Here is a 72,089-nt window from a genome sequence, read left to right on the forward strand (position 1 = left end):
AAATGGTTCAAACAGCAGTCTGCCACACTGGGAGTCAAAATCAAAAGAAACCAAAGGCCCATGATACACAGGCTATGCTTTAGGCATTGGCAGTGGGCAGCATTGCCTTCAGCAGAGATCTGAGTTGGCTAACTTCATCTATTGCTTTATGTTTTATGTAATTAGCGGTTTTCCTCTGTGGATTCTCTACTCTTTGTTCTCTTTTTCACTCATTCTGATGGGGAGAAAGTTTTCTCATAACTCAGTGGGGCAGAAAGTGGATAATTGTTGGCAAATTTGTCCATCTATACTACAAAAGAACATGGTAAAAAGAGGTCTTTGAGGAAAAAATGTGACAATTTTTGGTGAATTACCTATCTGCACTGCCTAAAATTGCTGCCTGTGTATCATGAGCTTAACAGCCTTTGCTCCCAAACCACCACTGTGTCTGCTGACATTTCTTGATTTTATAGTTTCCTTGGTGACGGAAGATGGAAGCTGCAGGAGAACACAACATTGTCACAGCCAGTCAAAATTGGGGGCTCAACCCATGTGCAATGAGCCTCCTCTCTGACTCAGGCGTGCACTTGCACTGTGCAATTATCATATCGCAATCTGTGACCATATTATCTCCTCCTGCATTTTCCCCCTAAGGTGACAGCTGATTCAGTGTTTATTATGGGTTGTAAACATGTCTTCTTTACCCAATCAGAGTCAAAGGTATTCATGACTGGTTACTGACAAAGTCCAGTCACCGAGCTGCAGATCTGCCAAGGGGCTTGACAACATGAGTCCAGGAAGTCTGATATGAGCAGAGGGAAGGAAAACTAAAAGCAGACACATTCTAGTCCCACTATAGCTTGACAGTTTGACTATAAGCCATTCACGTTATTCAGAGATAAAATATAATAGAAGTCTGTTAAAATCTAATCTCCTTTACTTTTTCAGCTATATCTGTACAGTACATTAAAATATATGATTTGCATCTGAGAGTCAGTTTAATTTAGTATACTGTGGTTTGTTGTCCTGTTTGTGTTGCAGCAATGCTCCATAGACATTCACAAAGACGCTCTTCAAAGAGACTCCTCTCCAACAGAAGCCCAGCTGCAGGGCTTACTGGATGGTTGACTGGTTTTTACATTGGAGAATATTTTCATTCATATATATATACAATGTGGTTTCCATATTGTAACTCTCAATAGTGGTCCGAGTCACTTTCCAAGAGCATTATCCATGTATATACTAGTCACAGCACAAAATAGTTTTCCATTGCATGTAGTATTCCATAGTTTTCTGTGCTGCTGTTTGCCTTAGCAGTATATGTGGTCAGCGATTATATTCATGGTAACCAGCAATAGTAGTGAAATTCTTGTACCGTATGTATCATACAGTAGCATTATCGCCACATCCAAATGTTAAGCTCCTTTGAAAGCAGTTCCTGTGATGTGTATATGTATCTCCACCAGTCACAATCCCCGTCCAAAACATGTTCAGGTGAGCAGTTCAGCTCCTCTTTGCCTTGTAAAAAAAGACTTGCTTTCAAGGCTCGTTTCAAATTGTCAAGTTGTTGGTGTTGGTGCCAAGGAAGTGTAGATGAGTTGTGATCATCACTGATCTAGGGTCAGGTTTTAAGTTATTGCCTCCAGCTCCTCTTGGAGATCCATATGGTGATTCTTGCCCTGAAACCCTGGCCCCTAAGAGCAGACTAACACTCAGGAAAAGAGATAAATCATTGTGCCTTTGGTCACTGAAGCACACTACACTACAGCATGCACAGAGACTCACGCACATTGTCTATTCTACATTTTATTGAAGAATTACAACGTTTTGTTTCTGAGACCTTCGTCCTTTTGTTTGGTTTGTTTTTTTGGCCTGATGAAAGTCTCAGAACCGAAACACTGTAATTCATCAATAAAATATTTCAAATTACAAGTATAGACAGTGTGCAGGAGTGTCTTTGCATGTCCTGTAGGCTTCCAAGTCCTCTCCTACGCACCTGCCTTCTGATATAGTTGTGCGAAGAACCTTTCCTGACAACTTCAGTGGCAAGAAGTGCCAATACTGTACCTCTTTTCATGCACATGGAGTTCTTCCACCCTTACCTTTCACTCTTCCCTCCCTGTTCTCCTCTTCTTCCTCACACCTCCCACCACTTCACTTTGACGAGACAATCTCCTCACTTTCACTTTCCCTCTCCTTGCCCCCTCTTCCTCTGCACTCTCCCACCTTCCCCTCTCCCCTCTTTCACTTCTCAACCCCCAACCTCCTTCTCTACTCAATCACCTCATTCTCACTCCCTCCTTTCCCTCCTCTTCAATTCTCTCCCAACTTCTCCCCCCCCATCTTCCCACCCCACCCCCCCTCCCTTCACTAGACGATCCCCTCGCTGCGCTTGCTCCTCCACACCACCAGCGCGGTCATGAGGAGGGTGACCAGGATGGGGACCACGATGAAGGGCCCCAGGATGCGGTTGGGGGGGTCCCTGAGGAGTCGGCCGGACAGGGAGCAGTCCTGGAAGTAGTACTTGTGGACTTGGATGAAGAACTCGTCCACCAGCCGGTTGGGCCAGAAGCAGTCCATCTTCAGCGCGACCAGGTAGGTGCAGTTGGTCAGCTCGCCATAGGGTCTACATGTGGGAGACACAGAGAAAAAGTAGGAAGATTTATTCAATGAAGAAAAGAGTAAATTATAGTTTTTGACCTCACGATGTGTAATCGACTCGCAAATTTGTGTTTGATATCGATGATAATCTTCATATCCAAAGACACAAATACAATAATCTTCATCCAAAAACATAAAAGACAACGTTCACTTATTGCTGTTGTCACGTAAAAACCTTGCAACTCCAATTTTGATGATTTTCATGTTTTCACTTCAATTGAGGGATTACATGGTCTTATAGAACCCCTTTCAAACCCCACTGGATAAACCTAAAAATGCATAATGGTTAAGCAAAAACCAAGGCTACTTGTCTTAGCAAATGAAAAGTCAACATTCTGGAGATGCAAGGTTTTCACCACAATATGTCTATTCATTCAATTTGCATGTTCTGTAATGGAAACGAGACAGTATCTAGTCTCTCAGGAGGTGAGTGGGTGGATGTGGCGCGATACAGCACCTCAGCAGTGAGTGCATTTGTTTTGCCAACAGCAGCCAGGTAGATAGATAGGGCTTGTAAAAAATTACACTTCTGGCTAATGAGGTGTAATCAATCATCTCCCTTCACTCCTGTCAATCCCCCATCCATCTAGAAGTGTGTGTTTGTATGTATGTGTGTGTGTGTGTGTGTGTGTGTGTGTGTGTGTGTGTGTGTGTGTGTGTGTGTGTGTGAGAGAGAGAGAGAGAGAGAGAAAGAGAGAAAGAGATGGTTGTATGTGAAACAGTGGTTGAGCATCACTTTTGAGCTTTTGTGTTAGTGTGCTTGCCGGTGTGTTGTTTGTATGTTGATCATTGTGTGTGTGTGTGTGTGTGTGTGTGTGTTGTTCTTCCATTGTGAATAGAGCAATATGATTTCCATAGAGTTCACAGGGCCATAAATGGGGGTAATGACCCATTGTAATGACAGAGCCCAGAGGCAACTGTGACTGCACAAATGAGAAAGTTAGACTCCAGTACATACAGAACACACACACACACACACACACACACACACACTTGCACAGTGACAGGTGACTGATTGAAGGCCCCTAATGGAATGGCATTGTTGCTCTCTCACTCTTCCCTTGTGCATTCTGCTATTAATATCCCAACATAATCTCCGGTGAGGGACGCCTGGCAAAGCCCCGCTGGCCGCTGTCTGATCCACACAGCTCCGGTTTATTAAGTTTGCTTAATGTTTAAATTGCTTTTGATGATGCACCTCTCCACAAGGTCTGTCTTTGTGGAAGTTTTGTAGAAGTAAACAACTCAGGGCCGTCTGGCATGGGACCAGCGCTGTAGAACATAGCGGTTGCTCCGGGTGACAAGTTCAATTCGATTGGGTTCGTTCTTCCCTTCTTTGCTGTTTCCTTGAAGTTTGAAAAAAAAAAAACAGTCCTGAAAAAAAGGAATTCTGGTCCCAGTGCCAGTCTAATGAGCGCTGAATTTTTTGGGGATGTGTATGAGTTGCAGACTTCACAGAAGTCACAGCACAGTGCAGGGCAGGGCGGGGGTGTTGTACATAAAGAGATGTTGTTAGTTATCAGTTCACCTCATGTGGCTGTTCAAATTAAAGCTGAAGTGTGCAGCTCAGCCTTACAAGACAGAAACACATTGGCCCTCATTCATCAAGCATCATATGATCAAATCGGAGCTTAAAGTGGACGTACGCTCATTTCACCGCAAAAGGCGATATTCATCAATCCCATCTTTGATCAATCTCACGTCTGTTCGGAAAATGTGTACGCTTATTTCATATTTGAGTTGTGCATGGGAAACTATTGGAACTACTGGCATTTTTTGGTGTTAAGTTTAATATCAGACAGTTTCTTCCTCAATTGAGAATTAGTATGGCGTGGTTAGGATAGGAAAAGGGCTTCTTTGTAGAATTATGCATTTTGAATTTTAGATACAAACCTCCTGGAGGGTCCTTTTCTCAGTCGAAACACTGCTGACAGATAACGCTGTTGCTTGCCAAATTTTGTTTACATGACAGCCTTTAATCTCACTTTTAAGACTGCCAAATGAAACTCTTGGCGGCAACCTCTGCAACGGAAACATCAGCTTCTGCTTTGGTAAATTTCTGCTTCTTGGATCTTTCTTCCATGTTCCAGTCTGTAGCGCGCATGTACAGTATGCAAATTTCGCTGTGCCAAACCTTCTTTTTACAGGCCAAGTGTCGCTAAATGTGCACAATTTTGGGTGTCATATGTAAATGATTAATTGATTCCACACAGTTCTCATTCCTCAGATGCCTCTGATTTATCAATCTATAATGTCATTTCCACTCATTTTGGTGGTGTGAGAAAGTTTCATGAATCGGACGTGGCTGGAAGTGTCTTAGGGTCATTTCCATGGGAGATTCTGCGCTCTTTTCCCCAATAACTTGCTATATAATGGTTGAGAGTTAGATAGATAGATACACAGGCAAGGTTGTGATTAGAAGGTTGACAGACTGATCAAGGAAAACCTGGGCAGTGGAAGTGCTCCCAGGAGTGAGTGAGTGACTTCTGACATGATGGACCACAGCTACATAAAAAGTCTGTAAAACCTACAACCTATTTTCTTTGTACATTTTATTATTCATTTAATTTTTTGTGAATTCATTTTTCATTTAAAGGTAGTAATGTGTCGCAGATTTTCCCCAACCATTGAATAGATAGGGCGGGTCAACCTGCCTTAAAGAGCTGCTCACTCTAAAATAATTTAATTAGTCTTGGTTTCAATGGAGAAATTTAATGTCACATGGTCAAACTGCAATTTCAGAGCCTTTTCCACCCTGACAAGAGTAAAAGTATGGGGGAAATGGTGAATACTTGATAATTTCTGGGATGAAAATTGTCAAATTGAAATATATTGAATATCAGCACAAAATATCGGCTGTTAGCAATTTCAATCTAAAAATATTGATACCGGCCTTCAAACACCCATAGCTGTCAAACCCTACTCATTATGCTGACAGAAAGCCATAGAGGGGTTATGTAAGTTCATAACCATTTTGCACAATTAATGTAATTTGTATCAATATAAATTATATATACAGTGTCAGCTCACAAAGATACACACATTCATGTATGTATGCAAGTATAGTTATATGAAATTAGTATTAAAGAGAAGGAGAGAGAGTGTCTAAAGTTACATCAGGTAGTGGTAGCAAAATATGATCCACCTACTCTAACTCTCTTTTACTATGTCTCTTCTCTCTCTCCCTCCATTTCATTCCTTTTTATCTTTCTCTTTCCTTGTGCCTGTTTCTCTCTCTCACTCTGACATCCATCCACATTTCAGAGCCATGGCCAGTGGCTCTTACTACAGATAGCCTGGTTTATTTATTTACTAAAGTAGAGTGTGTGGTCAGGTCTTCTTTCATGTGTGCAGTGATTAGGGCTCTACTGAGTGCTGCAGGAGCACATGAGGACTAAAAGACACAGTGAGTGCTGTAAGTACCGGGATAGTGAGCTAATAGTCTTTCTTACAAGCAAGTATTCTGCATTTTGGCAAGATAGAAAGAAATCAGACTTTAATCTGTACTGGAGATACCTTTCAATGTGAGATGAAAATGTTATCCAGCTAAATCACATCTAAACACAATCTGGATACAAGACACATGTTAATGCCACATGTTAATGAAAGGGGGCAAAAGACCAATTTTACCTCACTGACCCAATACCAGTTTACAGATACAAGTTTAGACTTCTTAAACTCTCCTCTTATAATCTACTGCTACCAGCTAGCTGGATACAATCAAACTGACAGCAGATTTAAGACCTGGAGGATTTCTTCTGCAGTTTTTAAGCCATACGAATGAATGAGCGCTCTTTTGACATTTGCTTCAAGCTCCTTTGAGCCAGACACCAGGGCCTTGGTGACCGCAGAGGGTCTCCTTCCCCTTTTTCACAATCTCTCTCTCTTTTTCTGTTTACTTACTACTATGAACACCACAGCAATAAGGTACAATGCTTTCAAGTGCTTCTATCTATCGATCGATCTACTGAGAGTTAGAGAGAGACATCATACAGACAGGAAGAAAGGTAAAGAGAGAGAGAGGGGAACCAATTTCTGGTCTATTCAATTTTGCAAAGTAGAATTCATGGTTACAATTAGCAAAATAACACATATAACCAAGGACAGAGGGAGCTGAATTAGGAGAGCACACATCGTTTTAAGTAGTTTGTTCTGTTGACTGAGGAGCACAATGTGAATAAATAAAACCTAGAGAATGAATAAATAAAGCTTCACACAGGGCAAACCTGCTCCAGTGACCTGAGAAATGAGTTTGGACTCACTGGACTGTTATTTCCCTGTTACTCCACTGACTGACAGAGACAGAACCAGGTGGGTGGATAGGAAGGTAGGGTTACTTATTCAGTCAATAAAATATTTGGAACCAGTTATTAATGTTAATATGCATTATACATTATTTTGATATTTATTGATATATATTTTGCCCAAGTATGCTGTTTTCAGTCCACCAAACACAGATAGACAAAGCCCGTTGGTTCATCTCTCTGCCTCAGCTGCTGGGTTTGTCAATAACAGCTTATTTTAGATTACTCTTAATTTAACGCTAAACTCTGGCTTAAAGACCTCCGGCCAGGTGCCGGATTTCCGGCATATGGACGTTTTAGATTCACAAACTATTTTCGACAAAAAAAAAAAAAAACTCACTCCACGTGGGTTTTGGTTTTTGATGCGTTTTATCCAATCATATTCAGTGAAGCAAAGCAATATTTTACATTTACCAGTGGAATGCGAGCAAGTTTTTTTTATCCAATCAACAGCAAGCTACTTCACAATGTAGCACCGATTCCGTAGTGTAGCACAGCTGAAATATGGAAACAAAGTTTATGAAAGCTGGTGAAGATACACGCGTCACTGAGACAGGAGTAAAAAACAAACGCGATAGGTATGGATTGAATAAACGGGTGGAAACAGGAAACCGTTTGACACTTGGTGTGACAAATTAAGGGAACCGGGTGTTTGTTCTGCACTGTGTGCTCAACCAGCAGAAAGAAAGTTCCAGATGAGGTAAATCCCAGACTCAACGCCGCTATGCGCGCACTCCGATATCTGACCACATTGCCAGGAGCGACAGTTACAGCTGCCGCTCCAGCGGCAATGACATTTATAGGGAGTAAATGGGTTTCATATTGTCACCAAAAACACATCGGATCATAAATTAGACCTACTGATGTGATTAATCAATGGTTATGGTTCACATATGGTCTAGGTGCCTAATGCCTATTACAGCTCACTATATGTATGCCAAGCTGTGTGTATTGGCTCTGGCTCACTGTATATAGGCCTAAAAGTCCCTCTTTGATGTTATCAACGTAGATATTACAAATCTGTGCGCATGGTTTAGGAGAAAACTGTGCCCACTGATTTCCGCATAATTTTATTTTTGTACCAGGTGACCCCTGGGGGGCTCCACAGTTATCCTTATTGCACTAGGTTTATAGATTAATAATGCTGTGTATTGAATATTCATTCATTCAGCACAGAAATGTGTCAATTGTTTTTGTTGTTCTTGTTATTGGACTAGTTTTATAGAGAAATAGAGAAATAAGTGTAGTGTGTTGACTCACACACACACACACACACACACACACACAAAATGAAGCACACAATCTCTGACCTTTTTACAATTTAAAAGGGCCTCATGTTATGCTGTCACACTCTCCTCTCTTCTCACTCTCAATAAACCCTCAATGGTTGTGAAAATATGAAAAACTTAAATGTCATTCAGGGTCTCCATGCCTCCCTTTAGGAAACCCACTTAGGTCTTAACTGCCGCTGTGCATTGCCTCCCTGCCACACTCTGAGTCATATTATATTTAGCAGTGGTTTATATTTAGAAGTGTTAAACCTCTCTTTGAAACTAGCATTAGAGTGGCCACACTAGGCTCATGCTATGCTGTCAGTAATTAAAATTAGATATCACGCTTATCGGAAAGAATCTTGGGCCAATTACAGTTACATTATTTTTGTAGTCTAATAGCAGAATTGAAGGAAATGCTAAAATGGTAATAAGTCAGTGGTCATAGGTTGCATACCAAAACTCAGCCAATGAGTTTGCTTTATTGCCTGCACAAAATGCATCTTGTGGATAGTAGACAGACACAGACCTGCAAATATTTTCTAATTGTCCCAAAGCCTTATAGACCCAGTAATATTCACACAGTCTTGTGGTATTTTGAAAGTGTGACTTTACTGCAGAGGTATGAATATTTTGGGCTGCACTTTTACATTTTAGATAGAATGGTGAAGATGTAAAGGAAAGAGAGTTGAGAGAAATGTAAAAGCAAAGCACTAAGATGCTTTTGGGAAACCCAGCTCTGAATATCACTGCTCAACATTTCAAAAATAAACATGACTGCAAACTAAAAAAAAAAAAAAAAAGTACTTTTTAAGCAAAGACATTAAGAAATAACTTATACGTTTTATTCAAGCTTTACTTTGATGCCAGCAGTCATTTTATATTGGTAGGTGTCACATTCTCATCTAATTTTGGAATTAAACTCCTCAATTATAAAAAATGGTTTCAAATATTTGAACTGCTTCATGTGTTTAATTGACACGCAAAACACTCAAAAGACTTCTTCAGATGTAATGAGTGTTATTTAAATTAGAATTTTAATTACAATTCAGTGTTTCCCACAGAATTTGAATGTATTTGTGGTGTATCTGTACTTGATATTTTTAATGGACATTAAATGTGGTAGACTGAGTGCTGTGATGCCATCGTCAAAGTGAAATCTATCTAACCGGTGTGAAGTATTTGCCAAACTAAATATGGTGAGTTCCTATTGTTCTTTGGATCAGTATCCCTTTAACTGCAGGTAAAGAACGTGTCATCAATTACTTTTCAAACTCTTTTCAAAACAGAGTAGCTCCAAAGAATAAATCCACTGTTCTTAAAATATTTTATCCCAGGACCCATTCAAGAAAGTTAGTCTCTCCCAAGACTCCCAGACCCACTAAAGCATTATTGCGTCTCTTGTCATGTGGGAACTCACTTGAAGTCAAGCTTGTGACCCATTTTGGGAACCTGAGCAGTCTAGAGAAAACACAAGCTTATGTAACTCTCTCTCTTCCATTTGATTTGTATGTCAAGTCTCATCTTTCTCTCTCTTATATTTAAAAACTAATTTCCCTCATTTGAACCGTCTGTCAAAACCAAAATGGATTTCTGTCATTTTGGATCAATAGAGTCAGCAATCTCTGAACAGCTTGCAAATCCTTCAAACAACAGTTCATGAATAAATTCAGGTCAGCCTCAATTTTTAAGTTCTTATTGTTCTTGTCACATATTCCTTATCTTTTTCATCGCTCATTTCTCTACGGCAACAGATAACAAGTGAAGAAAGGATAGCGATGACTAAGACACTGTAGCTCTCACTGTCTCGTTTGATTTTTAGGGAGATGATACATAAGAAACATTTTGGGGCAAATCTGATGAGCAATTGTGCCAACAGTTTTGACGAACAATATTTTTGTCATTTCGTTCATTATACCCTGCAAGAAGACTTGATGAGAACGAGATCACCGGGAGAAAATTGGGTCATGCAGCAGCGCAGAACAGAATATAGATAGATAAAATAATAATAGATAAAAATGCAGAGAATACAAAGAGAATTCATTGGAGATTAAAGACACACCGTTTTCATGATAATACAGAGATACATATCTACAATGATCGTCAATAATTCAGTGATTCGTTCCAGTTCTCAGTTCCTATGCATGAAGTATCATTGCTCATCTCTCCCTTCTCATGATATCAAACCATGTGTCATCACCTTAACATCAGATCTCAACTTTCACCCTCATTTGAGTACATGAGGCCGTCACCCTGAAAAACACCTTTCCCTCGTTTGAACTTGCTTTTGGGATTGAGTTCTTTTTCTGTCATGACTGTTCCAGTTTTACGTCTGTGGCAACACAGAGAGGCAAGGGAGAGAGATTCCTCCCTGGGAAACCAAAGCCGTCCAAAAACAGACCAAGCTGTCACTAACTCACACATCAGACAAAATGTTTTCCCTTTTATTTCTCTCTCTCTCTCTGTTATTCTGCTTCCTGCGTGTCTTTTTCTGTGGGAGCGATCGAGCATCTGAGTTTGTGCACACGCGCTTGTGTGTGAGTGATGTGAAGCGTCTGTGTGTGTGTGTGTGTGTGTGTGTGTGTGTGTGTGTGTGTGTGAGAGAGAGACAGATATTATAGTTAGTAAAGTTCTGCAGATGTTCTTAATATGCTGCAGTTCTGCAATGTATCTGCATACCAAAGCTTATGCTGTTCATACAGTATGGCATCAACACACACACACACACACACACACACCAACACACTCTCTCTCTCTCTCTCTCTCCTGTATCTGTTTCAAATCAATCAGTACCACAATATCAACAGATGGAGAGAGTTTGTTGTGTGTGTCTGTGTTTGTGTGTGTTTGCATGTGTGTGCTTGTATGACTGTTAGGGCTGGGCAATATATCGATATTATATCGATATCATGATATGAGACTAGATATCGTCTTAGATTTTGGATATCGTAATATCGTGATATGGCATAAGTGTTGTCTTTTCCTGGTTTTAAAGGCTGCATTACAGTAAAGTGATGTAATTTTCTGAACTTACCAGACTGTTCTAGCTGTTCTATTATTTGCCTTTACCCACTTAGTCATTATATCCACATTACTGATGATTATTTATCAAAAATCTCATTGTGTAAGTATTTTGTGAAAGCACCAATAGTCATCCCTACAATATTGTCGCAATATCAATATTGAGGTATTTGGTCAAAAATATTGTGATATTTAATTTTGTCCATATCGCCCAGCCCGACTTACAACTGAACATTTAGCCCACTTCGTAGAAAATACTGAGATATATATCGTGTATCGCCATTCAGCCTAAAAATACCGAGATATGATTTTTGGTCCATATCGCCCAGCCCTAATGACTGCTAATTGTATGTGTACTATATCTGTATTTACATGTGTTTGTGTGTTCAAGATTGTCTGTGTATGTGTGTTTATAAATGTGTATATGTTTTCATTACTCTGTACAGTTTATATATGCGTGTGTGTGTGTGATCTTGTGTGTAAACATTTCTGTGTGTGTGTGTGTGTGTGTGTATGTATTTACCTTTTATGATGTGATGAAACCATGTGTATAAAGAGAGACCACGTCATTGCCTTGTATCCATGTTGTTTATGTCCTGTGATCATTGTTGATATATGGACATAAATAAAACTATTTATGTGTAAATGTTTGTTCTCCTGTCGTTACCAAAACATTCCAGTTGCTTCTGGACACATGGAAACAATCTCAGATGCCTCTGCAGGGTTTTCTTATGCCTGCCGGAAGGGAAAGCATCTACATGTGCTGATATCGCTAACGCCTGAACTAACTGCATGTGTACTAGGGACGGACATTTCAAGCAAAAATACTATTTGATATTCACTGGGAACTATTCGACCATTCTTCGAAGATCGCCCGATTTTACATATGACTAAGTGAACAAAAATATCAAATCTAATATCTAATTTTTACAGAAACAACTCAAGTTGATATTTTTGGCAAGTGTAGCGTATCTAGTTTGAGCTTTGACAGCATTGTTGGTTGGTAAATGTTTTACTCGAACATATGTTTCAGTGACATTGGTTCATGTATCCTCTCAATTATTTACTGATATGATGACAAATGACTATAATAAGCAATACAGCTTTGCATTTATATACATTTGTATGACTCAAATACTTCATGAGAAAAGGCAAGGAATCCGCACACTCGCCTTTTCTCATGAAGTCTCTACTAATTGGAACCTACACACCTGCTGCCAATTACACCAAAGGACTGACCATAGGTGCAACAAGTCCCTGAATATCTTATGACTCATATATGCGATAAACCGCTGCGTAGTCCGACAAAAAATTTAAGCCATGCGTATCTCAAAAGTTGTGGCTCCGATCCGGCTCTGTTTCAGATCCGTCAACATGCTGCGTGTGCGGACAGTGGAGCAGGCTGCATTGATGTAAATGGCTGCACATCTGATTCGACCCTTCTGACACAAACAGACGGAACAGAAAGAGACTGTGTAGCTGAGGCATAAGAGACTGTAGGATTTACTTTAGGTCCTTGTTGAACTTAGCATTCAGCAGGGAATCCAGCGATGTCGACAATCCAAGTTAATAAGAATCTAAATTATCAGTTATATTCAGAATAATAATATCAACCCCACTTAGGAAAAACAAGCAATATATACTGCACTTTGTTTATGGTTAATTTTAAATAAAGGATTTTGGATGTGGGCACCACCATGGTTATGAGCAAATTATTTTTTAAAACTTCAGTAACGTGATAAAATGTCTTATGTCATTTCTACATACATTATTTCACAGATTTTAAGAACAGAATAATTGGCAAACGGGATCCAAAAATCCCATTCATTTCTAATTAGGGCTGCAACTAACGATTATTTTCATTGTCGATTAATCTGTCGATTATTTTCTTGATTAATCGATTAGTTGTTTAGTCTATAAAATGTCAGAAAATGGTGAAAAATGACGATTAGTGTTTCCCAAAGCCCAAGATAACGCCCTCAAATGTCTTGTTTTGTCCACAACCCAAAGATATTCAGTTTACTGTCATAGAGGAGGAAAGAAACCAGAAAATATTCACATTTAAGAAGCTGGAATCAGAGAATTTTGACTTAATTTTCTTAAAAAATTACTCAAACCGATTAATCGATTATCAAAATAGTTGGCGATTAATTTAATAGTTGACAACTAATCGATTAATCATTGCAGCTCTATTTCTAATCATTCTGTTATAAAAAAAAAAGGATTCAGATTGAATCTGAAAGCCCCAAAATGATGGGAGGACAATATGCCCACCTTTGACTGAAAGCAACAAGTTTACATATGTTCTTTGGGGGTTGTCAGAAGTAATTCTGGGAAACTTAGGACTTCACTAACTTAAGTAGAAGTAGACAAGACCGGTTGAGGGAAAGTGGGTACACCAAAAAGGTAAATTACAACACTTGATCACTAAATAACTCCTGGAATGCATTGGACATCACATATTGATATCTAACAATGTAAGAGTGTCTGAGGGTGGATTTTTCCTTCCTTCCTTTTATGATACAGATTGTAACAAAGGATATGTGTTTGTATGTGTGTGTGTGTGTGTGTGCGTGCAAGTGTTCATTTTGTATATACAGATCTATATACCTTGCATCGGTATCTGTATCTGTAATAGTGGTCATTTAGAATGATGAGATAGAAACAGACAGGCAGAGGGACAAAGTGTGACAAAAAGTAAGAGAGAAACAGTGACAGAAAACAACACACACACGCGCACATACACACACACATGCATGCAAACACACACACACACACACACACACACACACACACACACACACTGAAACCCACTGGGAACAATGGGTTGTCAAGGTGAATGTTTGCTCTATTGATATAAAGACTCAGAAGAAGAGAGATGGCTCCAATAAAAGCAGAGACACACTTCTGGATGCGTGTTACTCTAACAGCTGTAGGAACAGAAGGGCTATTATAAGACTACTGCCAAAATACCCTCAACAATAAGATTAATTATGAGAATACCTTTTCTGTAAAGCACAAGGGCCTCTTCTTCACTGCCGCTTTGAAAAAATATATTTCAAAAGATGCTGAGCAGTTGTATTTGATTTGTATTTTTCGCTGTATTTTCCAGCTTATTACTGAATGGCAGGAGGATGATGAGGAGAGGATGATATGCAACTTAGATCATGAAACCGTCAGCTCCAACTTCAATATGTGCATCATTCTCCTATTGCTATTAAAATCCATCAACACTGATGCATAACAGTGACGAGCAGACAACGACAACAAAGCTAATGTCGGATGTTATCCACACATGAAAGCTGTAAAAACACATGCCAGTCCATTTCTAATCACAGACTAATCAGCCATTTAATCACAGAGGTCCAGGAGAGGGTACTTCAATTAGCTTTCCACACTACTGCGCTCATTGGATTTATCTGGCCTGGGCTTGCGTGTAACCCGATGGTGAGTTCACGCACAAAGGGAGCACTGAATCATGATTACGGAGGGCTTAGAAGCATGCACTGACTGCCTGAAATACCCTCCAACAATCACACAGAGAAAAACTCTTGTAAATCCAAGAGCCAAAACTATTTTTAATACGACAAACAGAGACAAGGACGAAGTCAGAGAAACAGGCAAGTATCGTTAATTACAAAGATGATATCTGTCTTTGGATTTATATGGGAGAGGGAAGTGTTCTCCTGACAAGAAGCTGAATTTAAAGGACTAAACCCACTTTTTTGGAGTTTGGTCCATTGGCACCTTACCCAATATCTGAGGGGGGATTGGCACTAAAACAGTATGTTAAATAATCATAGGCAGCTAGAATTATCCTAAAAGAAAACTTGAAGCAGCTCGAAGGCTGGATGGTTTGTTAATTCTAATGACATATGTGACAATATTGTTTAGGTGATTGGAAAAATAGACAAAAAGATTACTTTGGAACTACTTTCAAAGCCAGAAGATATCTCTGGTGTGTTTTTTGCGCTGCTTATTCATAATGGACTTCAGTAATGATGGAGATTGAGATTTTGTTTTCAGAGGTCTTAAATTTTAAATCTACAGGCAATGGAATAAAAAAACATTATCAACCGAAGGAATACTAAAAGGTCTAACTTCATACTTTGGATAATTCTATAGAGGGAGAGGTATTTGTGTGTTTATATATGTGTGTGTGTGTGTGTGTGTGTGTGTGTGCACGCGCCACGTGTGGTTTGTGCTGCTGGGGTTTCTATGTCCTGGGGCCAAGTTATAATTTGGTTCACACATGCTTAGTTTAGCTGTAGGCTAAACTAAGCTACTGCCGGACTGAAAACAGTAGGTGTGCTAGTCTAGTGTGCCACATTCAGCAAGCTAACCAACAGCCAGAGCGGATGGATGAGCAGAAACAGCCCACAGGCCAGTGTGCTAGTGAGGTTAGCAGATGTGTTGACTGAAGTCAAAGCATAGTTAATAGACCCTGTACATATTTATAAGCAGCGGATTATCTCAAGTTGTTGATGTTAAAGTTTTGAGAAAGGGATGGAGGGCAGATAAACTTTTTTCCCCCCACAAACGCATATCAGTGTTGTTGTGGAGTCCCACTTTTTCCAATTTACTTTTTTCATGTGTAGCCCAAAGAGAAAAAAGATATACTTTCCTGAAGGGATACTGTGACATTCTTAATTTCAGTTGGTTCAGTTCTCACTTTATAGGGATATTACTAATGAGCCTTAGTTTGAAGTAGGAATGCTAACATTAAACATAAAATCCCTTCAGTCTCTTTCCACAGCCCTTATTTTATTTCTTTTTTTTTATTTATTTTGATGATCTAGGAAATGAAAGTTATTCTACTGTTGCACTCACTGTAAGTTGGATAAGAACACCAGCTAAATATAAAAGTACGATACATTGAATAATTTTGGTTACAGGTGGAACTTCACCCTGACTGAGGGAAATGGTAGCCTTTGCATGCTGGCCCATAGTCTATCCATTATAATGGATGGGTTGGCTGAAGCCCAAGAGGAACTTCAGAGCGCTATTCTTGGCGAGGCTAGTGGACCCCGTAAATAATTATGACCACAATGTTGTGAGCAGAAAAGCTTTGAGCACTAAGCACTGAGTGAAGCCAAAGGGGAACTTTAGCATGCTTGAGTAGTGGATGGGCTGATTGAAGCTAAAGGCTGGTTTTATTATGTTAATTTGGTTGACCCAGCACATGAGTTGGTAATGACTGTTGTAAGCAAGAAAGCTTGAGAGCACTATGAAATTTCTGAAGCCAAAGGCTATAGAATTAGCATGCTAAAAAATGGGTGACTTGGCTGCTAAAGGGGAGCTGCACTTGGCAAGGCTAGTGGACCAGATGCATAATTGCAAGCAGATTGTTGTTAGCAGGAATGTTTAAAAGCATGATGAAACCAACTTTGGTTAGCTTCATCCTACTATACATGGCAAAGCAGAGAACATGGAGCACAATTATAAGCAGATTGTTAACTGGAGTTCAATTTCGATACGATTACTCCAGTAAAAGTAGATCTTGAATCTTGGACCCACTGTGGCCTCGGTTGTAAGCCAGAACACATTTTCTATAATCATGGCTGTAGTGGAGTTCACCATTAATGTAAAGGGTTTGTCTGTGTTTAATGATAAAAGTGGTGTTCACCAGCTAGAAGCAATTACATCAATGCTGGCAGAAATTGGACTGAACTGAATAAATTATCACACCCTTTATAATTCAAATTTTTTTCTCTCCAGCTTGTTTATAATGACCAATATATCTTTAAATGAAACATCTGTCCAATAATACACCTTTTCCTATCTCATTGATTTTCCAATCAATTTTTCCCACTCAATTTTTACCAATCTATTCTCCACATATACTTTAATAAAATAACTATATAGGCTCTCTATGGCCACAAAGCAGCTTCATCGTTACTTCATCCTACCAAGCCATCAGCTGTACAGATGCAGACTAAATCTTTGCATCCCCTTTCTGTGTAGGCAGTGACCTGGGTGGCATGTGTATTATTGAGGAGGCTGTAAGCCTGTGACCTCACACAGCAGCTCCAGGGTGCCAACAGCAATGAATACTTTAGTGAGAGCTTTCACGGCCGAATGACAAAAAACGTGACGGGAGTGAGGAATGGAGAGAGAGAGAGAAAAAGAGTGGAAGAAATAGATTTGTGGTAAAGAGCCGGATGCTCAGTGATGGCCAACAGAGAGAAGGACCGGGTCAAAAGCTTACTATTACTTTTCTAGTTCTTAGCACTGTGTGGCAAGGCCGGCCATTCCTTCTGGTCATACCTTATTTAAATAAACAAACAACTCACACAAATAACTTAATTAATTTCAATGTCCAGCAGCATCTAATACATCTGTATTAATTACAAAGAAATCACACAAACATGTAACTAGACACAGAACTTTGAAAGGTTTGAGAAATAATCATCAGCACTGACATTTGCTGACATTTGAATTTGCTAAATAAAGAAATTTTCAATAAAATCAAGTCAATATTCCTTAGAGCATTTCTTTCACACACTGTTGTCTTGTCTGTTGTATTTCTTTATTACTAAGCCACTTGTAATGATGATGATATGAAAATGTGTCCTTAATCTACTATTTGTACAAATTGCACTCATTTGTTGATCTGATATGGATACATGTGTAAGATGAGTGCTTAAACTGCAAATGTGGCTAAAATATAGGCAGCAAACACATTTTACAAGGAACCATGCAGACCCAGTGCACATGTGCATATACACACACACACACACACACATCGCACAGCTGTGTTTTCGCTCAAATTAAAGCAGTGCTGGCAACGTGCTGAAAAATATTCTAATTGAACCTAGACAGTGGCATGCTATCCGTCTTGTCTTCACTTCGATGATATATTTCTTTTCATTTGCATTCCGTCTGCATTAGGGAGCCTTGTCATATTTTCCACCTGCTCTGTGTTTTGGTACATACCTGAAAGCAAGCAGACCAATATATTTAATTTCAGGGACATTCCTCTGAGAATTATCATACAGCTAAATTTATAACCCCAATTACTCTCCAAAAACCATCATCAGATTCATGCGTCCTGGCGCTTTATCGCAGTAAGCGCACCTCACGAACCAATACATTTGCATTGCAGAGCCATCATCGGAATCATTTCATTAGTTTACCACACTGTCAACAGATTGATTACTGTTAACTGTATTGAAGAGATAATGAAATCCGATTAACCTGAAAGAGGAATTTTAAAGCAATGATACTTAAACTCGAGCCCCGAATCCTTCCTGCACTCAGAAGTCAAGTGTGATAGTATAGAAATGATTTAATCAATGATTAGAGCTATGCGAGGCATAAAGATAGGAGTCTTTTCACTCTGTGCTGCTCTTTCACTGTGCTATTCTGTTTCACCGGTAAGAGACCATATCAATCCCAGAGTGACTGAAGTTTACTGGAGGAATCAAAACGGAATTAAATAAGCAAGCACCTTCAGTAATTCTAGAGTGAACCGTTAAAGTAGTGGTAGGAAACGCCCACGGTCGAGAAAATAAGAATGACAGGTTTCCTATGTGTGATTTCTGAGATGTGAGATTTAGACCTTCGCACTTAACAGTAACAAGACTGAGCTTTGACAACAGTTAATCTCTTAGGGTAGATTATCAAGGCACAAAGATTGCTTCCGAAAAAGTCACTTTCTCCCTTGTATCTGTCCTGCTCCCAGTCTGCAACTTTAAATAAATTCCACCTTCATTCACCACTATGAAGCAGCTGTGGCAGCTTCAGCTTTTTTAGGATTGCTTTGGCCCAAATGTCACAACAGAGTGTTAGGTCCCAGATTCACTAATGGTTCGCACAGGGAAAAGCGCCCATGCACTATATCACCAAAATGACCAAATCACAAAACCATGCGGTTCCATAACTGTGTGCATTGAGTTGAAAACATGCCTAATAGCGCTGTTGGAAAAAATAAAGCCTCCGAAACCTGTAGGACCAGTTTTTTTTTTTTTTTTTTTTAACAGTAAAATGGCTATACAGGTTTTCTAACCTTTTAGGTAATGGTGAAGTGATTGGCGATTATGTTGCAGTGTCACTAACCTGGGCAATGTTGTTGGAACAACATGAGACATGATTGAAAATACATGTTGAATTGATTTATTGATCTGCATGTCTAGAAATAAGCATTTGAACATTGTACTAACATGAGAAGGGTGCAGTCTGAGAAATGAGCTTGTGATCTGGAGCTTTGTGCTTTGGATGTAAACAACATTTTGAGTGTTAAGGTAAGAATTTTGCAACTCAGTTTGACTCCCAGAAATGTTCACAGTTAGTGGAAGGATGTGCCAACCATTGCTATTTTATTAAATGCTATTAAATGTTATTAAAGGTACCGTCGGTGGTAATAATCGTGTTGGGATGGAGGGGGTGAGATTTCATCATTTGCCCACTGATAAAGAGAGACATGCATAGCAGCAAGAATTTATAAAAGTAACATTATCTTACCTGCCTGGTAATCAGGGATAGTTTCATCAAACCTTAAATGAAATACCAAAATGCACTGGTACTTCTGTTCACCTGAAAGGATTCACCGGACAATGGAAACAGGTTGTGAATAAGATGTAGCAGGTTACATAGGTATTAAACGACAGATGGAGGAGTTATATGCTGACTTTAGTGGTGTCAGCGCTGTTGGTGGCAGAGAGTTAAGGGTCACATCCTCCAAGGACTTAATTCTTTTCAAATATCTTTCCTTTTCATCAGAAGTCAGGTGAGATGTTTGTTTGTTCATGGTCACTGTAGTGATAATGGAACGCTGTGTGGGAGTCAATATGGCGGCGTCAACGAAACACTGACATCACTGGAAGTCATGAAAAGATATGGGGTGGGGGGGTGGGGTGGGGGGGTAAGTAATTTAAGTGAAAAAAAAAGTCTTTCTTTACTTTCTTTCTTTACCAATTGAAATTGATACTTAAAAATGCAAATATCAAAAGCCTTTTGACATGGGGAAGCCAAGCAATATAAAAACACTTGAGAATGACTACTCTATCATTTATTTTCAAGTATGACAAGCTTAATGGGGGATTTATTTTTGACATATACTGCTTCCACACATTCACATTACATAAAACATCAGTTTACTGGTAAGTTGATCCTGGGCCTGATTCTCTAACGGCTGCTGAGTGACAGCGAGGAGGCACAGAGTGACAAGAGGAAGACAGATGGGCAGAGAGATAAAAAAAACGGTGACCGGCCCACAACACCGAGGAGCTGGACTTGTGCTGAAGCCATGTGACAGGCGGGTGTCCTGTTCGGCGTGGATAGGGATCGTCCGTTTGTTTCTGTAGCGACAAGCTCACAGAGGAACAGGATACCGGCTGAGAGCGGAGAGAGAGGCAGCGCGCTACAATAGAACAAATAGACTCACGCTGCACAATGACTCTACTGTATGTGCTGAGATAGAAGACTGTAGAGAGACAATGAAGCTCATTGCTACTATAATTTTAAATTGCTAGAGTAGTAGCCTTAGGTGTGAATGGGAGTGGAGTGTGATTGCCCTGCATTTGATGGACCTGTCTAGGGTGTTTCCCTGCCATCTGCCCAGTGCATGCTGGGATAGGCTCCAGCCTCCCCCCCGTGATCCCCATAATATAATGCTTCCATGCATGACCCTAAATAGGAATAAGTGGGTAAAGACATGAAATACCGTAAGTAAGTAAGTAAAGTTTATCTATCTAGCACCTTTCACAGAGCAAGAGTGAACTAGTTAAAATAAGACCAGAAAACAGTAAAAAACAGAAAGACATAAAAACAATAAGACATAAAAACACACAGAATTACAGACACTGAGGCTAAACAAAGGCCATAGAGCAATAACAATAACTGCTAGAGGGGTTGAGGGAGTTTACATGTGTAGAAGATGAAATACTGCGCAAAGGGAGCAGAGATATATGTCATAAGCGATAGCAACTGAAAGTCACTGGGTTATGTAAAAGTTGTTATGGATGTTGTTATGCCCAAAGTGGAGGGAAAATGGCATGAGTGAAAGCAACCCAAAAACCATTAAAGTAGATGGCAGAAAGGGATCTAGAGAGGCAAGAAGGAATGTAGGAATTAGGACAATATGTGGCTGTATTTATAATGTAAAAGGGGAACACAGTGCGCTACAGTTTCTGTCGTTAGCTGTCGTTAGCTGTCGTTTGCTCAGTGACGACAGCATCTAGGCTCGCTTCATTTGAGAATTTTGTTCATTTTTTTTATTAAATTTTTTTCAACGCAGAAGAAAAACAAGTCAGTTTGGCACCGTGAAGATCATAAAGTACAACGGGAGTGGGTATGTTCTGGGATCAGAGGAATATACGCACATGCATGTTAAATTATGTATACTGTGGTGACAATAGAGGCTAGGGTGCAGCAGAATAGGCACGGCTCTGCAGTGGCACATATAGGATGTACGCCTATGTGTATTTTAGGATACGTATGTTCCTAAATCGAATAAAATAGCAGCATATGAACATGTGAGTGTAACTCAACATTCTCATTCCTACTTGTATATGTGCTCATGTTTTGTTTTTTTGGGTAGAATGAATACGTTTTTAGGAGCATTACACTACTAAAGAGGTATAACTCTATTTTCCTGATAAAATGAGAGTACCTTTCATACATGGAGGGAGAAATTAGGGTGAATAAACCCCTGACAAAGTGGCAAGAGAGGGCGAGGCACAGTTAAGCTACTGTATGACACATTGTAGAGTATTTTATGGGGGCAGAGCGGTGTATAAAACAGTGACAATGTGACTGTGGTAGGTGACATCTGAGGACTGAGGAGGGAAGGGAAAGCTGAGAGCGCTGTCGTCCTTTTGACAGCTGGGACACACTGACAGGTAGGATGGCAGTGTCACCATGTGCAACTGTCCCACTGACACACACACACACACACACACACACACACACACCAAATGTCATTAGAAGAGAAGGAACTGAATCAGAAACCCCAGTGGCATCCTGGCCAAGAACAGCTTTTCCTTTAGGGAGCAGCAACTGTTCTGATACTTGACCTCTTCTGCTCTGCTCTACCATTCCACCAAGTCCTTTTTTCACTCATTCATTGGTCTTTCTTTCATTCTTTTTTTAAAGTAATAATCCGCAACATTATCATATAAATACATTTCTGTTTTGCTACTCTCTATCGCCGATTGGTGTAACACAATAGTGATTCGACCTATACCCAGTACATGAAAGCTTTTACATTTTCTGTTGCTAACACTCAGTGTCGGGTCGGTCTTTGCAGGGAAAAGTCCTCTGGCACACAGGAAGTGGTTTGTTTTATGTTTCCTACAGCAGCTACAGTGGTTTGTTATTTAATAAACAGAAGAAGAAGAAGAATTGTACTGCAAAAAACATCCATCTTAACAAGTCATTTAGTCTCATATTCAGCCTTCATATTCAAATCCAAGGAAGACGTCACAGTACTGGACATGCTGTTTGATTGACAGGTGATCTGTGGGAAGTGCAGTGCAGAAACACCACAGTGATGAGCGTTCATCAACAAAGATGTCTCCAAAACTGAAAAAATAAGGATTTTGTGGATTACCACTTTAACAGACTTGTTTTTCCTTTCTTTCTTTCTTTCTTTCTTTCTTTTTCATTCTCTCTCTCTATCTCTTTCTTTCTCACGTCTCATCAGAGCAGAGAGACAATAGCGTTCCATAAGATTGACCTTTCCGGCTAGAACAAGCTGGTCAAAGGTCAGATCCCTTGGAGACGTGTTTGGGTTCTCTCTCTCTCTCCAAGGTTTCTCCTAGTGCGGGGAAAAAGAGTGGAGTGCTTTCAGAGAGGCAACATGATACTGTACTAAGTCAGACGCATCACGATGGGGGCCCAGTTGTTGATTTAAAACATTGTGTCTAAGGGTGTGATGATATGCCTGGCTCACAAAACAGTTTGATACACAATTCTGAATTCACTATTCACAATAGGAGCCCAATTTTGTCTTTCCCTAGGTGTGTCATTATTTAGTTGTACTGAATTATGTCGGTATTGACTTTGTTTCCCTCTTCTCTCTCCTGGTGTAGCCACAAATTTGAGAACCTGTTGTGCCCTACATCTTTTATAGCTCGTGTAAAGATAATATTTGTGCATGCACAATAGATCTCTGTTTATGCCAAAGGCGTAGAGCTTTTGTACTCTACACAAACTCTCTGTCACTGTGTCTCCCTCTCTTTCCCCTTCCCTCTCTTGCACTCTCTCTCTCTCTCTCCCACTCGCTAATCAGCTGTTGGAAGGTGACCAAAACTCGGTCAACTGTAACGGCTCCAGCCAGGACTGAAACAAAATCCCTGCTTTTTTGGTGTACCAAAGCATCTCAGTGCTTAACCTCCATTCTGTTGACTTACAGTGGATCAAAGATGATAAAAAAAATCAAGATACTATAAATGTGTGGTGATAACACTTACATTCACATTTTAGGCATTTAGCAGACGTTCTTATCCATAATGACTTTATAATGAGTCCAAACCACTGTGTTTTTTCATTTGAACATGGTACAAACAATGATGATGGAACTGCAAATTCAAAGCTTCCTGTGTTTACTGCAAAAGTGTAGAGTCTTGCAACGTAATCGCCTTATGCAAATTACACATCTCAAAGCACAGCGTGCATCTGTAAATCTGTGTGTATGTGTCTGTATTCTCTCTCTCTCTCTCAGTGTGTGTGTGTGTGTTCATCCTACTCACTCGACAGTGTCCTCCCAGCTACACCAGTGTCTCTGGTCCAGCTCTTGCATGTCCAGCCTGAACTTGGCCAGGCAGAACTCCTCGATGGCGTATTCATAGTGGGGACCACAACCCAGCACCGATGCACACTGACACACTGCTGTTGGGGGGGGGGGGGGGGGGGAGAGAGAGAGAGAGAGAGGGTGGTGTGGAAAGAGAGAAGGAACGGCAGCAACAGAAGGAGGGGAGAGAAAGCATGGGGTTAGAAAGAGGGAGAGGAGAGAAAAGGATAGAGATAGAGATAGAGAAAGAGGGGAGAGTAAAGGATGAGGAAAGAGAGAGAGAGAGGGGAATGGGAGAGGGTGGTTAGCTCAGAGTGACAGGGAAAACCACAGCTTATCTATACAATACTTGTAAATATGGTTTCTGTTGATTTAAAACGTGTTATATACGCCTATGGCTCACAAAAAAGTTTGATACACAAGTTTGAATTCACAGTATGATGCCGTCTCACATGCAAGAAACATTAGACCGATTGAGGCTATGATGGAAAAATATAGGCTAGATTTTGAAATATATTTCAAAAATATATTATGATGGTTTTATTGGTGGTGATTGTTATGTATGCCTATTTACATGCTGTTTTCCAGGAAGTAAGAGTAATGAGATTTATAAAAATCCAAGAAAGTTGAAGTTTTGAGATTTTTTTTGTTTTTATTGTCAAATAGATGTATATAATGACATGAAAATGTCATTTGTTTCAGTGACAGGGTCAAGCCTGACATTCACAACTGCATTGGAAAGCCCTGTATGTTTTCCTCAAGCACTCTCTACCACACACACACACATACACACACACACACACACACACAGAGGTATCCATGCAGAAGCACGTGTGTCCATACACACAAGCTTGGCCCGTACACACATACAGACACAGATTTTAGGTCCATTCTTGATGCACATTTTCCCCTACATTTTTAAATGCAGTATCACTATGTGTGTGTGTGTCTGTTTGTCTGTCTGTGTGTGTGTGTGTGTGTGTCCAAACTGAGAGAAACCTACTAGGGCCTGGTAAAAGGCCACAAAATCAGAGGACCGAATCAACTGTGAGCAGCTTCACCTCCACGGGGAGAGAGCACAGGAAAGCACTCAGGAGTGAAAGAAGCAAAGACATTGTGAATACTGTCAGCTGTTTCTGGGTCACTGCAAACTAAGATCTGTCCCATATCTGTTTGATATAAGATTGAAATGTCATGTGTTAGACATTTTATTGCCTTACAAGACCCCCCAAAAAGACATAGCACAAACAGCGGACATGTTGTCCACAGTGAATACTATCTACTTCGATGTTTTCTGTCTGGCGTTTGACAGATTGTGACTCGTGGGGAGAGAGAGCGCTTGATGGTGGAAAAGACATCTTGGACTGTCAACTCTTTCAACGTGTGCGGCGTTAAAGACAGAAGATCTAAATGCAGCTAAGATGGGATGAGATAAGGTGGAACTTTAATGATCCCCAGGGAGGAATTAATAAATTGGCTGGTGATGATGATAACTGGTTCCTAAGGAGAATCCGTCATGCTTTGGTTAAATAATGTTTTCTGTTTACTGAGCACACAGCCTCTTTTTCGGCGACACTGACTGGTATCTGATCTGAAAATCTTATTGAAATGTTATGTAAGATAATGCCTTATAAGCCCCTTAAAATGCCACAGACAGGAGACATGTTGTGTTGAATTTAAATTACTGTCAGCAGCTCGTATTTCAAACCGCAGCGAATAATCTGCAACTTGGATATTTTCTTTCCGTTTCTTTTTCGATGCACATTGTGAATCCTGTTCCATCTACCTCTGCTGACTCAGAGCCCCTTCTGAGAAACCTTTTAGCATAACAGATATACTCACGTGCACGCTCACACACACACACATACAGACACACCCACACGCACAGTCCTTAGCCAGCCTTCCCGCAACTTGCTAGCAGTTAAAAACCATTTACCGAAGAAGGAAGAGAGTGCCTGCGTAGTGAAAAAGGTTTTAGACAAAAGGGAAACGTGGGGAGAAGGAAACAATGAGCTTTAATTAGGTCTCGCGAAATGGGATTCAAGTGAAATAGTGGAGACAACAATATACTTGTCACAAGGCTGTCGGATCCAAACCTGTGAAATACACTCCCTCATCATCCTTTATCCTCTTGTCTCTTTCTCCACCTCCTTTTCTGCCCTCATCCTCCTCTCTCTCCCTACATTCTCCACTCTTCTCCTCATTCTGTTCACCTTTCTCTCCTAAGCCTTACTTATTCGCCCCTACACTCCTCTCTCTCTCTTTCTTTTCTTTATCAACCTATACTGTCTCTCGTCTCTCTTTCATGGATGTCTCTCTCTCTACATTTGCATCTTGCTCAATGTGCATCGCTTTCTCCTCTCTTCTTACCCTCTCCCTCTCTTTAAAAGTTTTTATACTTTCTCGGTCTCTCTGTCTCTCTCTCTCTCTCCCTCCAACTCCCTGAGAGCTTTGTGGAGAAGTGGACAGCTCACTGAGTATTGCTCATTCATAATCATCAATGTCAACAGTATCACATGAGGGATATGGGGAATGTAAGAGGGGTGATGGGGGTAAAACAGAAAAAAAATAATAATAATAATAATAAATAATAAAAAATAAAGAGAATCTAGTGTTATAAGAGTATGTGTCACTTTGAACATGAAAAAAAAAACCCAGTAAGGATGGGATGATAAAAATATATATATACATATATATATAAAAAAAATACTTGTTTACATTCCTATAAAGTTTGTGATTCATGCAGTGAGGAGAGCGGATGAAGAAGTTTATCTAGCTCAGATCAAACACCAAGATCAAAGATCAAGATCAAGTGTATGTGCGTGTGTGTGTGTGTGTGTGTGTGTGTGTGTGTGTGTGTGTGTGAGAGAGTTCATATCTGTGTATTTCCTTCTTTCATCATGTCGGGAAACTCTGCCTAATTATGTTTGACTCAACAAACAGTTTGTTCCAGTAACAGATATCCAGAAGCTTTGTGCAAACCAGAGCCATAGTAACAGAAAGTTTAGCTTCACTCCAACTCCCTGGCTGCCTAAGCAAAGGCCTGTTCACACTGTTCACTGGAGTACTTTTGTGTTACCCACTTCAAAAACAAGCTGTAGCAGTACCTTTAAAACAAATCATTGTTTTAAAATGAAATGCGAGACTGTTGCTCTGTTTTTAAAACGGTAAGCCAATCTCATTTATATCAAGCATACCTAGACTATGTTTTTTCAGTTAGCAGCATGTTTTCTGCATGAGATGCCACAGGATTTCCACTTTTTTCTTTTAAATTTGTTAAGAAAAATGAAACAATATGAAAGAAAAATAAAAGTAATGACATTCCATTTAAAAAAAAAAAAAGGAACTAACAGATGACAAGAATTGAAAAACTAACACGTTAAGTAAATAGTTAAAAGTTAATAGTTAAAAAGTAATCTAGTGCATTACAAAGTAATGCATTACCCCCAACACTGCCAACCAATCACAAGGAAGAAGAGATGGGGCTTCACAATACATAGGCAGCTGACAGTTTATGAGAACACCCAGAATGAAAATGTACTGGTAGAAAAGTTGGTGGTTGTCACTCTGATCATAACAGTAATGAGTCAGCATGGAGCGCATTAGTGGTGTTGTGGAGTTTCTGGTAAGTGTCTGACAGTTGAAGTACTATTTGCTGATAGGCTGCTGGTCTTTGTGGAAACAAATTGCACAACCTGCTTTTTCAAATTATCAGCACAAAATGCAGTTATGGCAGCGCTTTTTCTACAAAAAAGTGGAACAGTGTGACCCCACCCTAACCTGACAATCTATATGCGTGGACTGCCCAATTGTTAAGACGGCCCATTATTCCGAAACCCCAATAAGTCCGAAAAATGTCCACCGATTGGACCGAAAGCCCATTTGTACGACAGCCCCGTTATCCCAGAGGTGGTTGGGTTGAGGCATGGGGTCACTGAGGTTAGGGTTAGAGCAAGCTTACGGTCAAGGCTGTCAGAAGCCACGGATGTGGATGGAGCCAGGCATGGAGTTTTTGGACTATTGGGGTTTCGGAATAATGGGCCGTCGGAACAATGGCGTGGCACCCTATATGCCGGGTGGTTTTTACACTGTTGGTCGTCTCATCATCACAGTGTTTTTAAAAAGACAAAGGCTTTGCATGTGCTGCCAATACTGGCTCTCTTCAAACTAAATCAAGTAGTGCTTTAAGTCTAGGATTTCTATTGCTCCGTGTAGCATGGTTGTCAGTACTCACATGGTAAAAGACATTCTGCTTGTGTTAAAAAAAACAAAAAACGTTTGTGTATCTATGCTTTCTTTCTGTAACTTGACAAAATGCTGCAACGCAATATCCAAAACAGTCTTTGACAAAACATATTCTCTTTTAGTTCTAAATGAGTTATCTTGTCCCAACGCTCAAGCATCTCTCCTTGTCTAATCAATTTTATATGAGACACTTTTCACTGACAAAGAGGCAGTAGATGATGAAGCTGCAGAAGAGCTCATGATTGAAGGAAGATTTCCCCATTTGCAGTGTACCTTCAACCATATATTGATCTGGATGTGTAACAAAAGATAATGCCCCCAGGCCACCTTCTCACCTCAACACAGCATGCTATTAGCTTGGCGACTGTCATTGATTATATTGAATGGTTGTTTGGTGCGGGACTCTCACTCTCGATAGAATAGATGTTCTGGGAATAAATGATGACAGACATTTTTCACTCCTGTCCCCTCATTATTTCTGTTGTTACTCTTCCCTGTTGTTGTGTGTGTGTATGTGTTTTCAAAAGGCACTCTATGCTCAAGTGGACACCATTGTAGAAGTCTCTCCACTCTGCATCCTGTATTACAGTGCAGCAGCAGTGCAGCAAGCATGTAAAAAGTGTGACTTTTACAATGGCCTTGTTTACATCTTTTTGTCTGTATTTAGACAGTAAAAATGATGAATGAAGAAACAAAACCTTTGGACAAACGACTGTGATCCAATATCCTAGTCATTTCATGCAAAAAATTTTATTTTAATCCTCTTTGTATTCAGTATGTCTTTTTTTTCCACCTCTACACACAAAAAGAAACATTGCCATCAAGATGTGCTGTGTTAAGATGTATAAGATGTATTAGAATAAAAAGTATTAAAAAACAAAAAGGCCTCTCACCGGAAAATTGTTCCCTTTAAAATCATTATAGAATCCCTTCCTAGGAACAGCTGGGAGTGTGTGTGTGAATAAACTCCCATATGAAAAAATATGTTCTTTTAAAAATATGTTCTTAGTCATCTTGTCCGGTTGAATAATGTTTACAGAGAGAGAGATGTACTGGAAGTGGACTTGTAAGTAGAGCGGAGGATTGTGGATTATAATAACCTTTGACCGGTCGCATGCTTGCTGCTTCCTCTCTGCTCTCTGTAGGACGTCTCCCAGAGTGCACTGCTCTCCGTGTACCAGCACACCCTGCCTGCAGCTAGCTTCAGGGGGCCGTGTGTGTGTGTGTGTGTGTGTGTGTGTGTGTGTGTTTATGTGTGTAGTTATGTGTATGTGAGATGGAATCGGACTATCTTACATGTGGAGTATCTTTCTGTGAAGTCTATTTATGTGTTTTTTTCCTACTCTTTCTTCCATACTCAAAGATACATATTTTCAGCTCTTGTAATTCTCCACTTTCTTATTTTTATTTTTTATCTCATTATTTTTTTAAGAAACTAAACTAAGAGCCTCACAGCAGGAGAGTGGGGGTAGGAGGGAGAAGACGAGGCAGTGAAATTATCAATGAAGAATTCATGTCTGGGTTGTATTACTGGAACATTTTCCCAATTTTGGAACAGATTATTCCTTAATTTCTTTCTTTTAGTTCAAAATTATGAAGTACGTCAACAGAATAATGTCAGTTTGTAAACAATCTGTCCTTTTTTGTTATTTGTTATATTGTCTTAATATAAATTTGGTGATAAAAGATGGGATGTGAGAACGAGTGAAAGAGGCAGTGAGAACGTGTTGTGTGTGTATGTGTATGTTGTGTGTTTGTGTGTTTTCTTTGTGTGCACATGCTAACCAGAGAGCTACATTCTTTATTCTTCCGACTCCTACTCCTCTCTCTTCAACTCCACTCTCCATCCCACTCTTTATTCTTCTACCACAATGCCCTCTTGATTGCCTCAAAGGCCATATTTGCATATTCAAAATTTGCACCCGCACACACACACACACACACACTCCAGTCTCAAAGTCAAGTTTGACCCAGCCATTGATCTGCTGTGTTACGTCACTCTGCAAGCTATAACCCGAGGCCTGTAATCTTTTCCTGGTGCTTTTCCAAGCAACAATCCGAGAGTGATATCACACGCCGCACAATTCATAAAAATTGTGAATGGTAATAGGATTTAATATATAAGATGTGCAGTACATGCCTAAAAAAAAAATTATTAGATAAATAATTCCAAATGAGGAAAAGATCATAAAAACGTATTAAAGATTAAAGAACTTAAAAATTCCTTAATTGGAGAATTAGTGTGAAATTAAAGCAATTAGGCAAAAAAAAAAAAACTCAGATGAAACATAGATGAAATATTAAAGTCCCACATGGATATTAGGAGTGAGTCCTGAGGGAAGAATGTAGGCACACAGTCTGTGAGGAGATTCATCTCACATGAGATAAAAGTCTGAATATAAACGAGGCAGGGGGATTGATGACAACAATTTTTGACTCTGTGGAATTGGATTGAAACTTGTTTTGTGCAATCTTGAACACTGTCACCGACTCTCATTCAGTCACTGAAATGTAGCATCAAACGAGCTGCGTACATAAGCATCACTGCCTCGTGTTGTTTTCAACATTTTCCAGTCGTATGGGAGGTGAAAGATTTAAAAAATAAAAAAGTGTCTATCCATTGAACAAGTAATTTAGTCTCATGCGTATCAAATCTTAAAATCGTATTTTTCTTAGAACAAGTGAAAAACTTTGCCAGTGGGATGAAATAACTCCACTTCCACTGCAGCTGCGCTTTCAGGACTTTTCTACCAACAAGCGTCATATCATGAAACATGGCAGAACAAAGCAGATCACTATTATCCAAAACATAACACTTTTCATTTTAATTGGAAACAACATAAATTATCGTACCCCCCACTGGAAGATTTTTTTCACTTTAGGGAAAAAAAGAGATTTTTAAACTCTAATACTAGAATAAATGACTTGTTAAAATGGATATCTGTTGCAGTGTGTTTCCTTAAATGTATTCAGCAGTGGTGGGCCTCCACAAAATATGGAAATTACTAACACAGCTGGAAAGATAACTAGATGCTGACAAATCGTATTTAATCCCCATTTCCCCACAAATCACAGATTTGTACAGGACCGGTGGTTCCTGTGCTTTTATTTCAGTAATGTATTCCAATAGGAATAGTTTTATCACAGACCAGAATAAAAAACACACGTAAAACAGTAATGACAAATGAGCGTGAAGAAAAATCGATCTGCTGTCTGCTCTGTGCCATTCTGTGAATTCAGATGTTCTCATGAATTTCTAACATCTTCTTTAGCATCTTCCAACAGTAATGTGCACAACAGCTGTGTTGTGCTTTGTTGCATCCTGTCTAGAAGAGAAACGGAAGTAATCGTGTTTACATTCTCTGAAACAGAACGGTAACAATGGTGGTGGATAGTGATTAGGAACTGGAAATGGCTTTGTTAGATCAGGAAGAGGAGCTGATTTGTCTATCATTATTGAAAAGGAGAATATTACAGGAGGAGAAGATGGTCTTTCTTCAACCTGCTCCATGTTGTCTTCACTATCAGCAGAAATCAACCGGAAGCACGTAGGACGAAATACAAAGCAGCCCAAGCAGACGAATCACAGTTCTTGCAGTCTTTGCAGACACTTACAGCCAAGCTACAGGGACATTTTAACGTTGAACCATAAATTATCTTTGAAGCAAGCGCCTAAGAGAGAAATGACAATTATTGTACACTGCTTGACAATTTCTTGATGGAGCGGATCAGGGGCATTTTGAAAGTTTCAGTCGAGGTCCAGAGGTCTGGACAGTCTTGTCTTCTGTAATAGGAAGCCAAGGATTTGAGACCAAGGCCACTGTAAAGGGTGCAATCACACTTACAATTTAGGGCTTGTAAAAAAAAGTCACATGGACTCACAAGTTGCTCGTTTATCGGACAGTTTTGGCAACCTGTCGTCCTGCCAGGTAAGAGATTTTGGAGGCAAGGGGGAGTCAAGAAAAGTCCAATTCCAGTCCCTGTAGATTTAACTCCATAGTTTTCATTCTCTGGTGTTCGTACCAGTGACTAACACATGCAGAAATAGCTGAATGTCAGCATCAATCCAGACTGCGGTTTTCTCTCGGTTCACTTTTTCAAACAGATGAGTCCCTTTTGGAGAAATGGCAGACTGTTGAGTCATGGATACAGTCCCCTCAAACTGTTTGATCACACATTGTATCTTATGACGCCTGCCAGTCTGAACATGCAGTGACAAAGACAAACAGGCTACAGAGGCAGACAGATACTTTCCTTCAGAGGCGAAGACTAATGAGCAGCAACATTTGATGTTCATGAGTGAGCCGGCATCCTTCTCTGTGCCTGTTCTCTGTCTCTATCTCTTTCTGTATCTCTGCTATCACCAGACACTGTCATCATTCCTCTCATTGCTGATTCACATAGAAGGAAATCTCCATCACTGGCCTAATCTAATTTGGTTTTATTTTTGACCGTACCCTATCAGCCCATCTCACACCCACCCTGTTGACTTTAAAACACTTTTTTTAGTCTCTTCCCACGTCTCTTATGGCTCAGTTTAGACTGTGTAAAGTTACATGGGTCTTACTTGTACATAAATCCACACGCTTGAGCTGTTCCTGTTCAGGTTTGACTATTTTATGTTCACAATGGCAATTTTGTCTCTCTGGTGCATGTCCTTTCAATTGGCATTGTGGAAAATCAGGCCGAGGACTTTTCTCCTTTTCATGCATTTACAATGGTACATGAGGATCGAATTGACAACTTGCCCATGGGACATAAATATAACATGATAAAATACACTTTACAAAATACACAAAACACACACACGAAATATGAAATGATTAAGGCTATTCCACATTTTTGCCTATACAAGTTATACAGTATATATACAAGCCAGTCTCTAATCTCATTGCTCATTTCATTGAAACTTTGCACAAACACTCCTTATGGTCATGTGAGTGGAGAAAGGAGTGCGCTTCAACAAACAATCTTCACTGGAGTGCTGAACCAAAAAATGACTAGGTCTATCCCACTATAAAATGAGGAAAAGTCTGTCCGTCTGTCTGTCTGCATCCATTTTGCTCCTCGATGGGTTGGCCAATCAATCTGAAACTGCACATGGGCATTGAGCATTGGCATAGGCAGGGACTGACAAAGCTGATTTTTCCATTTTCCCACATTTACGCTCTTTATGCGCATTTTTGGCAAGTCTGCACGTAGTTGTGGCGCGCGCATCCCCGGGTATGGACTAGTTAAAAAATAAATCTCAAAGAGAAAGAGACATGGGGCACATCCACAAATAAAGCGCACGGCAGAGTACTTACTTTGCACTAAGTTTGTTTTATTGCACACACATAAGAATCGCTAACGAATTTTGGCAAATATAGCCTTCATCAGAGCGTATATATAAACTTGCTTTATACTTGTAATGGCCATCGTTATCGTTGGGATGGAAAGGACGCATGTTATCTGGAGCGACACGGGGATGTCAGCTGTGCGATCTGGCTCTGCAAATCAGCAGCACAGCTCAGTGGCTGAAGCCCTATCCATGTGCAAATGCTATAGGTGCATTGGGCGTCTGTTAAAGTCGGCACATTAAAATGATTTCTTGGTAGTGCCGCCTCCTTTGATCATCCCTTGAAAACCTGAGCACATAAATGGCAGGATACGGTGCATCTTGTTTGCGTAGTTGTAGAGAATCATCATATTACTTTAAATAACATTCCATATATTCTGACATGACCTTGCATATTGTTGCACGGTCTAACTAATTTCCTTCCAGTTCTTGTGACTCAGCAATTCATATCCTGTTTAATATCTTTAGAATTTATTAGTGTGAGTGAGTGTGCAGATTTGTTGTCTGACATCATGACAATGATGGGACTGCTAGACATATTGCAGGGTTTCGAGCGCTGAAGTCAGAGTCAGAATCTGCATATCATAATGTGAAGGTAGACAAGCATTGATTTACATATTCATCACCTCAAGTGTGCATCTAAAACAGGAGGCTGCATATCCCCGCCCTTAACTCCAGGGGTGGAAACGGTATAGTGGGGTGCGTGCGTAAAAAAACAACTTAAGCACCACTGTGCAGCACTTAAGTCTGAATCAGACTCTTAATGAATATATGAGGAGAGGTGGGAATAATGTCCCCCACCCCAAAAAATAAAACAAATGTGATAGGATGTATCACACAAAATATTTAAAACTTTGAGGTGAACTCAAAGCGACAAGAGAAACTCTTTCTCTTTGTGTCTTATGCTCACTAATAGGCTCCATCTGTGTCCTTATGTCCCCATGCCCTTTCCTTCTCCATGGTATAATGGCATTTAGTTATTAAAGGGATTGCTTTGGTCCCAGAGAGAGAGAGAGAGAGAGTGTGAGTGAGAGAGAGAGAGAGAGAGAGAGAGAGAGAGAGGACAGAAAGAGAGAGAGACTGCAACTAAAAATATCTATGAATATAAATTTCCTGCCATAAATATAGCTTCTATTCTACCATTCCTTACAAGTTTGGGTCACATCCAGGCTGTGAGTATTAGCTGACAATTTCACTCTTCAGTCCTCTGCATTAAATTGTTCTCATTATTATGATGTGTATGAATTATGCAGATGGTTTGACTGCAGCCTGGATGTAGTTAGCAGTGGTGGGTCACTGCTATCGTGATATCGCTGAAAATGCTTTTCTGTCTAATTTTCTGCAGCATTGCCGCCCTGTAGTGTATTGAAATTTTGTTTTCATTTCAGCCCAGTTTTATGAGCTAGATAGATAGATAGACAGCTTGTTCTCTCTCTGTCATAGGTGGACTCTTTTCCCTCTTCTATTATCTCTCACTCTCTCTTTTCTGCTCTCTCGTATTCTCCGCTCTCTGCTCACCCCGCTCCTCATTGTGCTCATCACAACTCGTGAGTAGCGCTGAATAATTCAGCGGAACGTAATGTTCCTTTGAACGTGAATCGAAAATGGCCATTTCTCACCCGTGGCGTGTTCCCTCAGTCCGATTGTGCACTTAAATGAAGTGAGTAGAGAGCCGTGTTTTTTCTCCTCCACTTCTTGCTAAAATGTCCTGCAGTCGGCCCGTACTCCAAGCGAACAATACAGAGGCAGTGTGTGGACATGCACATCCAGAAACTTGACCAGGTGTGAACCATTCAGCTTTAGAGCTGCCACAAGTTTCCATTTTCTCACTTTCGAAATAATGCCAGAGGCCTGCTCACTCAACATAGTGCTAAAGAGTTAACATTCACTATGGGAACTTAGTAGTAGCTCTAAAGCTAAATAGTGATACAATAGCATGTTTTGTGTTGGAGATTCACAAGACTTTCACAAAATATGACAACAAAAAAAAAGGTTTTGAGGGGCTCCTTTCCCCGTTTCCATAGTGACAAGTAAAGGTGGTGGGCAATGGGAGACTGTGTACAGCTAAAATACTTCCAAATATACCTGGCTACATCAGCTATATTAAGTCAATGATATATTTTATATTTATATGCATATCTAACTAGTCATACATATTTATTACTAAAAGATAAGTCTTCTTACTTATATAATAATGCCAATCACCTACTATCACTCAACATAGTGTATCCCTAAGTGTTAGCATGGAGTGAAGGATCTACCGCAGACACATGGATGATTTTGGTGTCTATATTCTCATCACTCAAGTTGACCAATGGGCCAATCTGCCAAAAACTTGGTGTATTCCTTCAATATAGATTGTAGGACAATGCAAGAGTAAAACAGATAGTCCTACTCAAAGATAACTGGGTTGATGCTGCCTTTATAGGTTATTCTCCAACATTACAACAGGAGATGGAAACTGTTTTCCCTCCGCTGGCCACAGTGATGCAGGAATTCAAAATGCCAACCTCTGAAAAAAAAGAAAAGTTGTTCACATGCAAAGTTAACTCTGTAATTTTGCCTAACCATGTCAACATATCTTTCACAACTGATTACCAAGTGCCTTTTGGGAGCAAACAAATGACATCAGACCCACTGAACTTTTGATTTATTCATAGACGTTGCTGTACATCACTAAGTAAGAAAATGAGTCAGCCTTACTCTTTCTCTGTCTGGTGAGCTGTGCATGTCTGATGAATTAGGAGGGAGGAACGCCAGTAGCTGTGTAGCAGCTGTCGTCATCACATCGTATTACAGCTCTACCTCTAGCCCTGTCACTCACACACACACACACACACACACACACACATGCACATACACACACATTAAAGCTTTCCTCTACCTCTGTCTGCAGTCCCAATCAGACAGCTGGGGACCCAGGGGGAATTCCGCTCATAACTGAGAACATCCTCCACTAACTCATCCTCCACTCATAATTAAATAGAGAGAGAGAGAGAGATAGAGACAGAAGAAATAATTCCTTCAAAGAAACCTCAAAATGATCAAATTATCCCCTTAATCTCTTAATTCTTGTCTCCCTCCATCGCATCCTCCCTCCTTTCCTTCCTCCCACTCCGTTGTCCATCCATCACACAGCAGCTATCAGTATTATTATGAATGCTCCAAGCCTCTCTGGGATGTGTCAGTGCCTCTAAACCTAATCCTACTTCTAAACTTAGTCCTAAACCCAAGTCCTGACCTAAAGTAACTTTAACCTTAGCCTTGACCCTAATTTAAACCTAATCCTAATTCTTAACCCTAAACCCAAATCCTAGCCCTAAAATAGTCCCTTGAAGAAGTGAATACAGGCAAAACATCCTCACACTGGAGGATTTCCTCATCTTTCTATCCTTGTGGGGGCATTTGGGCCTCATAAGTACAGAAATACTAGAACACACAAATACATACATACACACATACACACACAGCCTGAGAGAGAGAGGCTACAGAAGCAGTTGGTGCATCAGATGGTGTAGTGAGAGCGTGTGAGAGCATTTTTGTAAAGATTGCTTTTAATTGTGTTTATGCTTTATCAATGGAGAGTGACAGGAGACAGCAGAAAGAAAAGAGGGGTGTTGACAAGCAACAGATGTTGAGAGTAACCCTATAACCCTTATCCCACACGGATGTCCCACAACAACTGAAAAACCAGATTGTTAATTCTCTGTAGCCATGTACTGATATAAAATGAAAGTCAGAAGCAGAGAATAGAGTTAGTGTAGAGTCTTTCACTGTGAAGTCTGACTGACTTATGCTTCAAGGTTTGCCCTGATTATTAAACAAAGTGTTCGACCCTATGTACTTTTCTGACCACCTTAATGAACATCTGCAATCCACCTGTGGCAACTGATAACTGATAACAGATAATTCATCAAAATTAGGAAAAAATGGGTTCAAATGGATTGAAAATGTAGTAAAACCTTAATTATTAATAGATTTGATCACATTTTTACCCATTTAGAGGGACATTTTCAGATAAGATAAGATTGCACTTTATTGATCCCCTGGGGGAAATTCATTCTGACAAGTTATTACATTATCAAGCAGCTATTACGTTTCACTTCCACACCCAAAACCCAAATTTCAAGAAAAATATTTGGTATCTTTTTAAATGTAGATTCTCCTAATAGCAGCTTTCACTTGCACTAAGTTTCTGAATGGGTTCAAGTTGTTGCGTACAACTCTATTTAAATGCCACTCACACCACTATTGATTTCATCACCTCAGTATCTCAGGGAAAAGCAGATGCTTATTAAGACAACAAATTCTAATAATCTATAAACTTTTACTGTGTGTAGGACAACAATATGGAAAACACAATACAAGAATGAACCGTTTGTTTGGTTTATAAAACAATTACCTGAAATCTGGCATGCAGAGCCTCCTGTGATATTTGAACACTGGAGTTACCAGGCATTATTCTAAGAGACAAAGCCGCTGTGTCTCTTACATGACTAAAAGATCTTGGAGCTGCTGCTGCTTGTTACCAACAGTGAACATGTGAGTGAGAGAACAGGGTGGGAACAAATTGAAAGAAGCAGTTTGCAGAGGGAACTGTTCTTTCAGGAGACTGCTTCCTCCATTTGTTGATAACAGAGCTATACTGCTGATAAGAAAATCAGAGAATGGAAAGAAGAGAAAGAAAAGTGAAGATTTATATTTGATCGATACACTATTACTTTGCAGTTGAAGTATATAACTGTAACCTACATATTGACTGTATGAATGTGAAGCAAGGCCTTGTTGGAAAAGAGCAAGCATGCTTATTCGACTTTCCCTGGATAAATAACTACATGATTCCTATTATAAACCATGGATTGACTGGAGTGAGGAGAGGAGAGAACAGAACTCAAGATAAACAAATAGCAACAGTTACCAAACAATGTGTGTGTTTAATGTATTTCAATGCCAAGTACTTCAGCTTATAGTACTACTTCTGAGATTCGCCAGCAGTCGTCCAACACTCTGCTGTTGTTGGATGGAATATTAAATATGTGAATCCTTTCGTAACCATAAAAGTAATGATACATGGGCAGGTTTTGGAAGAAAATTGGATAGGAAACTTTAGTAAGAAAAATAGAAACATTACTAGTCACAATTGTGGGCCAATATGATTGCAATATAACATGGACTTTTCAATTTCACAGCAGTTAGTGGGGCCATTACACAAAATTCCTACGATTCAGAAATAAAAGCAGTTGTAGCTTGTGGTCCCAGTATTAATATTACTGGCTGTATCCATCTAGCTCATTTATCTTTAGCACTAAGTATCTCTGTGACTACATGACTCTGAGTGTGTTTTATAATCCAACCGCACTATTTCTAGTGTTAGAGCTGACTGGAGTGGTGAGAGGAGAGAGGAGAGATTTTTAGTGGCAAAAAAAAAAAATATATAACTATGATGACACATTGTCTGAAAGTTTTGAAGTAATCTCCTCTCTAAAAAAAACACGGATCTGTGAAAATGCAACTTTTAAAAAGGTACCCAGCAGAACACAGGAGAAAAGCAGGGAAACTAATTAATAATAGTAATTTCCCTTTAGAAATGAAATCCTAAAAAAACAAAAACAAAAAAAAAACAGAAAGCTTGATTACAGTTACTTTACTACTTTACTACTTTACTCGGTGTGATTAGGTAATCCCAGGATTACAGCTACAGCCTCTACAGCTGTATATATAGCGTTGCAGATGACTGTAGTGGCGATATGAGAGGAGAGAGAACTATGAAGAGGTTTCACTCCGTGGGCTGAGAGCTCTGCATCATTATTTTGAAAAGTGCTACATAAATTTAGCTTTATTATTATTCATTATAATTCATATCTTATCTGGCTTTATCTGCTTTACTGGAACTAATGCGCCCTCACTGACTTATCAAACCACATTAAACGCCTTGTATTTAGACCAAGCAGCAAGGCACAAATAATGGGTTATTGTGGAAAGGCAACAGAAACATGATCTGAGGAAGTAAATTAGATTTTTATCACCCAGAGATCAGGCTCCAGGGGAAAAGTGAAGCGATATATCATTTAAAATTTGAATGGTGTTTCTGATTTATTACGTAGTATTCAGTTGAAGAAGACTGGAAAGGTGGGAAGAGAGAGAGAGAGAGAGAGAGAGAGAGCGAGAGAGAGAACGAGAGAGAGACAGAGAGAGGGAGGTATAATTGGTTAGATAAATGTCTCTGTACAGTGGGATGTCCCCTGCCTGCCGGACAGAGACAGATAGAACTGCTTCAAGATCTATAATGCACAGCAAGGCTAGTTCAAACTGATTATATTTTGCATGTAATTCTCTCTCTTTCTTCCCCTCTCTCTCTCTCTCTCTCTCTCTCTCTCTCTCTCTCTCTCTCTCTCTCTCTCTCTCTCTCTCTCTCTCTCTCTCTCTCTCCTTAATTCTCTACTTTCCTCAATATTTGTCATATATGAAGGAATCAAAGGTTTGCGAGGAAGAGTTGTCAGGAAGACAGTCCTGGCTGCAGGCTTTGACTAAGAACAAAAGTGCCTTGTATTCTTAATGCTGCAACACAGACATGATGGAAAGTTCATTAAAACATAAGAAAAGGACAGTGCACTCTGTGTTTTAAAGGTGATATATGATGGAAACCAAATAAGTGTCAATGCACTCAAAATGAATACAATATCCATACACACTCACACACACACACACACACACACACACACACACACACACACACACACACACACACACACACACACACACACACACTAACCACTATTCAAACTGGCAAGAATATGAAAGAGCATATGACCTCCACAATGACAAAGCTAGTGACAATTGCTCCTCATTAATTCTTCTCTCACATCTTTGGTTTCACTCACACACACACACACACACACACACAAACAAATCACAGGTTTGAAAATGTGCTTCCTACACTCCTTTGTCGAGAGACTAATGAGTGAAGCCAGTTTGTGTCTCCTCGCTGATATTTTCAGTGACAGAGGTCTCCCATCTGTCACACACTACCAACACACACACACCTATGCCCAACCCCACGTCCCCTCACACACACACACACACCCGCATCCCCAAGACACACAAACACATACAGTACATGTCATGGTAATTACTGAAGAGGGTGTGTGTGTGTGTGCGTGCGTGTGTGTGTGCAACACCTCTCTCTGTCATGTTTAGTCCGATCCAGTGCCAGCTAACCATTATAATGAACGGGGCTTTCAGCACAGTTAGAGGTCTGCTCTGACTCTCTGGTCTCTGCTGTAATAGCTTACAATTAGCTTGGATAAAAATGGACACACAACAATAGCATGAGCTGCAACGCCACTGTGCATGTTATCTAAAAAGAGTAGAGGGCAAATCAAAGGTGGGTAACTTCCTTCATGTTAAATTATCATAGCATCTCTATTATTCTAAGGAAAAATCAAGAAAACATGATTTTACCTTCCCACCACCCTTCTTGTTAAATATGGGGACTGTACATAATATATACTGTATGTACGTTTTAGGTATTTAGCTGAAAATATACCTATGGCCATAGATGTCATGTAAGACATGTAAGATGTAAGTGTGAGTTCTACAGACATACCATGACCATGACTACTACAGTAGGAATAGGAAATAGGGAAATATTGACATATTTGTGGTTTCATCATGACAGTGAGTGAAAGAAACAAAGAATCAAAGAAACAGAAAGAAAGAAAGAAGGCTGAGAGAGGGAATGCAAAGCGAGAAGATCAATGAAAGCAGAGAGATATGCAGGCCTGCATATCTCTGTGTATTTGTGTGTGTGTGTGTGCCCATGAGTGTGTGAGTGTGCATGCATGACCATGTGAGTGAGTGAAAGAAACTGACAGAGAAAGACAGAAAAAAAGACAAAGAGCCAGGGAGACACAGAGAGCTTACAACAGCCAAAAAAACAAGAGGAGAGTGGGCTGCAGGGCGGACGAGTACAATTACACAACATGTCAGGACAGCTTTGGAGAGAGGGGAAGGGGCATATACACACACACACACACACACAAACACACACACGGCACAAGCAAACGGAAAGGCACATGCAACTTGTTTGATTGGTGTTGGAGAGCGGGTGCAAGCACACAGGCAGAGAAAACACACATGGGCACACGCACACCCGATGTTACACACATCCACGCGCACACACACACACACATACACACACACACACATCCACAAACACAGTGTGTCAGAGTAGGTTTGGTTAGAGGTGAGCAGAGGGCTGGTGGAGCCACTGAGGTGGAGAGAGACGCTGGCCCTGTCAGGAAGAATTAGAGAGAAAAAACCTAAATAAGAAATGAACTCCCTGGTCAGCTTTCAACAGTCACACACATGCAATACATACCTCCATACACTGTACATGTAAACACACACATAAATACACACATTCGTACATTATTGTACATGTGAGGACATTCCATGACCTACATTCATGCCATAAACTCCCCTTAACCCCAACCACTACATGCTTAACCCTGACTTTAACCCTAACTCTTACTACGAGTCTCGACTATTCTATTCTATTCTATTCTATTCAAATTTGGCATGACATGTATTCTGATATTGGCAAAGCATCAAGTTGTGTAATGATTTAAAAAAAAAAAAAAATGCAGTAGTAATAATAGCCCAACAACAATAAAGAACAACCAACATGAGAAACAAACAAATAAACATACGATACTAAAAGAAACAGGTGTGGGATTCTATTCTATTCTATTCCATTCCATTCTATTCCATTCTTCAGGGTTTCTATTCAGACATTTGGACCCCATAACATAATAAAAGCATAAATCACACCCAGACACACATACTGTACACACACAATGAGGTATTACGTGCCTGATAACATTTGGTTACGATTTGCTTTTCCATGCTGATAACCGCTCTACCTGAGCTGCTTCTGCATTATTACACACAACAGGCAACCCACACTGCTGAGTCTCCTTTGTCAGGAAACATCAAAGCAAAAGGCTACCATAGAAATCCATCTCATTGTCTGAATGTTTGCCAACCCTTGTTTGTTCCCAACCCTTTATGAGCATTCACAAATGAGTTGTACCTGTGTTTGGTTGTAACTGTACTCTTTCTTTTACACATAAAATTAGACAAGTAAATCAAGTTTATTGAGCATATTCCTGACTGTTTTCATCCTTTGGATTAATGCAGTAAACCTTACGGCTACACTTGGAAGCAGCTTTGAGGCTGCAGACCTAAGCTTGTGGATGGAAAACTGCCACTTTCAGTTCATGGACTGATAGGAAATTTTTGGGTACAAGTGAATTTGGGTTGCTGACGGCACTCTCGCCTCAAAAGTGTCGCCGCACCGCCTGTGACTGCCAAAGGCAAAGCACTCAACCACCCAAATACTCCAGGGGAGGACCTGCACAGTGGCCAACAGAATGGAATTACACAGCCGCTGTGTGTGTGTGTGTGTGTGTGTGTGTGTGTGCGTGTGTGCGTGTGTGTGTGTGTATCCGATAGCTATTTTCAACTTGTTTTCTCTGGGACCAACATATTCAACATAATTTCTCTCACAACTCTAAATTAATTTCTCTGACTTAGTAAGGCTTTGGAAACCTTAATCCTTAAACTAATAAAGTTTGATTGTGCAACCCACTGTAACCTCCCTGCGGCCCACCAGGCAGTGAAAAACACATCTATAGATCATGCGGCAGACAGAGGAACACAGAAACCTCTCGACTGAATCCTCTGTTCTCATGTTCTCCCCTAAAACCAAATGGAGGCATAAATCTGCTGCCTTTTGTTGTTCTGTCCAAGTGTCTGGTTCAACACCGGCGACCCAGAGGAGAGTCAAGGGGTTCTGTAGGGTCACATTCCTCGCCAAGGGGCCTCGATATTTCTCTCTCTCTCTCTCTCTCTCTCTCTCTGTGGTTTTTTAAGCACTTGATTGGCATAAACTATGCTTGATTTAAAGGCTCTTTCCAGTGGCATCATCAAATTTCAGTCTGTTCAAACAGCCCAGACCTCAGACAGTGATGTACGATTACCTCCAGCAGTCTTGTGAGAATCAGAATGGCGTTCAGGTGCAGCTTCATGGGAATGACGGCAGGGGATGTGCAGTTGTTTTCGCAGGAATCAGATGTCGCTCCTCTTTAGAGTTGTAAACTAGTGATTTGCTGCAGGGTCTCCTTTAAAATATTTGTGCTGGCAAAGTCACTGGAGGCAGCATGGGGTTTAACTCGACAAGTCCTTTAATTGCTTATTGAAAACACAACATGTAGAGCGAAAACTCAAAGTTGTTTTTTTTCCAAATCTGTGCAATCCCCTCAGAGAACGTGTTAAGCCAGTTTTGCTGATATGCCAGCGGCATTTTTGAGCCAGTGTAAGACACAGTCAGTGCCACAAACAGCTGAGATGTCTCGCTTTCTCTCCCTCTCTTTCAGTGGACATTATCTATCATCAGAGTATCAGCCAAAAAAGAGAAAGACAGAGACAGAGAGAGCTGTGTGTGCTGCGTGGAGCCAACTGTGCCTGATCTTGGCTCAATAATAACACAGGCATACTAGCAAAACTGGTGTGATGCCACTTCTCGGAATGGGAATTGAGAAAGAGAGATAGAGTGTAAGACAATGAGAGAGGATGGAGAGTGAGTGTTGAATTCAATTCAGGTAAGAGAACAGCAAATGTAATTGCATTGAGTAGAGAGAGAGGAGTGGTAACATGAAGGGTTGTAGATTAATCTTCCCTCTTCATGTTTTCCTCTTCTCCTCTATAAATTAACTTGATGCTACTGCTGCTGTAGGCTAGGACTCATCTGCATAATACATAATTAGCTCAAGTAAAGGGCTGCCATGCATAACCTGCACTACATAAATGTCTCCCACTCTTGCTTTCCTTCATTCTCTCTCTCAATAAAACTGAATTCATAATCTCTCTCACTCAATACAGCTGATGTCATCTTTAATAAAGCATACATCTTGACATTTCCTCTCTTTACTGTGGCTCCGTCTTTCTCCACTCACTTAATGCGCTCTCTCTCTCTCATGTAATTTAATTGAATCTCTTTCTCCCTTCCTCCCTCACTCTGCCTCTACCACCCACACCCGCAAAGGTCACGTTTTAAATAGTCACCAGCCGTTCAGATTACACCTGTAATCCGTTCATATAGGACTAACAGGCTAACCATTACATGCTTGTCAAATGGCTGATGAATTTTTCAGAAGTCCCAGTGGACCATCACTGACATGGTGTAACCGTAACAGAGCAAGAGAACTAAATATGGATGATCCTATTCTCCTACTCTGGAGTGGCATTGTCTCATTAATGGGGAACATCACTCAATCTAGGAGTTCATGTTGGATATTCCTATAAGAACAAAGACTCAAACTTGTAATGTCATCAGGTATAATATCTGGGTAATTTTCTTCTCTGGGGATAATGGTCCATTTTGTAGTTCCCAAATGACAACGCTGCTTTTGAATAAAGCTCATTAACATCCTGTGGGCCCAAATGATCATTCTCTCATTGACCAAACCACTGATTATGCTTAATAGCAGTGCTGTCACGATAGCTGAAGTTTCAATACTGCTTCAATTTTGTTGCAAAAGGTTGAATTCAATACTCGATTTCATAAACATTCAATAGTTTCACTAAAGTTCGGCAAGTTGAAATTCCATTTTAATGTCACCTCTAGAGGATGTGTGTGTGGATTGGAATAGTTAAAAGGAGGAGAAGAAGAAGAAGGATTAGAAAAGACAGAGCTGCAGTCTTGACAGTCAATTCAACGTTACCCCTCGCGTCGGTAGTAGTATGGGAATTTTAGATATTAAACTTAGTATTGGTATCAAAGTCAAAATTCTGGATTGTGCTTTGTACAATGCTATAAATGTATGGGTATTATGATAAACTAAAGTCGATTTATTCCTCTCAGTCCGACTTAATGGTCCTACGAGGCTTTCGCTTTCGCACTTAAAGAGAAAGAGTGAGGTTCACAGAGGTTAGGGATACAGTAGGATGAGGAGAGATCACTGAGCAAGTATGGAGAAAGGCAATTAACTTCACTGACTGTATATGGTGTCAGAGGAAAAAAATAAAGCAAAGACAAAAGCGTTTTCATTGTAACGGTGTGTTTCTGTTTGTTTATGTGTGTTTTTCCATGCAGAGTTGTGTAACTTTAAGATGGTCGGGCATATTATGGCAAAGTTAAACTTTTATTGGAACAGCTTCGGTGTCTTGGTGGCTTCTGTGTGGGTGTTTGTGGTCCAGTGGGCTCAATGGGTGGAGAATGGCAGTAACATTGCCAAGGGTTAGGGGTTTGACTCCCACTGGGAATGTGCACTCATGGTGCTGTAAAGCATGTAGCATTTTTTGAATGATTTTCCCTTTTTTGATTTATTTGTATCCTATCCCATAAATCACAACGAACTCACGACCCCCCAAAATGATCTTCCGATCCCCAGGTTGAGAACCACTGAACCACTAAAGCATCTATTAGATATGTGTTTATGCACAACGCAGTTTCAGTCAGCAGGAAAACTAAAGCATTTAGCCTATTCACGGCAACATGGAGGCTATATGTTCCAGTTTAACCGGTGGGGCAGGTGTGTTCTTTCTGGAGTTTATTTTCATGGCATTTCTGTATTATAACTTCCTATTTACATTTGTATGTATCATAGCCCACTGATCCTCTCAGACACCACAGGATTAGTTAGTTATCACTTCCCCCTCACATTTCCTACAACAGTTCCTCCCTTACACTACAGCTGTGTGTGTGTGTGTGTGTGTGTGTGTGTGTGTACTGTCTACAGCCACAGTGTTCTACTGTTGGCAGCTGAGCAGTACAGTGGGAGCAGCTGAGCGTTCAGTGTCTTGCTCAAGGGCACTGCTGCGTTAGCTGTTAAGGGACGGGAGAGCATTTCTATTTCACTTGACCCCCAAACAAATGTTTTGACAATATTACACAAACATATATGGTTTGTGTGTGTGAGTGTGTGAATGTAAACCTCATTGGCAGGGAGTGGGTACCAAGTGACAGCGTATGACAGTGAGCCAGTGCTGTGTGTGTGTGTGTGTGTGTGTGTGTGTGTGTGTGTGTGTGTGACATGCATCTTGCTTGGCTCACAGCAGTAGCTCCAATAGCTAGTGGCAGGCAGAGAAAGTGTGAGGAGTTACAATGATTAGAAACAATGCCAGCTCTGCTTGGCTGCCTCTGTGTGTGTGTGTGTGTGTGTGAGTGTGTGTGTGTGTGTGTGTGTGTGTGTGTGTGTGTGTGTGTGTGTGTGTGTGTGTGTGTGTGTGTGTGTGTGTGTGTGTGTGTGTGTGTGTGTGTGTGTGTGTGTATGTATGTATGTGGCACTGACACCAGCCTGGCTTCCAAGATGCTAAAGTGCTAGTTGGCTCCATGTAGCTTGGCTAATTGCTAATAGCTATTCAACTATGCACAGGACACACACATGCTCAAGCATGCACACCAATCATAGACACAGATAGATACACACACACACACACACACTCATACGCACACACTGCACTTCCCAGTAACCAGCGGCTCCCCCAACACTCCTCATTAGCAGCTCAAGCGTGACACTGAAAAACTGGGTTACTGTATGGCAAGCACACACACACAGCACACACACACACATATATAAACAAACATATACACACACATTCATAGACACACACACTAGTCGTGACCAGTTATAAAAAATGTTAATGTAGAGAGAATAGGAGGCAGAGAGGAAAGAAGACTTGATGAGAGAGAGAGAGAGAGAGAGACAGACAGACAGACAGACAGACAGATAGACAGAGACAGAGAGAGAAAGAGAAGGGAGAGAGACAGAAAGGTGGACTTGCGATGCTGGAAAATAATTTAGAGACCATGTGATGACACCAACAACGGCAGAGATGTCAGTTTAGTCACAGCTCTCATCTTTGTAAGATCAGTTTGAGAGGGAGAAGGAGAGAAAGAGAGGGAGCGAGAGAGGATGAGTGCTCTTATTCATCTCTGACTCACTGAATGAGATTAACACTGAATAGGAGCGGTAGCCAGGAACAGTAAAAGCCAGTGAAGGTGACACTGTGCCGCTGCTAACCAAGGTCAAAATGATGTATGAAACAGGAGTGTCACAGATATATGAGCTGTAAAATCAGGTGATCAGTGTGCAGCCAATTTGATCAGATTTACCACAGGACACAGTGTGGAGGATAAATTGCCTGTTCCCCTCTCTTTTTCTCTCTTTTTCAACAATCAGTTGTTAACAAGCGGGGTGCAGTGAATCATTTGTGCTGACAAATAACTCCTGCTCAAATCGCGCCTGGTTTGAATGGCTTATTGATACGGAGCAGAGATTCAAATCCATGGGATTCTCCCTTCCCAGTACACTAGCTAATATTATCAATCTTTTTTCTTTAGATTATTTTTTACAGCACTTCTGCTTTATTGGACATTTTACAGAGAAGGAAAGATGTGAATGAGAGCGTGATGACATGCAACAAAAGTGGGTACATGGTATGCGCCTTAGCCAGATGAGCCAGCATGACGCCTAAATATAATCAATCTTAGTCTTAACATCATATGATCTTAATAGTGGAATATTAAGAACATCCTTGCTTGTTGTCAGATTTTCTGTTTAAATCCATGACCGGCAAATTAGCTGCAATGACACATTCTAATGCAAATTACAATGTTGCTTTCATTTGGTGTAATTTGGGATTTTCTTCGCTCAATTTGATACTAAATCCCTTCTAGTAAATTGGTAAGTTCTGCATCAAAAGCAGCGGAGAGAAAAATAATGAAAAATGTTGATGGAAGGCAGCTCATTGGAGCTACAGTGTGTAGCCCAACAGTCCTTATCACATTTCATTTGAAAACTATATAGAGAAAATCCTAGATGAATCCCCTGCATGGCTTGTTTTAAAATGTGATTTATGAGAGAGGATTTCCACAGATAAATGGGCTGTGAAATCATATCTGTAGTGTTCACTGTAGCATCGCATGGCGCATGATGGTACTGAGTGTTGGGGATCTGAAGCCAGGCTGTCACAAACAGTCTGGCTTCCCTAGCCTGAAGCTTAGAGACGTGTGTTCATGACTAAAAGGTCACTGATTCAAATCCCAGATCAAGCTGGGGAAAATCTGGATGTGGAAAGTGAACACAAGGTGATCTCCGCCCCACCTGCCTCAAAAAAGTTGACTGAGCATACATGCTCTTTTCCAGCAACGCCCTGCTTCACATTCATACACATGCATTCACACCTGGGAGCTGTCCAGTGCAACCAGTCTCCTGCTACTGGTCACTGAGCAGCTGGGCAGTTACATGCCTCATTCAACAGGACCACAACAGTTGTTATTGAGGGGAGAGCATTAAGCTTATTCCCACAGCAGCCATTTTGAACTTGCGCCTACACTCTCCCTGGGAAACTACCTGGAAGTTTGGCATATATATAAAACTACTGTTACTTGTTGAAGTGAGGACTTCAAATAGATCTAACAGTTCTCAAATTAGCAAGCAATCTAATGAACAACAACTACAAAGACTTGACATGAATGAGCATGGAAGTTAGTTAGCTTACTAACTTATCTAATGTAAGATAAGAGAAGATAAGATAGTCTCCTCAGAGAATTTGTCTTGGACAATCAAGAGTTGCTGTTACTCATATATGCACCCAATATGTTTTTCAGTGGGGAACTGGCTGCCATGGGAATAAGGTCTATCACTCAATCATTTTCCCCACCTTTGTTTTCCCAGCCAGCCCTGGGATTCAAACTGGTGACCTTTCACAAGCAGTCCAGCACACAGTTAGCTTGTCTAACCTAGGCTACTGCTGCTCCATCACTATACCCCAGAGCAAGCCACTGCTGCTCAGTGGGCAGCAGCACAAGACTGTGGTTATGACTATATGTGGTCGTAATGGTCAGTTCCCAAGTGCAAGTGTGAGTATGTAGGCTACAGTATGTAACCCTCCTTGCATCTGCAGCTCCTCCCTCGGGTCACTGCTATAAATACCAATGTGTTACTATTCAATCAGTCCGGTTAAATAAATGTTTAGAGAATTCCCTCCGGGCTTTTTGGTGTCTCATTAAGCTGGCCTCCATGCCACGAAGTCTTAATGTTGTGGGTTTGAATCCTGCACACACCCACTTGTCACGTGTCATCCTGTCTCTCCATAGAGCAGACATACCATGAAAAAACAAAACATCTTTCAAAGAAAATTCCAGCCCGGTGCGCTAGTTGAGTGAACCGCATAGACAATCTCACTATGAAATTGTTATGTAAGGTTAAATGTAATGTATGAGAGCAGCGCCCCAGATAAATGGGCTGTAAAATCTGCTCCCTGGTGCTCAGTGAGGGGACTAATGTTTTGGATTTTGAGGAGAGGAGGAGGAGGGGGAGAGGGAGGAGCAGGAGGGGGAGGAGGAGGAGTTATACTCATAGTTTCTGATGCTATTCTTAGAACTGAAAAATCTGTCAAAACAAATGCACTCACATTGATATATGGACACGTGATGGACATACACACCCACAACCATACACACATACACACCTGCACACACACCCACACACACACAGTTTCGGATACTATTCATATTATAATAGATCAATTTGGCAAAACAAATGCAAACACACGTCCAAATATTAGCACATATACTGTATGTACACACACAAACACACACACACACACACACACAGTACGCAACATTCGCACACAAAGCATAAAGCCATTACATGCAAATCACAATCAGTGGAGATGAGAGAGAATGGCTTAAACAGTTTTTTAATGCTTCCCCCTCAGTAATTTATAAATAAATGAATGCTGAATAAATTGTAGAAAATGTGAAGGAAAATAATTGGCTAGTCCCGGAGTACCCAAGTGGCTCATCGTGTGGACAAACACACACACACACACACACACACACACACACACACACAATGGTTTGTTTGTTCATTTAGAAAGCAATTGTGAGAAGAGAGTTGTTGTCCCGCAGTGTTACCTAGATTCTACAACTAATTAGGGGGGCTCATTTCACACTCTGTGTAACCAGGGTGATGCCAGACCCTAATCACCCCTTAAATTCCCTTAAATTTACTGTAGACAGACCAAAAATGGCTTTCAATGCTCACGGATTACGGCTTGGCGGTTAGGCACGTTAATCCCTCTCTAAAGAGTATGAAATAGGATCTTTGTGCGTGAAAGTTAGAAAGGATCTTCCCAGTGGTGAGTACATATTGATTGAAGTGCAGTAAACCGTCATTGTTGCAAAACTGTGCTAGGCAGATTTTCAAAAGCTGAATGCTGAAAACCTTTAGTACAGAGGCAAGGAGCTGAAGCGTGGCCTTGGGTGGTGATTTGAATTTTCTGTCTTTTGTGGATTTTGCTTGAGGAAAACATCTCACTTAAGCATAAAACAGTGTTTTTCAATTTCAAATTCAAATTTCATTTTCAAATTCACTGGATAACTGTATTTACTTCTCCCTGAATATAGGGAACACTCAGTAGAATAAGAGGGAGAGAGAGCGGCGAAGAGAAAGAGATCCAAAAAGAAAGTTATCCAGCATGATACACATGAAAAACAGCAACATAAAGGGGCCATGGCTACTGCTGTTTGCTTTCTTCTTCTTCTCCTTTCATCCCTTGTTCAACATGAATCTAATTAGCCCAAGTCCAGTGGGCGGGCCTGTCTCACCAATCAAACATGACACACACAAACACACACACATAAACAAAGCAAATATCTATCAGCACTATTAAAGCCTTCGCTACCCGGCCCCGCCTACCCCATTTGTTATCTCTCCCTCTTTCTATCTCTCGGTCTTGTTGCATCATTGTATTGTATCCTTCTCTCTTTCTTTCTGTGATTTATGGAGATGCTCAAATACGTCCTTTACACCACAAATGTGCGTGACTCTGTCTGAGCAGAAGAGAAACAGTGAGCACCCAGTATTTCTGTAAAATCCATGAATCCAAGTTATGTAGATAGATGAGGGCTCCACAGATCCAGCTAAACCAGGCACTGGGGAGAGAAGCTGACATTACTGTCTCTGTTGGCTACATCAGAGGGGCCCGAAATTTGTCTGTAGCAGTGGGGGGTCAACCGCTCGCTCTCTCTCTCCCTCCCTCTCCCTTGCTGTGTTCACATAGTGGCCTGAAAAAAGGCCATACCTGCTGGCACTGCAGGATGTCAGCCAACCACAACAGCAAACTGCACCTTCTCATTGGCAAAGAGGTTTGACCATTCCATTACATTCAGACAATAAAAGCTAAGAAACATGTAGCTTTTAACATCAGTAAATCATTACCACATTAATTTTGAGACATAGTATAATTACCGTAAACAAATGACACCATCGCTGAGAAGACTGGCAGCCTCTACCAGCCTCCACTCTGCATTTTACAGTGTGTGCCACTGGATTTCGTGGGGAAATCTGCTCTATTGCTTTACAGCACAAAACAGGAACCTGTTCTACTTTGAAAGTAATACAGAACTTCATTCCATATCACACTAGTTTACTTGGCGAAGTGCATATTTCCCACTTTAAACCAAAAGCGTGCAGCACAACACCAGGGAGGGAGAAGGGCAACAAGTAGCAACATCCTGTTTGTGACAGGAAACAACAGGGTTTATGGGAAATGTGGTTTTAATTTTGAGAAACATGGTACACGAAGCACCTTCAAAAATATTCTGTAGCGTGACTGTTCATTTTCAATATTTAATTTCAAAATGTTGAATATGTTCTGTGGTTTCTCCCCAAGTCCAAAACGGAAAGTCAGAAGAAAAAACCTATTCACTACTTTATTGAAAGTACAAGGGCAGGTGCAAAAACATATGCGGATACATACAGCATACATTTTGCTGGATTTTTCAACATCAGAAATTTGGGAAATTCGGGCAACTTCTGCCCACCAGCATTGGTAGAGTTTACTGTTGTTCTCCTTCTGACAACAATGAACATCCAGTTGACCATCTACCCCATATCCCATCTCTCTCTCCTGTGTTAGTGTAATGTATGTGTATCTTAGTCCACCTCTCTGAAGCCTCCATATACACACACACAAAGGACTCTCACACACACACAGGATGCAAGGAAAATTGACTTTTTTTTTTTTTTTTTACAACAGCTGTATTATTGATGTTTTTTAAGTTTCCTACTTTTTATGCCTGTATGCTGATTCATGACGTCTGAGACTGTGATTACTCAGCATTTAGCACAAAAGGTCACACCGACCAGCCTTAGGCTGGGTTATGTGCAGAAAAAAAACAAACACTGGAAAGATTGCTGGCACATCTGCAAGAATGGATTTGTGGAAGCTCTGGTGAATTGATGGGATTCAGAAAGAAGCTTGAACAAACAAAATTAATTAACCCAAGGTTTCTTAAACTTTTTCAGCCTAGGACAGAGTTTGATTAAAACTTTGCCTAAGACCCAAACTTGTTAAAACATAGCAGTACTCTTCCCAGGTGAGGACCCGCCCAACATTACACCATGACTGACTTTAGGCCTTGACCTTTAGTTGGAGAAACTATATGAATCATTTCTTATTGCTTATTGGCCATACAGTGAGACCAAACTGTCATAATTGCCTGACATTTTCCCCTGAATCGTTCCTCGAAGTATTAAAAAGTATCTATTCTTCTGCTACTTCACCATAGCATTACGACTACAGTATGGTGCTTGTGTGTGACATATATTTCAAATGAATTCAAATTGAATACTGAGCCGACAGATGAAAGACTATTGCGTCGGGGAAAGAGGATTACAGTGCCTCTCTGAGCCAATCCCTTCATATCTGTGGGAAAGAGTGAAGGACTCTTTTCCCCTTCATTCATTCTGAGAAAAGTACGGAGCCCCTCTGGGGTCACATGGTAGAAAAAAAAACTTGATGTGTAAATCCGTGCAAATGGATTTGTAAATTGTGCGAACGGATTTGTAAACTGTGTGCACAGATTTCTAAACCGTGCCCTCGGATTCACAATCCACAATTCACAATCACGGATTTGTAATAGTTTACAAATCCATTCGCACGGTTACATGCACTCTTCTGTTCTTCAGCGAATGGACCTGCCTTGCATGGACCGCGGTGACCACATCCACCAAATAAGTTCAATGTTATCTAGATTTAACAGCAGATTTAACGATAGTGAAATTAGTTAAATTGATTTAGCTTTGTGTTTTTGGAGTTTCACAGCTTTTATGGAGGATTTGTAAACTGTGCGAACGGATTTGTAAACCGTTTACAAATCCGTTCGCACAGTTTACAAATCCGTTCGCACAGATTTACACATCAAGTTTTTTTTTCTACCATGTGACCCCAGAGGGGCTCCGTAGAAAAGTGCTGGAGAAAATTTAAAACATTGCTTTTGTCGTGACCAAATTGTTCTGGAGAGACTGATGACTTCAGTAGCAGAAGTTATTTTGATTGGATCCTTCCAACTTTGTAACAAGTCTCTGCTCTACTGACTATATTATACAGTCATTGTCTTCCAAAGTGCCTGTAGGCTATTTAAGATAGTATAAAATACCATAGACTAGTAGACTAAAAGACTAAAAGAGGGTAATTCTTGCTATATTGGCCTAAAAGCCTGCCAAATCAGTTTGGATCTTGGGAAAAAATCCTTTTGAAAAAGTAGTTTCTGGAGCAAAAGTTTGACAACTACTGATTTAGAAGGGAAGATGGTGAAAACTGTAATGAGGCAACCTGGTGCTGCTGTGATGAGTCATAACTTTCTCTTTCTGTAAATATAGAACGCCTACGTGAGGCTTTTGTAACAGGAAACAAGGAGCAAAGAGCAGAGGAGTCAGCTTCATCTGGAAGCGTGGCCAAACACCTTTGTCGGAGAGTCATGGTGTGTGTGTGTGTGTGTGTTTGTGTGTGTGTGCATACTGTATTTATGTGTGTTTCAGGTGTGTATGTGTGTGTATCTGCATTGTTCACTTCTGCATGTGTGTTCATGGTATTCTTCACTTTGTATTTTCAAGAGAAATCCTCAAAAGTACAGTCCAACTACAAAATGCCCAATTGTGAGGACATTTTTTGCCGGTCGTCAAAACACTAAATGCTTATTCTAGAGTTAAGGAATAGGGTTTGAATTACAATTGAGGGAAGGGTAAAGCATTTAGTGGTTAGCGTTAGTATTAGGGGTTGGGGAATTAACTCAAGTCAGCAGATCATTGTATTCATAGGCATAGAATCAGAGGCATGAAAGACAAAAAGAGAGAAAGAAAGAGATGTAGAGAGAAAGGGAGAGATTAGATTTGATCGACTATCTGTGAGGTGATCAGTTTAGTGGTTTTGTCATACATTTGTATTATTAATGAAGCAAACTGAATAACTGACACATGAGATGCAGCAGCAGTGGAAACATCTTTAGAAACGTCATGTCCAGCTTTCCCTCAAGTTCTCACTCAACTGGTCATTATATCCAATGCGGAGTCATTTACTTTCCCTATAGAGGCTGTCTAAAGCATGCAAATAGTAAAGCAAGGCAGTAAGATTCCCACTGGGACCACCCATATGCACTCATGGTGCTGTGTGGCATGATGCTGCTATGTTAGACCTCTATTTCACTTTGGTATAACAATTTCCACTTTCCAACCACATGGAAGTTAAGGAGCAGTCAGCGTCCAGCATGAACCGCCCGGGGAAACACCATCACCACCGGCATTCAGGATTTTTCCCAGCTCTCAATATTGATAATTGCAAACAGATGCATGTATTTATTTTTGCTTATTTGTAGATGTGTTAGAAGTTTTATTTTTAAAGTGGATATTCTACATGGAAGTAAGAAAGTGGAACTGAGTGCGGCTCCCCAAAGCAGGCAATTATGTGATAAAACACTCATGAACTCCTGCAGAAATAAGTGAAATATCACTTAAAGATCAGACTGATACTGGGTTTTTAAAAGCGTCTTTGCATTTTGATCTCCTATTGTAAAGAATATGTTGTATGAGCAGTCTATAGGTGGATAATTTTGCCAAGAATTTTTACCAACTGTATTTTGTCATTATGCTTTTCTTCCTCATAGCCCACTGTTATCCATAAAGGATTTATCACATTTGACAATGTCAATCCCTGCTGCAGACGATACTGCCTACCTCCATAATAATAAGCAATAGTAGTATAACTTTATTGATCCCGCTGCTACTTTCATCACTGGAACACACATGACAAGGCATAATTAGGACACTGGCTGCTGCCATAGAGCCAGCAGAAAACATCTGCGCAGAAACACTGAGTAAAATAACAAAAAAAGTTTCCCATGTATCACTGAAGATAGAGGTACGAAACCTTAGTGAAGTGGAATATTGCCCCCTGTGTAACAGACTGACAGGACACGGGTCTTCCAGATGTGAATCCAAACTTCTACCAGTCAGCATAAACAGTTGATATCAGTCAAGGAAGACACTGATGTTTACTTGCTTTCTGGGAACCCACCTTTTCTTAAGATTTTTTACTCATGCGTCTGATTTTGAAGGCAATTCTGAAGACTCACCTAATACAATTTGTTTTGGATCTAGAATTAAGATGAAGGTAGCTATGCTATACTTAGTATTTTATTCAGGATAACTGAAATTGCAGGAACTTGGTATTGCTCTAAGTGGCTTCATACAGAACTGCTGTTTTCCAGTCAGAATCTTCCTGCAACCCAAATTTACAGTTGGACCCAAGCTTGAAAAACACTGCTTGGGATCCAAGCACCGAAGCGGCTGAACAATGTGACTTCAGCTTGATGTCAGTTCAAAAGAAATACTGTATGTAGCAGATTTAGCACATTCTCCTCTATGATGTGTTGTTAATATATTTTATGTTTTTATCCAGACGTAACACTTCCAACTAAGTGATTCAAATGACCTATCACATACAGTAAACTCTCAGCCAGAATGAATTAAATGAACATGTGTTCAAAGTCTATATGAAAAGCATGTGATTACTGTCACTGAATTCTTTCTCCAACAACAGCTTGGATTAAATATGGTTTATATAGTTATATATATAACAAACACACCACTACACCACCAACCTAACTTTGAAAACTCATGCTTATAAGACCTTCAGCGCAATATAATACCTATACCTTTAATTTTTTTAATTTGAATTATGCAACAACACTGGCTTTTTTTGGTGAGAATTCATCCTGATAAGTAGGAGGTAACATTACCTGTGTGCTGTGTGTCCCACAATTCAAATAAGAGAAAAGAGGCATTAAGAGTATACCCACCTACCAGCCTATTATTATAGAAACATGCAGTAAAGTATGATCACAAGTAAAGTATGACCCTCAGCAGTAGCCTACTTCCACTCTGCCAACTGTCACTTCCTAACCGTCACTGCTTGGTCCCAATTAAAACCAATTAAAACCAAGATTATGTTGTTTACACTGCGAGACAGGCTGGCAACTACAGTAATCCTGTGATGATAAATTTCAGAGGTATACTACACAAATATCACAGCAAACCTGTAAGCCTCCATCGGAATGTTCTGATGATACCATAGAAAATATGATCCATTATGATAAGGTCACTTTAAACTCATTATTGAGTCGCCCACACGCACTATAAACCACTATATAGGAATATTATAGGGATGGTTCGTCGTAGGGAACCACCAAGTCAGCCTGGACTAATTGCATGTCATTTTCACTGATAAACGTTAAACGTTAGGCTATATGGCTACCGCAATTCGCATATAAAAGGTAGAAATGATAACATAGGGTTTCACTGTCATACTGTAATAGCTCTATGCCCAGGGATAACCCCACATTAACTCTGGAAGTTGACATAATTCATAGTGTAACTACGTAATAGCCTAGTAAGTAGTTTCAATTGATGTAAATTGTATGAGGATGGAGTCTTTTAAGGGAAACACGCATAAATGAATGCCTTTCTGGAAATATAGGCTAACTGATTTCTTCTAATCTTAGCAGTCGTTTGTCTTGTGATGATCACCGACTGGAGGTCACAGTTGAGCCTACCCACCTTTTGTTTCCCCATTAACAACAGTGTAACCTACAGTAGGCTATTTGACTGTCCGTGGACAAACTCACCTACAAGCAGCCAGAGGAGCGCCTGTTTCTGCAGAGCCGCTCCGCTCGGCGGTCCCATCCTCTCGGTCGCAAAATTATCCACTGATGACTGAAGTTTGGGAGAAAAGCGAAGTGTGTTGGCAGGGAAAAGCGGGGCTAACTCGAGCCGAAGTAGCGTACACTCAAAAAGTAATAGATCACATCAAAAGGTCCCGCATTAAAGTGACGATTGGTGGGGAAATCCATGTAACGCGGCCGTCCTGTTCTCTGTCAAACAGCAAGGTAACGTAGGCTACAGGCGGGATCACCTTGCGCAAATTGCTCGGGGGAGAAGACTCTAACCCCGTCCGTGCTGTAGTTCCTCATTCACGAGTCATTTTGTCACCGGTCGTCTGTCATTGAAAACTGAAACGTGACAACATGTTGACTTGTAAAGTTGTCTGTACTGCGAATGGATCTGATGTTGAGCGAAATCCGTGGCGCGCTGCAGTTAAGTCTGCTGGTTGGAAACTGTGCTGTGCGCAACGGGACAACGGGTCGTGGGCCGGTGAAGCTGAAAGCCGGTCACAGTTTGTACCGGGGTGGAGGGGTGAGGGGGGGGGGGACACCACTCGGTGAGCAGGCGGGACAGATAGGGCAATTACTGAGCGTAGTACAGGGAGGGGACACGAGGGTGATTTGGATGAGGGAGGTGGTAGGCTCCAATAGTGTTTTTCCATTGGCTAATCGGAAACACACTGGTAGTACCCGGCTAGAAATTGTACGTTCCCAGAACGTCTCTACACTACGTTCCCATAACGTTTGCAGAACCTTTAGTGACATTACAGGAACTTTTAGGGGACCAACCTATAATGTTCTTTTTTGGTCCTATTTAGGTCCTTCCATCACGTGCAAATAACCTGTAGCTACGGACAAAATCCCATTACAAATGTTAGGATACACCTCCTATACAATCACATCAAAAATATAAACTATAGCCTATGTTTTATAGGATTATTATAATGATATTATAGAGATACACAATAAGGCAGGTCACCAGTCACTTTTGAATCCTACTACAGACATGTTATAGGATCCTATTTTAGATAAGATAGCACTTTATTAATCCCCTTGGGGAAATTCATTTTTAGTAATATCGTAGGAGATTTTTTTTTTTTTTTTTAATACAATAAAGTCACTATAAACTCATTTTAAGTGCCACTAACATTGTGTTAGTGTAACATTGTGTTAGTGGCACTAACATTGTGTTAGTGGCAGGATTTTTATTGGAATATTATAGTGAATTTTCGTGAGGGAAGCACGGTCACAGCTTGTTGCCTACACCTATAAAAATGAAAAGTAGTTTAATTAAATAATTCAGTGTGGTTATGCAGCTTACACCTTGGGATGTGTATTTCCTCAGAATGCACCCAAACCTCGACAAAGATTGGACACCAGAGCTGAAATCACTGCGATTTGACCACATTCAGATCAATGAAATCCTGTTCTAAATGGTATGGTGTGGCAAATGGCAAAAAAACAACAACAAATCAATAAAGAATGAGAAGATCAGAGAGCGATTCAAGCTTTGCAAACTGTGCATTTGAAGCCTATAGGACCTTTAAGGCAACAGGATTTCCTTACATGATGGTGTGAAAGAAAAGCTGAATTGTGATTGAAAATCTTCGACGCTTAACGTGTGGTGGAAAAGTTCTACCTGTGGTGTGGATCTGATGGGTGTATGGATTCATGCGCAAATGACCCAAGTGCCTGAGAAAAGCACCGAGCTCAGACTTGTCGGATATCTCCATCTAGTGGTGAGATGGAGATTTACAGCTCCTGTCTAGAATTTAACTGAACAACTAAAACCTCAAGGTCAAGTGTCAGATCTAAATCTAGTATAGATTTGTTTTAGACTTGTTTTCTTGTTTTCTAAAGTGCTGAGTAGGTTATATCCCTGTGTATGTTCGTGGTGATGATGATGATGATGAAGATGATGATGATGATGATCACCTCTCACTTCAAAGACCGATCTAGCTGAAAATATACCCTACATCTTTGTGGTGTAAGACTGATAATGTTAATAAAAAGTATCTCTTGGATACAATTTGTTGTGAAGCCAGATGTGAAAAGCTATATTGACTTATCATTCATTTATGTGGGATGGTCAGGACTTTAGTTTTAGCTAAAACATTATGTCCTTCTCAGCCAATTAGGATTGTGTAGTTTGATGATTTTGCCTCAGAACAGTCTCCCAAACATGAGGCTCCCAGTCAGCAAGCTAAACTCTGAAAATGAAATGGCTGATAGCTGAAAGGTCAAAAAGAAAAACTCAGCTGCACCAGCGCTACCAGGTGCAGACAATACAAAGGCACCGAAAAGAGGATGTCTCTACAGTGTTGTCAGGAACTGCCAAGAAATCAGCTAAGCAGTCAAAAAACAAAATGACTGGAGGCTTCACTGTCAAAATGTAATATTCCTCTGCATCAGTGGAAAATGTATCTGCCAAAACATCTCCACCACTGACAGAGAGTCAGGACAAGGAAGAGGCCAATTGTGCAGCTCCAGACCTCACAGATAAGGGAACCCAGGAGGATTCTGTTATTGAGAAAGAGTCGAAGAACCAAAAAGAGGATGACACTTGCGGGAAAACTGCTGGTGATAGACCTCACAAAAAAGGCGACAGAGGATGTTTGCACCCCTGAAAAGAAGCAGATTTAAAAACAGAGGACAATTCTGCAGCACCAACAATCACAAATATGCCCAGTGAGAAAGTCTGCGCTCCTAAAAAATACCCACACTACCACAGCACAAACGTCTGACCTTTCCAGTGAGGATATCTGCAAGTACAAAAGACGCAGATGCCAAAGAAAAGGATGATTGTGCTGCACTTGTGTTAATAGTGTAAGAACTCACATATCAACATGGACACTGAGGATGCATTTGCCTCTGAGAGAGAGACAGGGATCAGAAAAAAGCAGCACTGGTAGAACAAGGTTGGCAAATTAGAGAAAGAGAAGATTACCGATCATTCAGATTGATAATTGATTGAATGCAGAGTTCAGCAAGCCTATAAGCCTTATGAACTGAAATTAAAGTATATTGCCTTTCTCTCTTTTGAGGAGCTCATTAAGAAGAAGAAGAGCTTCAGGAGAAAAATGTTCAGATTGTCTGGCTCAAGCAGGACAAGAATAGACTACATTTATTTCTAAGTTACAGCGACAGTATTTATCTTGAGGGAAAAGTAGGAGCATGAAGAAAAAAGCTCAAAGAAAACTTTAGTGGGACTCTCCGTTGCTAAGCAACATGATTATGCTGGCATGTGGAAGTCACAGGTATATTACTTGTAAATAGCTCATTTTAAACTGCATCATGATGTCTATGCCAGTCTTTCTGAAGAGCTGTCCATTTGCTTTACCTCATAATCGTCATGTGTCAAGGATTTTAAACAAAAAGTCGGATTACATTGTGCCATTGGAAGGCATTATGAATATTATCAAAATATGTCACGTCAATTCCCTATGTATAATCCAATCTATTGTCAATGTATGATTGTATTCTTTATATTTTTTAGTTCAAGGTCTTGTGTGTTTTGAGTCTTCATGAGGTTCCCTCTACACCATTGTCATGAAATTCTGATAATTGGTCACATAATGGTTATACATATTGGGAAAAAAAATGTTGGCAAAACTTTTCAAACTCTCCTTGTGTATATTGCAGCTCTCAGTCTCCCTTACTGCGTAGGGGAACAGCCTGCTGGCATTTAAAGCACTGCTGGCCTGCCTGCCTGTCTGGCTGGCCGTCTCCTAGGCAACCAAGTGTAAACGTACAGCAGGAGGCGTGCAGAAGGAAGAAGAAAGGAGAGGAGACACTACACTGGAGAGGCTGTTGAAAAGGATAAAAGGTTTACTTGTCAAATGCCTGCAGAAGGCTGGATTTGCTCATCAAGGAAACACAGGGATGTGAAGAATAGGAAAAGTGCCGAGTTAAAGAAAATAAATCAGTGGATGAGTTGACATCATCACACGAGTGGAAAGGTGAGTTACTTTCCGCATGAATTGCATTTTATGGTTTCTGGATTAGACTAACTAGACTGTAGATCATTTACTTATTTGTTGGTTAAAACAGCAAGGAAACCCAATTGAAAGCTGATATTGAAGTAAGTTGTTAGTGTATTAAAGAAGTAATCGATGATGAGGGATAACTCAGAAATCTATTGAATGGCCAATGCAATGCATTTATAATATCAAAAAGTTCATTCAATATTCTCTTAAAAGACCATAATACATGGAGAAGTTTTTGAGACAATGTAGGAATTTTGTCAACAACACTATCATGGTCTATATAGTTTTTATTTACCTCCCACTTTACCGTATTCACATACATTACATTCAATGCAAATTCAAGGAAATATATTGTATTTAGTTCATATTACATAGTACATATCTTGCCTTTAAAGTGTTTATTTGACACTCTGTCCTGACTGTTGCTCTATTACATCTCTCATTCATTAAACCAGTAGGACAGCCCTCAGACCCCCCCACCCCACCCCACCCCCACCCCCCACACACACACACACACACACACACACACACACACGCACAGGCAAGCACCTGTGTATGCACCTGCGCATGCACCCATCCACTCAGTCATTAGCCAACCAGCTCATAATGCTACATAATGATGTACATTAGGATGATGACTCACCAACAGTAATGATGTGAGAGAAAAAAATCCTATCACGCGCTCTCTGTGTCTGCTGGGACCAACGGATCATTAGAGACTTACATCACCAGACTAACATCACAATAATGATGGGAATCTGCCCTCAGACACACACACAACCTAAAACCTTGAGAGAAAAGACGCTGATAAGATGTATTGATGCTCTTTATAGTAATTTAGTCAGTGTGTAATTTTGTCCTCTGATCCATTCATTCATTATTCACTCTACAGCTTTTCCCACAGCTACAAGAAGCACAAAGCTCGTCTGACTCACTATTCTACACTCTGGCTGCCATTCACACAGATCTGGCAGCAAAGTTGTGGACTATGGAGAGAAGTGAGAAGAGAGAGAGGAGGTGGAGGAGCATGGAAGAGATGCTGAGAGGAGAGCAGGAGGAGGAAAAGGAGGAGGAGGAAGAGGAGGAACTGGGTTTGAGCCTGGGGCAAGAGCTGGACGTCCCCAACACTGAAGACCTTATCACCGCCTGCCAGAGGGGCATGACTGAGGTAAGTGGGGGGGAGTGTGTGTGTGTGTGTGTGTGTGTGTGTGTGTGTGTGTGTGTGTGTGTCTGTGTGCGTGTGTGTGTGTGTGTGTGTGTGTGTGTGTGTGTGTGTGTGTGTGTGTGTGTGTGTGTGTGTGTGTGTGTGGGTGTGTGGGGGTGGGTGTTTGGGGAGGGGGCGGGTTGGTTATGGGTTCAAATTGAAGTCTATTGTTGTGTGTTTCAGTTGCACAAAAAGAGACCGTGCCCCAATTGATTAGATGGTATCTTGTTGAAATGGTTGTTATTGACTGATACTACTAATGAATGGAAAAAGGCACAGAATCGAATAGAACAGAACAGAAAAGAGCAGAACAGAATAGAATAGAACAGAGTAGAGCAGAACAGAACAGAACAGAACAGAACAGAACAGAAAAGAACAGAACAGAACAGAATAGAACAGAATACAATAGAAGAGAACAGAATAGAACAGAGTAGAGCAGAACAGAACAGAACAGAACAGAATAGAACAGAGTAGAGCAGAACAGAACAGAACAGAAAAGAGCAGAGCAGAGCAGAACAGAACAGAACAGAATAGAACAGAGTAGAGCAGAACAGAACAGAACAGAACAGAATAGAACAGAGTAGAGCAGAACAGAACAGAACAGAACAGAACAGAACAGAACAGAATAGAACAGAGTAGAGCAGAACAGAACAGAACAGAACAGAACAGAACAGAACAGAACAGAACAGAATAGAACAGAGTAGAGCAGAACAGAACAGAACAGAAAAGAGCAGCACAGAAAAGAAAAGCAGAACATAATAGGATAGAATACAATAGAATAGAATAGAATAGAACATAATACAAAAACCTCAGTGTCTTTCAGACTCATACTTTATGTTAAATTAAACATATAATGTGAGGTATAAGTAGATAAAAACTGAGATTCTCATGTGAAGCAGAACATTTATATTACACTGAAACTGTGATCTGAAACTCTACAGTACAGAACAACAGTAGCTCCATTCATCTGCTTTGTAATTTTTTTTTTCTCCATTGGATTTCTGGGCTCAGCTCCCTATGAAAAAGCTTCTTCCTGTAGATGATGGACTGGTACATCAAAATCACTAAATTTGCCAACAGAAAGCAACTCAAAGGGGCCAAATTGCCAATGGTTGTTATTTCACTTTATTTGGAAATTATTTAGTTAAGAAAATGCTGCACAGATTATCTTTAATACACACTGTGTGATAACATTACAATGGGTGCCAGAGGACACTCAATTTCCAGTCATTTTACTGGTAAACATGATGTAGCTTTGGTAACCTAGTAGTTATGTAAACTAGTAGATATGACCTCAGCCTGTTGTTCCCTGGAAAATTACTACAGGTGAACAATAATATTATGATGTGTTAGAGAGGCAGAGAGAGAGAGAGAGAGATTTGTGACAACGCACGTGACAGTACTTTTCTTGACAACAGCAATAACATGTGTCTGTGTGTATGAGATCCATGTGATCTGCCTCTTGTTTTTTATATAACTCCTCTGCATCCTCTTGGGGAGCCATTCTCAAAACAAACATATGACTTACCGGTAGCGGGGAAGGCCACAGGGGGACACTCAGAGCCGCAAATATATGAGTGAAGCAAAGAAAACTGACACGTTTCAAAGGCTTCAGACTATGCTCATTCATATTATATTACTAACTGATATTATGAAAATTGACCACCTATAGTTGCATGATACTGATGATGCTGTCTTTGTTTTGGAAAAAATAAATGAAGGCAGAGAATTCAGGCACGTTTGTTTCTCATGCAGTTTATATGTTTTTTTGACAGAACTTCCTGTAAAAAACACTTGCAGAAAACCTCTAGCTTTGCAAAATCCAAAGTCTGCTATTTCTGTATTTTTTGCTTCATTTACAGTTTTTTATTGTTTTGCTGTCAACAGGCGGTGCAGCTGCTGCTGAGGAGAGGGGCTGATGTGACCGGGTGTAACTGTTGCCACCAGACAGCACTTCACATCTGTCCCCCTGAGCTCCAGGGGAAGCTGCTGGGGTGGATGTCCAGGCCTCAGCTGCCTCCCCAGGCTCAGCTGCTGCAGGCCGCCTGGCAGGGAGACCTGCACTCCCTGCAGCAACTACTGGTGAGGCTGGCTCACACTCCACACCCATCAATGTTTACTCATTTGGATTTCCCCAGTGAGTAAAGGTGTCAAGGATAACAGCTAAACAACTAAGGTTTCCCATTAAAAACAAGAGTGTGCTGTTTTCTAGTGGATCTCCAAATGACAGTATATTTTCATGAGGCTAAGACAATAAAGATGCACAAACCTCTTATGTAAGAAAACAAACATAAGAGAACGTTGCACACATCTCATGAACTTTCTGAAATGACTGGTAGCCACATTTGGACTCCCCCTTAGTCTTTCATCAGCTCAGGCCAACATACAGGCCTACCAATCTCCTTGTGTCCTTGTATGAGATTGTGTAACTGGAAATGTGATACATATCATCAGGTGCTTTTCTAACAAAGAGCAGAGTCTAAATAGCAGGTGGTGTGTGAATAGTGTGTGGCTGTGGGCTTTCCATCTGTGCCTGGCCATTGAATTCATGTTTTTGCACATGGACTTCTGTTAGGTGTTACATTTGACAATGATGATTTGAAGAACAAATATTAATATGTCTAACCATTGCTTAGTTTTGACAGATTGGAGTTTTAGTTCTACAAACATTTTGCAGAGTTATCTAGATTAGCTAGTTAGCCTAGCTGACCTTCCAAGTTCAAACTAGCCATATTAGCCTATAGCTATGTAGATAAGATAGTTAGCTAGCCAGTTAGCTGACTTGTGCTATGAAAAATTGTGGTTCTTTGTCTCCACCCACTGATTATTTCTGCCTCCAGAGCAGCTCTAACTCTGGAAAATGATTTTATAACTAAAACTCCAATCTGCTAAATTTTCGGGTTTTGTGTGTGTGTGTGTGTGTGTGTGTGTGTGTATGTATGTGTGTGTACGTGTGTGTGTGTGGGTATGACTTAAGTCACTTTCAGGGACACAAACCAGACTTAAGACCAGTTGATTGGGGACGGCTTGTGCAATTGGGGACAAAAGCCGTGTCCCCAATTGGTAAAAAGCTGATTTTTGGGTCAGTGGTTAAGGTTAGGGTTAGGTTTAGTGGTTATGGTTATGGTTAGGGTTAGGGTAAGTCTCCAGGAAATGAATGTAAGTCTATGTAAATACCCCAAAAGTGACATAAGTAAGACTGTGTGTGTGTGTGTGTGTGTGTGCATGCGTGCATGTCTACACAGTTAAAGAAATAAGTTAAACTTGCTCCTCAGGTACCAATCCTAAACTTGAGCCAAACGGCTGACTATAGTGCAGCTGTGCATCGTGAGGCTTGATGAGAGGTTTGATGAGAGGAAGCTACAGTCCAGACCCTGTGTGTATGTAGGCTCATGTGTGTTTGTATGTGTGCAGGTATTTATGTGTGTAATGTGTGTAATGTGTGTGTGTGTGTGTGTTGTCAGGCGCAGACAGACATGGTGGATGTGAACGTTCCTAACAGTGACGGGGTGACAGCGGTGATGCTTGCTGTCAGGGACATTGACCTGTTTGAGGGCCTAGTGACGCCGTTGCCGTGGGAACACAGACCTGCGGAGGTGGTTAAGGAACTGCTGGATGTCTCAGCGTAAGAACACACACACAAACACACATGCGCATTAATATGTACAAACAGGCAAGCAAGCGATTAAATGCACTCGCACACACACTTACCTTAGGTGGAGGCCTCAAGCAGTTGCCAGGAGTCCATTAATTATCTATGGTGAGAGACAAATTGCCTCATTTCCTTGTTTGTCGGTGCAGAAAAGCTGCAGTGGAACTTTTGGGCAACATCGATGATGAGCATCCAGTCATGTATTAGTGTTGCTGTATGTCTGGCTTTTATACAACTGGCATTAAAATATGCAAGAATTATTAATTATGCTATGTTGAGAAAAGCCTTCCCAAGGCCCTTCTGCATAATTTAGACTGAGCTTAGTAGAGCAATTAAAGAAATTTTGCCTAGCCAGTGGGAACAGCAGTAACAAAAGCAGTTGTGTGTGTAAAAGGAAAAAAACTTTTAAAATTTGAAGATTCCTGACGCAGAAACACACTGACACTAGTTTTATCTCTGTCTCTTTCTCTCCCATACAGTGACCTGCGTGTACGAGACCACAGTGGTTGTTCTGCTCTCCACTATGCCGTTAACATCAACAGCCCCTGAAGGAAGAGATCATTCATATGATGGTTGAGGCTCTCAAACACACAGGTACACACATACACACACACACACACACACACACACACACACACACACACAAACAAGCATGGAAACTGCAAGAATACACTCATTCAGTGGCCACAAGCACAAACATGCACTATGAATGGATCAGGCACTCTCACACTGACATACACTTAAACACACCTGGATGTAACAAGCGTACAGTATATAAATTAGCCTGATTCATTGGAACTGGACATACAGTGTTTGTCGTTCACTTTTCAAAATCGTGGGAAAATACTGATCTTAATTCCAGCACAATGCATGTGATTACGCTTTAGGAAAATAAGGATTATCCACTTATTGGACATTCTCATGTTACTTTCACAATAATCAGAATAATCTGATTATGATTATGCAGTCAACAAAAGTCTTTGATGCTTTCCCAAATAAAGCCGTTTCACATCCACTAAAACTGAACCCATGCCACAGTTGCCATTTTGAAAGAGACACAAAATGATGCACAGATATTTCAGAAATACAGGTGTCTGCTAAAACAAATAAAACTCCAACATACGAGTGTGTTAACATTGTATTGGGAAAAAAAATAAGTTGTTGTATTTTTATATCAAAATCTCAGTATTTTTAGTTCCTGGAAAACAGAAAATCTTTAGTTTCGTCTTAATCGTGCACCAGGAGGTGTACATAAAAATCACAGATTTTTGAACAATCCCGCCCCTCCGTCCCTCACATCACAGACTTTGGTTACTGATTCCTATTGGTCAGTTACTCATTAAGCCACGTGTTGAATGCAAAGTTTCTATGTAGCACATATGCACATACAACCACACCTCCTGTTCACATGCATATGTGCATGCACACACTCTTTCTTTCTCTCTCTCTCTTACAAACACACAAACACACACACAGTATACCCAGTTCATTCATAATCCTGTTTTACGTAGTAAAACCTGAGCAGTTGCCCTCAAAGCCTGCTCTTATATGGCAGCGTGGTGAGCGTGTGAGAAAGGCTTGTTTGTGTGTGTGTGTGTGTGTGTGTGAGCGACCGTGCTGCTAAGAGCCTTCTGAGGTGCTTATGTGCATAAGAATGTGTGAGTTTGAGTGTGAGACAGAGAGACAGAAACCAGGAGACACAGAGAGACGGCAGAAAGAGTTGTTTTGGGACTTATTTACTACATCTAATGCCCCACCCTCTTGTTGTTCAATCCTGTGTCAACAGTGGCTTTCCACACCTCTGGACCCTGTGCAACCGTGCACACATTTTCCCTCTTGAGATATCAGTATAAGCCACAAAGGGTTAAAATCGGCTTTTCTGTTCTGGTGCAGATGCTGCCTCAGTCCCACCCCTCGTCCTGGACAAATACTTGTGCCAGGAGTTGGACTCGGAGCTTGCGGATTTGGACCTGGAGTTGGACTTCGAGAGCCTTCACGCTAGTCAGTTGACAGCTGTCTCCCGAGTCCGACACCGACCCACCACCACCGCTTACTACTGCACAGCCACACTGGGGTAAGTGGCAGCACATGTGGCTTAAATGGCAAACCAGTCCAGAAGAAAATCCATGAAAATGTTACTCTTATATCATGATGACATCAAGAGTCTTGCCGCTCTTGTTTTGAGCTTTGGGAGAGAGTTGGTCATGTATACAGTAATTGGTTGAACTCATAGGGAATGACATACATGAATTCTGTTTTAGTCAGTCAACTAGACTTTCCTGACAGTGACAAAAATCCTTAACGTCCGCCTTTGATCTAAACTTGCGAGAGAGCATCTATTGTGTCTGTTGTGGAAATCAGAGAGAGCATCTATTGTGTCTGTTGTGGAAATCAGAGAGAGCATCTATTATGTCTGTCATGCAAATCAGATCAGTATCTACAATTTTGCCATTTTGTGCCATTACATTGATTTTTGGCCATATGTTGTCAAAATGCATAATTAGTTTAAACCACATTAACTGAGTTGACGGTCGAAAACAATAACCAATTGTGTTTCCGTTACCCCATTCGAAACAATCCCCAGCGAGCCTAATCCACCCGGAGAGCTCAGTTCTATACAAACCACGCTGCATTAAATCAATGGAGCCTGACTGACACGGCCCGGGTGTTAGCCTTGTGTAATTAGTGTAGTATTTAAACAAGTGTGTGTAAGTAGAGGAGGAGAGGAGTTCGCTCAGAGCCACAACCTGGCTATGGCTCTCAAGTGGCCGCAATTAACAGACACACACTCAGAGAGACAGACAAACAGAAAGACTGGCAGGCCAAGTGACCGGCCACCCAGAAGACAAATATATGGAAGAAGTACTTGGCTGTGTTAGAGTAGCGTCTGAGTGTGTGTGTGCGTGTGCATGTGTGTCTTAGTGTGGAGCAGGGGTGTGCTGTGAGGCTGACTCTGAACCCGGCTGCCTCACTACTGTATGATGGGGATCTTTTTACAAGGGGCAGACAAGCAGGGCAGCTGGCTGGCTGGAGGGGAAGGGCAGGTGGTTCACGGGGGCAAGCTAGGCTCTATATGTGTTTATATGGTAATAATACTAACTAGAAAAGGCTAAATTTTCTAAAGAAAATTTAATTGTGCTTGCCGTCCACGCAACAGTCGCTTCGAACTGGCCTTTGCTAGAGTGCTGCTAAGTTTGTCGCCATCTGCTGGCTGTGTCGAAGCACTGACATTGAGACTACCACAGGCAGACCTGGCTCCAGGAGAAGACAGACTGTGACCCACGGAGAGAGAGAGAGAGCCACAGAGAGAGAGAGAATGTGTTCCCCATGCCAATAAAGCCCCTTTGAATTGAAATAGACTAGAAAAGGTTACATTTTCTGAAGAAAATGTGTGGGCTTGCTTCAGCAAGACAGGTTGAAGACAGTTGAATTGATGACAAAGTGTTTAAATGTCTGTACATTTTGAGTATTTTGATCTGCTGTTTGCAGTAGTAGCTCATAGCTATAGTTGTAGTAGTAGCAGTAGAAACAGTAAAGGACTGAAAGCCAGTGCAAGTCTAAACCAGCAGGAGTGTAGTAGAGAGTCTGCTGACACTGTAGTAGCTGCAGTAATAGTAGTAGTAGTAGTAGGCTACTACAGTACTAGGCGTTTCACTGTTTGTAGTTAAAATGTGTAACTGAACAGTAGTAGGAACGCTACAACTAGACAATAGCACTACTAGCAGTAGTAGTAATAGTAGTATTAGAAGTAGTAGTAGTAGTACTAGCAGTATTAGAAATAGTAGTAGTAGTAGTAGTATCACTATTAGAAGTAGTAGTAGTATTAGCAGCACTATCAAGTAGCACTAGTGGTAGTAGCAGTAACAGTAGTAGCAGTAGTAGTAGGCCTAGTACTACTAGTAGTAGTAGTAGAGATGTGTGTATGTTACACAGTGAAATACACTGTAGATGGTCATATTTGACTACAGCAAATGATTGGATCACTTTAGAAAAACTTTAGAATAATTGGGTGGCAGTGACTATCAGAAGTGACTGAATACAAGTCTTCAATGTTAACAGTACTATTTCAATAGGGCTGCCACTGTACAGGGAGAATCAACAGTGTCATGAATAGGCCACCAGATGGAGCTGTGCTGAAAGTGCCTTTGGGGCCCCCCCTGGTGCCATAAACACAATACTACAGTACAGGGAGAATCAACAGTGCCATGAATAGGCCACCAGGTGGAGCAGCAGTAGTTGTAATGGAAGTAGAATCAGTCATTTAATGGTAATTACACCTGTGTACAGCAATGTGCAAACAGCAGCAAGATTTGTGAGCGTTGTGACAGGAAAAGGATGTCCAGTGGAAAGTCCGGTCGAAATTACACGAAATTTTTTTTTACAGGTTGGCTGAGACATGACACGTGCACAACTGTACCAAATTTGGATGGGATAGCATAATGCGTTCATGAGTTATACCGATTTTTAAATCATAGGCCCCGCCCACAACATGTCATCAAACTGGAAGCCCATAACATCAAAACGGTACGGAATATCAAAGAACGGCTCAATAACTTTTGTGCAGGACAGTCTAGACATGCTGTGTGCCAAATTTGGTGAAGATTGGACAAAATTCGTAGGAATAGTAGCGAAAAAACTGTTTTGGACAAAATTCAAAATTGCGGGAAAAACTTTCAGGCGGAAATGGGCGTGGCCTATATGAGTAGATGCGTATGGACCCAGGGAATCCAGGGAAAAAAGATTTTGATTCTACAGGCTACGGTTCAAAAGTTATGGACCAAAATGTAAAAAGGGCTGTTATAGCGCCACCATTAAGTCAATTGGTGTAATTTTTTAGATCAGAGTACAAGGGGACACTTTGAACCTGTCCACCAAGTTTGGGAACTTTAGCTCTTACGGTTTCTGAGCTACAGCTGCTTCTTGAAAAGTCCCATTCAAGTCAATGGGAAAAAAATTGCACTTAATCGCGAATATCTCAAAAACCCCGCGACGAATGTCTTAGAAAAGTAATAGCACACCATTCCTCAATAAACCGCATGTTTTGATGTCTCACATGTCTATGTAGTGTAAAAACTGTAGGAGGAGTAGCGTGCCCAAATTTTGTGTGGAAAAATAATAAGTATGTGAGATAATAAGATTGTGCTTTGCCTACGGCAAGCACAATAATAAACTTCAGTTGTATAGCACTTTTGTTACAAAGCACTTTACATAAAATAAAACAGCAGCAGAAAAGGAATACAGCAAATGCAAACTTGGAAACGACAAAAAGGAATTGACCATACTGGACCACAAACAAATATATATATAAAATGAATTATGTTACCAGTTAAAAGTACAGTTATAAAAATTGTGTCTTAAAAGGAGAGTGAGTTAGCTTCTTATATTCCCTCAGGTAAGCGGTTCCAAATTTTAGGGACCTTGAGTGCAGATGCTTGATTGCTTTTGACTTTAATCTAGACTTGGGAACCATCAAGAGAGCTTTGTCTGTAGATCTAAGATGACGGTTTTGTACATAGGTAATTAAAATCTAAATTTCAACGGCTGAGGCTAAGTCATTTATTGTTCTAAAAGTAATCAATAAAATCTTAAAATCAATACCAAAATCATCTGGAAGCCAGAGAA

At 40.6% G+C, this 72,089-nt stretch overlaps 1 protein-coding gene across 1 annotated transcript; it reads right to left on the reverse strand.

The window, feature by feature from the left end:
• Window positions 1-2,349: 2,349 nt before the first annotated feature.
• On the reverse strand, window positions 2,350-57,674 carry ramp1 (receptor activity modifying protein 1). The gene is made up of 3 exons (XM_071513035.1): window positions 57,590-57,674; window positions 23,929-24,064; window positions 2,350-2,605 (listed from the first exon to the last, which is right to left on the reverse strand). The coding sequence occupies exons 1-3, from the start codon at window positions 57,645-57,647 to the stop codon at window positions 2,350-2,352; spliced, it is 450 nt and encodes a 149-aa protein (XP_071369136.1). The 5' UTR covers window positions 57,648-57,674.
• Between the last annotated feature and the right edge of the window lie 14,415 nt (window positions 57,675-72,089).

The sequence above is a fragment of the Centroberyx affinis genome, unplaced genomic scaffold (assembly GCF_046629955.1).
Source record: "Centroberyx affinis isolate AG114_WGS23_722 - 3 ecotype Tasmania unplaced genomic scaffold, CSIRO-AGI_Caff_v1 ptg006718l_1, whole genome shotgun sequence".
Classification (NCBI taxonomy): domain Eukaryota; kingdom Metazoa; phylum Chordata; class Actinopteri; order Beryciformes; family Berycidae; genus Centroberyx; species Centroberyx affinis.

Bases quoted from the DNA above. Each gene is read 5' to 3' on its own strand.
- ramp1 (XM_071513035.1), bottom strand. From the start codon at position 57,647: ATGGGACCGCCGAGCGGAGCGGCTCTGCAGAAACAGGCGCTCCTCTGG. The intron at 24,065-57,589 runs GTGAGTTTGTCC...CCCCAACAGCAG, and splicing joins GCTCCTCTGGCTGCTTGTAG to TGTGTCAGTGTGCATCGGTG. The intron at 2,606-23,928 runs GTGAGTAGGATG...TCCCACATGTAG, and splicing joins AGCTGGGAGGACACTGTCGA to ACCCTATGGCGAGCTGACCA.